The 72,089-nt window shown below is 40.0% G+C and overlaps 1 pseudogene; it reads right to left on the bottom strand.

The window, feature by feature from the left end:
• Positions 1-46,506: 46,506 nt before the first annotated feature.
• LOC121495724 lies at positions 46,507-47,059 on the bottom strand (annotated as a pseudogene).
• Between the last annotated feature and the right edge of the window lie 25,030 nt (positions 47,060-72,089).

Genomic DNA, 72,089 nt, shown 5'->3' with positions numbered 1-72,089 from the left:
TGTACCACACATATTGTGATTTAAGGAACTCAATTATCTGAGAAACTTGGAACATCTCAGTTCCGGATTTCATTCAGGAAATTTGCCTCAAGGAATTAGCCCGTTTAATGGGGAAGGTAGCAAGTATATTCCCTCCAGCAGCAAACTTCTCTGAAATATCAAAGTTTTGCCTAATGTTTGAATTGAGTCATATGTCAAGAAAAACACATTGCATTCCTTTGCCATAAGACAAACGCCATATGTTAAGTTTATTTTTAAGTGGTGGATAAGAACAGGGAGACCATGTTCCAGTCTGAGAAAATATTGATGCCGTGGTGTCAGCAAGGCAGGTTATGGTTTAATTCATACCTGCAGATTACCGAATGAAAAATGAACCCACATCCACAGCCTGACATCTGTGTAAATGGTGCATAGGGACGGAGGGCTGTCTACCTTCCTTAATGTTCTTGGGATAAAGTAAATACTGAAGGGCTTGACGTCTTTCCTAAGCCTAACAAAGCTGGCACAGCTGGTGCCCAGATGCACTGCTGAGAGGGTGGAGGGTCCTATGGGCTGAGGAAGGCAAAGCAGAAGCAGGAAAATGCCTTAGAGTTTAGGGGCCTTGGAAGAAATAGTGGGAAACTTCTGCCTTTACCCAGGATTGTTCTTATACACAGTTGAAAAATGGATGAAGGGACTTCTGGGTGGCTCAACGGTTGAGCATCCACCTTTGGCTCAGGGCGTGATCCCGGAGTCCTGGGATCAAGTCCCACATCAGGCTCCTCACAGGAAGCCTGTTTCTCCCTCTGCCTGTGTCTCTGCCTCTCTGTGTGTGTCTCTCATTAATAAATAAATAAATAATCCTTAAAAAATGGATGAAATTAGGGTTTGGGGTGTCCCTTCACTGTCCGTTTTCCGGCCACCTTGCCAGCCTCTCCCTACTTCATAGCACATCCTCTCCCTTCTTAGTGTTCACAGTTTCACTTGATAAGATCATCAAAGGCAGTTTGGAAGTATCTTTTAAACCTAAAAATGCACATATGTCACCCTCAGCAATTTCCTTTCATGCCCATGCCTACACTCATCCTCATACCATTCTCATAGCAACACCTGGACAAGGAGGTTTGGTAGCATGTTTGTCATGGAAGCAGCTGGAAACACCTTCCGTAGCCAGCAGGAGATGAAATAAAGCGTGGTGTTTTTATATTGGTTCTGAGATTTCTCCTTTGTTCAATGGGAACAGTTACGTCATGGAGTTCCACAAGGATTCAGAAAGAACACTTCTTGGCAAATAATCTACAGACCATAAATTGTGGCTGTGATTATGATTCCTACATGGAATAGTAGCAAGCTGTTAAAAAGAGTGACCTGGGGATCCCTGGGTGGAGCAGCGGTTTGGCACCTGCCTTTGGCCCAGGGCGCGATCCTGGAGACCCGGGATCGAATCCCACATCAGGCTTCCGGTGCATGGAGCCTGCTTCTCCCTCTGCCTGTGTCTCTGCCTCTCTCTCTCTCTCTGTGACTATCATAAATAAAAAAATTAAAAAAAAAAAAAAGAGTGACCTATGTTCTGTAACAACTGGTAGTAAGGGGAGGGAAAAGCAGGTGCAAAATGACAAGCCCAGTATATACCATTTATATTTTTGTTTTTACATCGATAACACCATCAATGGCTTACCACTAACACACTTGCGCAACTTTCAGCTCTTATTTGGATGAGCCCCCTCAGCCAGTCAGTAGGACCAGTTTCAGTAGTACAGAAACTGCATGTATATATTTTTGAAAACCTCACAAAACAATATGACACAGTTTCTTCAGATATGCATATGGGTAGAAAGACAGAAGATGGGAGCGCCTCAGTGGCTCAGTCGGTTGAGCAACTGACTCTTAGTTTCAGGTCGTGATCTCACAGGTCACAGGATTAAACCCCATGTCAGGGTCCACGCTCGGTGGGGAATCATTTTGAAGATGAAAATTTTCTTCTTCTGCCCCTCCCCCCACTCACATTCTCTCTCCCGCTCTCTAAAATAAAGAAATAAATCTTAAAAAAATAAAAATAAAAACAGAAAACTGCCGGGAAAAGCACAGGTCATACTCCTAAAGAAGTAAAGTAGATAAAGTTTGGAGGGTTTTGTGTTTCTTTGATCTTGAAAACAAGAAGGCGGTATGGGTTGGGCTGGGTAGAAGGAACAATCTGAGTCTTATCTACAATGCTTTCACTTTGCGTAGGAATAAATACTCATGTGTTATCTGTGCCATTAAAAATACTTCAAAGTAGAAAGGGTAACGATGCCCAGGTGCTCAATTTTAACCAAGTTACATGTATTTTTCCTGAGCAGGTGTGACCTGAATCTTGTAACTGCAGAATAAGAGCACACTCAGAGACCTTCTAGAACATGCCTTGTCTCCAGCTAAGGGAACCAAGGGCTTGGGATGAGGGTGACTAGCTCAGGGTCACATAGCAGAGGAAGGTGGGAGAAAGGAAGAGACAAGTGGCTAGTAGTGGGATGGGGGTCAGTAGTTGGGAAGAAACTGGCAAAGTTGCAGATCTGGTAAGAGTAAGGGGGCATGGATGTCTGAAGAGGGAGGGATGAGTCAGAAAGGTGTTAAGAGGTTTTGTATCAGAAATAAAAAAAACCAAAAAACAAAAAAACAACTCAGGATGCAAGTCACTCATGTTTTTGCCTTCCCACTGCTTCCCATGGAGCTTCACAAGGTGCCTGCTCTACCCTCCAGGCCTTCGGTTGTGTTAGTGCTGGTAATAGCAAAGGAGAATTGAAAAATGGTGTGAAAAATTGAGAAATCTTTATATAAGAGGGAGTTTGGAAAGAGTAGGGGGCTGTGGGGAAGTATAGCAAGAGGCGGTTGCCTTCCAGAGACAAGGGACAAAGAGGGGGAAAGAGGACTCTACAAAGTTACAAAGGCTGGACTGGGAATATAATCCCCTTTGCACGTTATTTCAAGAGACTTCAGTAAAAATTTAAATTGCTCTTAGCATTTTCTTGATGTCAGACGTGATGCACTGAATAAACAGTAGGCCATACTCCCAGATCCCAAAGTCTGCACCCAAAAAATCACCATTGCTGTTGAGGATGGAAGGAAAAACAATGAAATGTTAAGTCAGAATTAGGAGTGGGACCCAGAGCCCTCAGCCACCGTTAGTCTTTGCTCTCATCCCTTTCTTTCTCTGGCAAAGGTGAAAAGGAAGTGGTGGTCATACCGAACCCACCATTGTAACCGCTTTCTTTCCCAGTGTAACAAAAAAGGGATTTCAGAATGGTACCAATTGCCGACTGAGAACACACTTGCCCGGCTTTCAATATTCATCCATCTCAATGAGCTTCTAAGACTTTCAGCAGAATTAAAAATAAAAATGTACAGTAATAGCATATATGTCATATCATCATGTCCTGAAAACTAAAATGCATGCACATGTGCACACATACTCACACACACACACATACACACAAGAGGGGGAGAAGACACATGTCCTTGGTCTGTGCTGGCAGAGTACCAGATGGGGAGTTTAGGGACTTAGTACATTTGGTGCCCTCTTAAAAGTAAGTTGCAGGTTTCTCTGTTTTGTTATAAGCATCTGCCATAGGATCTTGGTCCATCTGCCCTTGGTTACCTCAGCCCCGATACATGGGTTTTATATGCTACATTTTCCAGACTGATGAGAAAATGCATTGACGTTCATTTGTCAGAGATTACCTGGGTGGCACCTTCTTAGAAGAATGAAAATGACTTTCCTGAATCCCGCACACGTCGAATGAAGAATAAACAACCTTGTTGAAATTGTCTACAAGACCTGGAATGCTAAAAGCCTTTGGTTTGCTTGCTGTAGCACAAAAATATGAGAAATATTTAATCTTTAAAAATACACAATGGTATCATAATTTTGCTGCAGGTTCAAAGAAAGCACAGTATAACTCAGTGTATTTAAAATGTAATGTCATTGTATATTTTCAAAATGCAAACAGCAGAGAGTTTGATGAATAGCTAAAGAGCACTAGACCATATCTTATCCTTATAAAAGTGTCTCCCGTGAATGTTAACTGTATCTCTTAGAACATTCTTAATATGCTCCAAAGCTGAATGTGTAGACAACAACTCTATAGAAATGTGTATGCCTACCTGGTGTGTGGTCTACGTCAATTCAAAGTGGAGGTTATATAAACTCTGGGTGCCCTGGCTTTTGCTTTTGAACAAGTAGACAAATCTAAAGGTTTATAATTTTCCAGATCTCTTATATACCATAGGCTTTTTAAAAAATCTGTTCTTGACACAATATTCCTCTATTATTTTATTACCAGGTTACATATAGTACATCTTTATCTATTTTAATCCATGTTTGATATTCAATCATATATTTAAAACTGTATTAGTTTAATAAGATATAATTGTTACGTGTATTCGTAAAAAAGAATTTGTATAATGTGTGTTTAACTCAGCTACTAGTAACAAAGACATAAATATATGGGGATTTAGTCTCTCTTGTAGAGTCTAGAAGCAAGCAGTAGAGCAGCACTAGAGACCTTTCTGTGATAATGGGAATGTTCTGGGATCTGTGTTGTCCGATTCAGTAGCCACTGGCCACTGCATAGCTATTGAACACTTGAGATGCAGCTAGTGGGGCTGAGGAACTGAAATTTTTATTTTATATGACTTTAATTAATTTAAATTAAAATATCCACTTGTGGCTTATGACTCCCAAAGTAGACAGCAGAGCAGTAGCAGATTGGTATGGGGAAGACCTAATGCTCTTCCTCCTGTATCCTCCTGTTTGTGGCTCCCTCCCTCAAGACAGACTCTTGGTCCAACACGGCTGCTGGAGCCACACCATCAATCCACATTCCAGGAAGCAGAAAGGAATATGGGCAATAGGGCTAGTCCCCTCCCTTTTTAGGAGCACTGCTACCTGTCCTCTACAATACTTTTAACTTCCTGCTTGCCCAGAACTTAGTCACACAGCTACACTGAGCCACAGGGAGTCTAGAAAATGTTCTCCCTTTTTTTTAACTGAAGAAGGGATTTGAGGGAAGACAGTTGTCAATCCCTGCCACAAAAATGCATGAAGTCCATTATTCTCATCCATTCCTCCATCTCCAACCCAACCCATTCCTAGTCCTTGAAGATAACTGCCATTAATAACATTGTGTATAACAATCAGGCAAATTTATCTATCTGCAGAGACTTTTTTCCTGAACATTTTTCTTTTTTATTTATTCCTCTGAGAATTACATTTTGCATTTTTACAACATACCTTGGATGACTTTCTTTGATAGAATATATAGATCTACATTGTTCCACTTCATCTAATACATAGTAAATTCTATGAAGACAGGAATTAAGCCTATTGGTATAGTAGACATTGAAGAAAATTCAGCAGCATAGTGCCTCATTTTAAGAATATACCATATTATATTTAACCCATTCTTTCCTCCTACCCACCAGAATAATAAACCCTACCTCCCAAGAAAAAACAACTTTGCTTTGTTTCCTGAGAAATTTAGATAGCTAACTAAAGCAGCTACAGCCCTGCTGATCCAATTTCTTGGATTGGATTGATTGCCTCAACTCTTGTGATTTCAGTCAGTTGTTGTAACAACTCAGAAATATGTCTCCATGTGCCTTTTCTTCCAGCCATGAAGATATGTAGGGACTCAGACCACCAGCTAAGGGAAAAGTCAAACCAGTTAAAAACTCTCTTAGGAACAGAATTGTGTTAGTATAGATACACTCTACAGCTGGAGAAAAGTGGTTATGGATGCTGCTTAGAATAGAAGTGCAGGGAATGGATGTTATGGAAGGTTCTAACTATCCCCAGCTGTGCCCATCCCCGGGGGATTTGGTGCAGAAAGTGTAGCTGAGGAAACAGAGACAAACAAGAAGGAAGCAAGAACTTTGGAATCAGAGAAACCAAGGTCAGCCCCTTTTTAACTGTGACTCCAAGTAAGTTGTGAAATGTCTCCAAGGCTCAGTTTCCTTGTCATTAAAAGGGAGATAGTGTTGCCCCCTAGCATTGTTGTATGAATTAAATAAATATCACCCATTGCCTGGCACTTAGCAGCACTTGCACAATCAGAGCTGTACATATGGAAAATACTCATGTGTCGCCCGAATACTGGCGCCACTGGGTCAATGGAAGGAGGGAGACTTCTACAACAGTGGAGTGCCTATCAGTAGAGTAACTCAGACTGTTAGGGCCTAAAATTGACCACATATTCATCTCTCCATAAAAAGAACAAGAGTCCTTCCTGAAACATAGTCCAAACATACTCGAGCAGCTCCCTCACTGACAGATTTGGTCACTTTTGGTGTCTGGACAACATAGAGCCCAGTATAATAAGCAGAACAATAGCAGCCCCCTTGACCAGAAGCTCAAAATCCCAGGCTCCAGTTTAGTAATATTTCTAAACAAGATTTTTACATTGACTATACACACCCAAAATACTTAGGGCTACTAGTTAAAAATGCTAATTCCTGGGGAACCTAGCTGGTTCTGTAGGTGGAATGTTCCACTCTTGATCCTAGGATTATAAGTCTGAGCTCCATGTTGGGTGCAGAGATTACTTAAGAATAAAATCAAATAAATAAATAAATAACATTTTTTAAATGCAAATTCCTGGGACCCAACTAAACATGCAGAATCAGAATCTATGGGTGCGGGGTCCACAGCTCCAGTTTAAGAAGATTACCAGGTGACTCTTGGGCACAGGAAAATTTAAAAGCTACTGTCCAAGAGAGACTTAATTTGAATAACAATTAACTAAATTAAATAATTGAATACTTTTTGGAACCTATCACGTTGAAGGGACATAGTTGACTGATGCTAGAATACAAAGACACCCCCTTCTCAAGGACAGGTAAATAAGCACAGTTTGATGAGCACAAGATAGAGATAAGTAGGAGGTCCTGTCAGAGGAAGACGAATACCATATGATTTCACTCATACGTGGAATTTAAGAAACAAAACAAATGATTGACGGGGGGAAAAAAGAGAGAGGAAGACCAAGAAACAGACTCTTCACTATAGAGAATGAGCTGATGGCTACCAGAGGGGATGTAAGTAGGGGGATGGTAAAGGGAATGATGGGGACGAAGGAGTGCACTTGTTGTGATGAGCACCAGGTGATGTATGGAAGTGTTGAATCACTATATTGTACCCTTGAAAGTAATATAACACTGTGTGTTAATTATACTGGAATTAAAAAGAAAGATATCTGAGCTGAGCTTTGAAGAATGAATAGGAGTTCACCAAGTTGCCAAGATGGCATAATATAAATTCTAAAGCAGTACCTCTCGGGCTTTATTGTGTATAGGAATCACCTGAGGATCCTGTTAAAATGCAAGCTCTGTTTCAGTGAGTCTAGGGTGATGCTCAGGTGATGCTGATGACTCATGGATCATGCTTTGTGTACTCCTCAGGTCTCTCCTTTATGACATACCTTAATGAAACTGCCAGAGATTGACTTCTGTCTCTTGCTATCTCCTAAGAAATGTCTCTCTTTAGTTGTAGTTGTAAACTTAACTTCTCCTTTGGAATCTGGACTATTCTCCCAATTGGAAGCAGAGTGCCGAACAGTGGTTATGAGCCCAAACTTTGGAGGTGGACAATCCTAGATTAAAATTTTGGCTCTGGCACTAACTGTGGCACCTTATGTAAATGAGTTAACCTCTTTGAGCCTCACTATCTTCACATGTCAAATGCAGATAACGAGTGCCCGTTTCATGGTATTTCTGAAAGGCTTAATAAGCAATCTGAACTTAAAGAACCTAGCACCTGGTTCATGATACTTATTCCCTCCAAAAAGTAGCTACGAAATCATCATACTCACCCACCCTACAAAAAAAAAACCTCCCCCCTCTTCCATTTCAGTTTCAATCCCTGTATTAATCCAGATGCCCAGCTCACATGCCTGAGCACCCTGCACCCACCCACCCACCCACCCACCTTCACCATTGCTTCACCCTGTTTTTTGCCTGAAGCCAATTCCTGCTTGTGTATTTCTTCTAAAGGACTCAATCTTGTTTGTACAGAAAAACAAATACACCCACACAAACCACATGTTTGCTATCTCACCATGTTTCATTATAAGCCTTGAGGACAATCACAGCAGGCAAGAGGAAAGGCAGCCTAGGGAGAAAATGTACTTGGACACACTTGCCAAGGGAAGGTGTGGCCATGACAACCCAGGTATACACAGGGTATAATTGAGATTTTTCTGTTTGGGGTTTGGCTTTCTTAACTACTGATCATATCTAATCTGCCTCCTGTGTTTGAAGTAATAACTACTGTTCTCTGTCCTGCAGTGCAGTGGTAAAATTGTGTGATCCACTGTAACCGCAGCCATTCCAACCTCTGAAAGGCTTGCCACTTATTTCGAGATGAACTGAGGATGCTTGAGTTGTGTCTTGAAACACTGAAGTAATTAACCACCTTATTCCGAAATCAGTGAATCTTTCACCACAGACCTTTGCAAGTGTCCTGATGCATCATATCACTTCAGAAGACTCAACATAGCACAACATATTAGAAGTCAGGGTTGCATATTCATTCTGTCTAATTGTCCTTTGTCCTGGAATAGACTAGCAGGGTAGGTAGTAGATGATGAAACTACTTTTCTTGCTCAGATTGATCTACGTTAGGTAGTAGATGATGAAACTACTTTTCTTGCTCAGATTGATCTACGGTAGCTGAACTTTATTCCCTAGGCTGCTGCTTTTTCAAACTTTCAAAGATTTATTGATTCATTCATTCAAAAAAAAAGTATTTCCTGAGTACCTCCTATTCATGTGAATAGGATCCACTAGGGATCAGCTGATCCCAGGGCAGCTCCCAAATTTCTCTGTGGCGAAGGTCCAGGGGCAGCATCTGGCTGAAAAGGAAAGGGATGCAGCGCTTTCCATGAAGCCGCATGTGCACAGCAAGAATGTTGTTTCCTTTTTAGTTACTAATTTATTTGAGGTTGGGGTGAAGATCCTACTTTGAAGGACCTGAAGAGGGGCTGAAGCCACCCTTTCACTCTGCCACTGAATGCTAAACAAAACGAACGTGAGGCCTCCCTGCAAGAGAATTACAATGTAGGGGTGGGAGAGACAGATACTAAATGAGGAAGCAAACAGAATATTTGACAAAGGTGATGGCAAGAGGTACTATGAAGGAAATGAGTAAAATAGTGTGATGGAGAATAATGAGGAAGACCAGGGAAGGTGACATATAAGCAAATACTTGAAAACGAGGAGTCAGACATAGAACAAGGAAACAAGTACATCAGCAGGTATGTGGTACGTCACACAGGCCTAGAGGTAGGAGCCGAAGGGCAGTGGGAGGATAATGTTCTCACCACAGGTGAGTAGCATGAGATGAAGTCAGGAAGGAGACAGGTCCAGGTCCCACAGACTCCATGCTAAGGGATTGTATTCTATATCAAATGCAATGGAAACCCACCAAAGGGTTTAAAATGCCTGAACTAGTCCCCCCACACCTTTACTGATTGGCTGATTGATTGGTTGCAATCTTATTTGGAAGACCAATATTTTAAATGGTTAAAGTGGATCTTCTTTGACTGAAGTGAGAATGGCAACCCAGAGCCTTCCTGAGAAGACTTCTTGAGCTACTCTTGAAGCATACCCCACTCCTCTCCCCGAAACCTTAGTTCTGCAGGACACAGTTAACTCACCATTCTAGAACAAGGGGAACCATTGCCCATTGATATTGAAGGCTAGGAATTATTTCAAAGAGGAGTAAGTGAAAAGACTGGTGTCAGAGCCTGGAGCCTAGCTGCTCTGTAGAAAATGGATTTGTAATAATGCCCGTCAGGACTGTTATGTGGTTTCTGTGAGCATTATTCCATATCATAGGCCAGGATTCAAGAGAATGGGCAATCAGAGTTAGGCAAGGTGAGTGTGATCAAAGTGCTAAGGTATTGACTATGGGTCCAGGGTGGTTAAGAAGACAGAAAATAACTCAGGAGAGGATTGGAGGTCAAAGAAATTGAGCTCACCAGAAGGTCAAAGTACAGATAAGCAAGAACATGGAAGAAATAGAAGAAGAGAGTCAGGGGAATGTTGGGTAGACATGTTCTGGGTGACACAATCCAAAATGCATCCTGTTGAGTTCCTTGGCCAAGTGATGTACAAGATTGCTGGAGAATAGCAGGACTAGGACCTGCGGGGTCATTGACGGAGCAACAGGGTTGCTGAAATTATGCAGGCGATGATAGGAAGCATGGAGAGGAAAACTATAGGCTGGATATGGTGAGAGTTCATCAAAGATGGGATGAGAAGGTGCTCTGTTTGAGTCACATAGTCTTAAAAGGAAAAGTTCTTTTGTCTTAATATTTTATAATCAATATTCAGACTCCAACACAATATAAAGAAAATATAATAAATATCTTTGTATCTATCACTCAGCTTAAGAAATAAAGCTCTGCGCTAACATTATTGCAACCTCCTCCGTAAATCCTCATAGATTTGTCCTCCTTCCTATTCCACCAAAATAATGACTGTCCTAAATGTGATGTTTATCATCACCAAGCACTGCTTTGTTTTTACTACATATACATATATCCTTAAACAAAGCTTTGTTTTCAATGTTTTTAAATTTTACATAAATGGTATGCTTTATATTCTTCTACCATTAATGAATTGAACATTACACAGTGAAATGGATCCAAGTTGAGATATATAAATATAAATATATAAACATACACATATACCTACTTCAGTTTCATCCACATGCAATTGCTGTGTAGTTTTTTTATTAGATAAACACACAGTGTATCCTTCTTCCTGGTGAACATGAAGTTGTTTACAACTCTTGTCATCTCACATATTGCTCCAGTGAACATTTCATACATGGTTCTTGTGCATCTGGCTAACAGTTGCTCTGGACTCACCCAGCAATGACACGGTTGGGTCACAGAGTAAGGGCTCTTCAGCTTAACTAGATACACCAATTGCTCTCTAATGTAGTCATCAACATTGATACTCCATCCAGGAGCCTAAGTTTCCAATACTCAGTATCATCATCCTACTTGATGTTGTCCAGCTTCTTAATCGGGTGCGAAATGGTATTTACTAAGGCTTTAGCATATGTGTCCCTAATTAGTAGCATAGTTCAGCATCTTTTCATTTTCATGTGTGATACTCATGCTTCCTGATCTGAGAATTGCTTCAAATGTTTTTCCCATCTCCTTTAAATTGGGTTTTGTTGTATTCATATTTAGGATTTCACTACACATTCTGGATACAATTCTGAATTGTGTGTGCATTTAAAAACTCCGTTCTTTCCTTTTGCTCTTGCTGCCTTTGTTCTTAATTTTACCTATGTTCTTCATTTTAATATGCACAAGTTTATCGAGCTTTTCTCTGCTGTATTTTAAAAATCCTCAAAGAAATAGTTCTAGAATGAATGTGATCTTGGAAGCAACCAAAAGAAGTAAGGGGAAATCTGACTCTTGTTTTTTGTCCTGTGTTATACGAAATAAGGAAGAGTGAGTGACCTCTACTTGAAAAAGGGAATTCTATAAAGACATGAAAGGTTTCTAGAAAACAGACCAGAATATACAACAATATTTCATGTCAAACAAATAGGATTTTTAAGGACTTAAGTAGAAGGGGGTTAGTGGTGGGTAGACAGGACAAGGAAAGTGAAAGAGGAGGGAAGGGATGAGCCTCGGGGTAGTGGAGAAGAAAAATAAATGGTTGGAAAAACCTTACCTACTTAGCCATGAACAAGGGAGGCAAAGTTAAAGAGTGACTTTTGCGGATCTCTCCAACCTCCAAGGCTTTTCTCAAACTTTATTGTTCACATGAATCACCTGAGGATCTTGTTCAAAGTGAAGTTGATGTTGCTGGTACATGGAACAGCAAGATAGCACAGTATCCTTTGGAGTTAAAACCTTAACAGCATTTCTCAAGATAAACTAAATGGTCTCAGAAGGAATATTCACAAACTGACAGATATACAGAAATTTTGTTTGATCCGGAACATTTCTATTGTTCCTTCTAGAGACTGATCCTTATCCATCACCAGTTTCCCAGATCATGAGATCAATCATTTAAATAACACAGTAAGAGCCCAGGGCTCTGATGTTAAAGATCTGGGTTGACATCTCAGCTCAGTGCCTGGGCCAGGAAATGAGAAGTGGGCTCATTTGTCCAGGGCCTTGGTAACTAAGGAAGCTGAGCCACTTCAGGAGGATGGTTCACAGTCTCTCAAAAGGAAATGTGCAAAAAAAATGCCTAAATAAATAAATAAATAAAAACTAGACTCTACCAGGGAGGCTGGATGAGCTAAATTGACTTGCTAAGGAAGGTGGGAAAATCACAAAGCTCATTCTATGGGGAGTTGTCCTAGAACAGACAGACAAATATGATGTCAATTCCAGGTATCAGATTGAATTGTGATTTCAGGTAGCTCAAGCACTTGAATTAGTATTAGATGCTGTCATAAATGGCACCAAAGGGGGGAAAAAACATGAGAAGTAATCTTTCACAGTTGATTTTCCCCAGAAATATAATTATTATGATCTGCTAGCTTATTTTTAAACAATCACACATTATAAAACAGATTGTATCTATAGGATACAATAATGTATGAATTTAGATTTAGAAATCAGGGATCCCTGGGTGGCGCAGCGGTTTAACACCTGCCTTTGGCCCAGGGCGCAATCCTGGAGACCCGGGATCGAGTCCCACGTTGGGCTCCCGGTGCATGGAGCCTGCTTCTCCCTCTGCCTATGTCTCTGCCCCCCCCCCCCTCTCTCTCTCTCTCTCTGACTATCATAAATAAATAAAAATTTTTAAAAAATTTAGATTTAGAAATCAGCAGTGACTTTTAAGGACGAGGCTTTAAAGAAATGAAGGAGAGACGCCTGGGTTGCTCAGTCAATTAAACATCTGCCTTTGGCTCAGGTCATGGTCCCAGGATCCTGGGATTGAGCCCTGTGTCAGGCTCCCTGCTCAGTGGGGGGAGTCTACTTCTCCCTCTCCCTCTGCCCCTCCCCCTGCTTGTGCGCTCTCTCTCTCTCTCTAAAAGAAAGAAAGGAAAGAAAGAAAGAAAGAAAGAAAGAAAGAAAGAAAGAAAGAAGAAGAAAGAAAGAAAGAAAGAAAGAAAGAAAGAAAGAAAGAAAGAAAGAAAGAAAGAGAGGGAGGGAGAAAAGGAAGGAGGGAGGGAAGGAGGAAATTCAAGTCTTCATTGACAGTTGGTCCTTTACCACTTCTGTAGCTGGGGGCAAAGCCACTTCCCTTCTCTGGATCGCAATTTCTTCATCTGTAAAATGAAGGAAATGATGTTCATACTGTCGAAAGATACAGTTCATGACTTTCCTTTCATTTGGCTATTTTTAGCTCATTTTGATGGAAATTTCTGTTAAGGAACTAAGAGTCTGAGCTTCCATGTGCACAGCAAATGCTTAGGCCCTTTAGTCTGACAATCTGGGAAACCAGAGAAAAAAGGAACCATCTCTGGAACGAGCAGTGGAAATATTCTGGCTTCAACTAGCCCGTTGTGGATCTGTTGGTTTGGGGACATTCTGCCCAATGCCATTTTAGTTTGTCCTGAGGAATGCTGTAACTAACCCGGGGACTCCTTAGAACCCTGTGAGACCTCAAATGTTATAGTTTTAAGATGATTTTGTTCTCCTCCATGAAATTTATTCATTCGTACTCTGAATGGACTCAATCAACTGAATTATTTTCTTGCTACCCTGAAGAGACACTTTTCCATTCGTAGGATGTTTATTGGCCAGTAAGCATAGCCCCTCTCTCTTGCTGTCAACAAGGTTCCAAAATTTGACCTTGCCCAGGGCAGCGGAGGGGGTGGGGGAAGGGGGTGGTTTCCCTCAACAATGACCACCGATGGCAAGAAGCTAAACTGCCATTACAGCTCAAGAAGGTGTCCAGCTGGAAATATTTGAAAGGATTTTGATACTCCGTGGAGAACTCCGAAGGGGTCCCAGGGTTAGGGGTCATGTGAGTAGCCTCGAAGGCTACATGTGACAGAGTTGTTTTTCTATCAGCACTTGACAGGTGAGCAGTGGACATCACATCTGACTCCTCAGGGGAGCTGACAAAATGTCAGGGCTCTATGGCCAGCTTAGTTCAGCTGTCAGTCACTTTAGGGCCTTGTACAAACAGTTACGAGTCTCCAGGCCCTTCCTTCCCATTCAGCCTTTTTAAAAGTTAAACAAAGTCACTGACCATCACAAAGAAAATATTCCAAGCATTGTATGGAAAGAAAAGATGGGTGCAAAATGGGACTGTTTACTCGGCTGTGTTTGGATTATAAACAAATATTCACACCTGTGCTGGGCCTCCGGCTGATGAACAGCCCAGCCAACTATTTGAAACAACACATTTTCATACTTTTCATAATTCCAAGTCTTTTAGTGCATATTGCCTAGATGGAAAATTAAAGCACGAGGAAGAAGAAAAAGTAATTTCTTCTTAACCCAGTATTCTGTGGGCGATTAACTGAGGGGGCAAGTTGCTAAATTGGTGAACCCTCACAACCAATCTGTGGAGTATCTCATTTCTGTATTCAATCTTGCTGGAATTGGAATATCTCCAAAGTAGCATTTAAAGAGCTGATGGCACTGAGAGATTGTTCTAACACGTAAAGCAAAAGAGTAGCGAATGCATTTCACCACAGCATTTGTGCCAAGTGTAAAAATGGGAGCAAAAATCAAAGTTGGGAAAACTAACATGATCAATTTAGTAAAAAATGTGGTCAGGTCAGCCTCACTAAGGGCAGTTTCTTGCTTTTGCCTATGGTCAGCCCAGTAGCATAGTAACTCCATAGTACCCAAATATTGATTGGGTTTCCAACACTCCAGAGTCTCCTGATGACATAGAGACAACTCCTATCAACAAACAAATGAGTCCTTTGCTGCTCTACTCTGTGCCGTTAAGTGCATCTTCTTAAAAGTTCTTCAAAGGTAATTACCTGCTATTTTTAGAGGCAGTGAGAGCACTGTTTCTTGCTTAATTCCCTCACAGATCTGTGTAGAACTATTTGTTGAATTTTTATTTCCTGGAATTTGGGATTGGCTTAGGGACTAAGTGAGTTTGCTCAAAGGTGCCAACTGGTAGCCAGTTTCTACAGCAGACCCAGCCAGTGAGGTTCCTTCAGTAATGATGGAGCTCCTTGGGTGGTCCATGGCTGGCTCACCCACAGATACCCCAGGCTGATTCAGAAGTAACTGTAATATTTGGTGAATGTTGAAAAAAAAAAAAATAGGAGCACCTGGGTGGCTTGGTTGGTTAAGCATCTGCCCTCGGATCAGGTCATGATCCCAGCGTCCTGAGACTGGGGCCTGCATCGGGCCCTCTGTCCTATGGGGAGCCTGCTTCTCTCTCTCCCTCTACTTCTCCCTCTGCTTGTGATCTCTCTGTCAAAAAATAAATAAATAAGTAAAATCTTAAAAATATATATATTTTATATATATATATCACACACAGAGGAAAAAATATATATATATATATTTTATATATATATATACAGAAAGAGACATTTTCCCAGATGAAGCCTGGAGGATTTCTAGTAAACTTCTAGTCTAGAATATTAGGCCCCTGGGTTTTCCTTCTCCCTTGTAGACACTAGTTATGGTTTACCAGTCACAAAGCCATTTTGTTGTCAGTCCCAAAGACTATTTCAAAATGAATTTTGTTTGAAATGGATAAACATTCATGGTGCTAGGACTACATGCTAGAGGGAGACTCAAAAATTAATGAAGCAAAGGTCTGGGCCTAAAATAAGGTTCCTGCTATCAGGGAGATGAAACATACACATGAAGATGATTGTTAATTTGGAAAAAGCTATGGAAGCTCTAAAGAGGGTGATGTCTTTTCTGTGAGGCCAGCAGAGAAGGAATTTGATTTGGATGAGATGTGAATGTAAGACAGGGTTTCTCAGCCTTAGCACTCTTGACATTTTGGACCAGATAATTCTTTGTTGGAGGTTCTGCCCTCTGCTTTGTAAGATGCTAAGCAGCCCCCATGGCCTCTACTCACTAGATCCCTATAGCACACAGACACACACACTCACGTACACCAGTTGTTATGATCAAAAACGTCTGCAAACACTTCCAAATGTGCCCTAAAAGTGAAACACAAAATATTCCTAGTTGAAAAGTTCTAGTCTAAAGTGTTATTCCCCAAAGGTGGATCAAGGGCAAATTACATCAGAATCACCTAAGTACATATTAAAAAGACAGTTTCCCAGGTCTCTCCTTGACCCTGCTGAATCAATGACTACCTAAGTAGGGCCCTGGAGTCTACCTTTTAGCAAGTTACCCAAAAAATCTGTAAAGATAATTGCAGGCATACATTCTCTTTGTTTGGTAAAATTTCCTTTCTGATCAAAGGACCAAATATGACTAATTGGTTAAGGATGGCTCTTGAAAACTTGAAATTATGTATTTCTGTAGATGAAATCCAGAACTAACTTCCCTATTTTGAATTTTGCCCAATGACCAATAATGCCATAGAAAGGCTCCAGACCAGTGCAATCCCATCTTGACTGCATATCAGAGTCATACAAGGAGCTTTAAAAACTATAGGTGTGTGGGATCCCTGGGTGGCTCAGCAGTTTAGCGCCTGCCTTTGGCCCCAGGTGTGATCCTAGAGTCTTGGGATCGAGTCCCACATCGGGCTCCCTGCAAGGAGCCTGTGTCTCTGTCTCTCTCTCTCCCTCTCTCTCTCTCTCTCTGTCTCTAATGAATAAATAAATAAAATCTTTTTAAAAAAATTACAGGTGTGTGAGTTTCACTACCAGAGAATCTAATTTGATGGGACTGGGATATAACCTGTGAACAAGATTTTTCTGAATCTCAGTGAGTGACTGACTCTAATATGTTTCCAAAGTTGAGAACCACTGTCCTAAACCAGAGATTCTTAAACTTGAGTATGTTTATACAAACATATGGATGATACAGAAACTAATAAAACAGGTCCCTGCTCTAAGGAGTTGTCTAAGTTGATCATAAATCCCTGATCACAGGTTTGCAGAAACCAAAAAGATGCTTCCCCCAAAAGATAGAGATTGCCAAAATATGTGAGATTTTGAGCCTGATGAGATTTTTTTTCTTTCATATTTTCCTCTTTGGGACAGTAAGCTAATGAGCCAAAGAAAACAGGTCATGAAACTCTCAAAAGACAGAATCTCCTTAGAGATCATTCCTCTTAAATAGATTAATATTAAATGTGAAGCTCAGTAGCCCAAAGTAGTTACCTCCAGCGATGCAAATGGAAGGTGCCAGACCACAGAGCACTATAATCAAACACTGGCCATTTGGGTGCGGCTTGGCCCCGTGCGCACTCCAGCCATCCCCTGTTCTCCAACTGGACAAGCCTTTTGGACACTTACCAGAAAGTCAACTCACTTTCTTTTTGCAAATGTATTTCCCTCAAGCTGGTTATACCTGCAGTAGTAAACTCTGAGATTCCATGTCCCAAATCACCTGTCTTCTCTAGTCCCTTCCCACAGTGTGACAGGTACACACATGAAGATCTCTTGTCTCTTGTCTTGGGAGACATTTGTGAACAGACTCTGCCATCATCATTCCCAAGATGGTGGGACTTACTGGATGCGCAAACAGTATTTGAATCCCATCCCTACTTGTGGAGAAGTTACCTAGCCTCCCTGAGCTTCATTTTCCTCCTCTTTGAAACTGAGTTGCCCAGGTTATCCCAAGGATTAAATTCTCACCCTCAATGAGATGGATTTTCCTTTCATTAAAGTTTCACATTCAATATAACCCCTTCTGAGGGGCTTTGCTTGATAACCCAGTCACTCTCTATTACCATATTTTAATTCTCTGCATGGCATTGACTGTTTATGAACATGTTGGTGGTCTCCTTTTACAGGAATGGAAGTTTTAAGCAGGGACTTCGGATATCTTGCTTACTTCCATATCTTCAGCAATTAGAGTAATGCCTCCATTAAAAGCATGGAGTGAGCTTTTAATAAAGATTGATTGATTCCTGTGTACCCAGGACCTAGTTCAGTTCCAGGTGCTCCATAGGTGTTCAATAAATAGTAGTCATAACTATTATTTCTAATTAAATTTCTTTGAGATAAAACAATATTTCGATTCAGAAAGTATCACTCTGTTCATGATGGAGATGATAGAGACTTCATGTGGGAGAAGCCATAACTGGTGAGACAAGTTATTGAGTAGGGGTCAGGGAGGCAGCCGGGCAAAACTTTGTTGCTGTTATTTCTAATCCTAGTATCAAATCTAATGCTATCCACTCGGTTTTCTCTAGTGCTAATAAAACACCATGACTTGTGATGTTTAAACGAATACCATCCCAGACACAATGGGAGTCACAATGGCAGACACAAAGGCGTTCTCCATTTCTCTGTCTTCATCTAACTTTTTTGTCCTGCTCTACTGATCTTAGGTCACTGAACATTGGCACATGTTCCTTGCTTTTCACAGCTCCAAACTAATCTCATTGCTTCCATCTCACTTCGGGACTCAGAACAGAGCCATAAATCAGAGCCTGGACCAATAGCAAGAATTTTTTTTTTTCTTTCCTGAAGTCAATGTTCAAAATCACAGCATAAACAGGAGCCTCACATGATCTTACAAAATGTGTGGCAGATTCAGGCAGAGGCAGCTAGGTGTTAAAGGTTTTGTTTTAGGGTTTGTTTTTGTTTGTTGTTTCTTTGGGGTTTTGTTTTGTTTTGTGTTTTTTAGCACTGTGTTATAACTGAAGAAGATAAAGCAGACAGTACCAGAGGCTTTTGTTAAAGACTAATCTGGTACTGACCTTCAACCCTAAGACAGAGTCAGCCCTCAGAATCTGACAGGGAGTAATATTTATGGAAGCCCAACAAACAAGAAAACCTGTCTGACCATTATTTTGGTGGCCACTGGCTATGTGGTCTACATGATGCTGTTTTATAGTCCTTTCACCATGTCTCTAAAGAGGATGGTTGAGTGAATTGCATTCTAGAGCTGACCCTTTGTTTCTAAAACTCACCACTATTTACAGCCAGAGCCAGACACTTTTAAAGAATAGAAATGTGATTCTCTTTGCATCTTCTGTGATTCAGACCATCCTGTGCCACATACTCAGATCTTTCTTAGCAAACGGACATGGACCAAAACAAAAGAAACAACAAAGATCCTATTAGCAGCTATTATTTACCAGAGGCTAAGTGTCTGAGCTATAGGCATTATGTGTGTGATCTCACAGTCATACCTGCTCCCCTACTTCTCTAATAGAAATGTTAGGCCTAGAATTATTCAAGGTTCCCTGCCTAGAAGTACACATGGTATATATGAATTCACACAGGTCATATTAAGCCTAACTCATAATCTCCCCCAAGATGTGGTATGGACTGGAAAGATACACAGATTCAAAGAATACTGTAAGAGGCCTTATTTATATGAGAAAAAAATAAATCCTAGGGGCACCTAGGTGGCTCAGTCAGTTAAGCATCTGCTTTCAGCTCAGGTCATGATCCTGGGGTCCTGGGATAGAGCCCTGCATTGGGCTCCCTGCTCTACGGGGAGTCTGCTCTTCCCTCACCCTTTGCCTGTCCCCCTGCTCTTGCACATGCATATGCTTTCTCTCTCTCAAATAAATAAATAAAATATTTTTAAAAAAAGAAAAAATCCTAAGTGATTCTCAAATAAGAGACCTCCTAGATAAATTATGGCATATTCATATCCCCAATACCATACAGCCATTAAAAATTACGTACATGAATATTAACATGAAAATGCATAGAATCAAACATGAGTATACATATACACACACACACATACACATCCAACCTTATTTCCTATGGAAATTTGTAAACATATAGAGATGGTCTGAGAGATGCACTGAAGGATGGTCACCAAATCGATCCTACTCATCTCACATTGAAGACAGAGGGATGGTGGGTGATTTTTAGCTGCTTTCTATGCTTTTCTAGGGTTTTGACAAGTTTTCCCAATAAGCCTATGAATGTGCATGATTTTTTAAATAAACTTTATTTTTTAGAGCAGTTTGAAGTTCAAAACAAATTGAGCTAAGTGTTCCTAGATACCACCTACTCCCCTACACACACGCGCACACACACACACACACACACACACACACGTGTGCACATGTTTAGTTTCCCCCACTAGGAACATCCTGCTCCAGAGTTAATACATTTGTTATAATTGATGAACCTACACTGACACATGATTATCACCCAAGATCCACAGCTTACATTGAATCCACTCATGATGTTGTACTTTCTATAGACATGTAATTCTTTAAAGCAGTGAAAGTATTCTAAAGGTTTTTTTAAAAATGGATCAATGAACTATTCCAAGTTAGTCATGGGAACTAGGATGTTTATGATATCATCTCCTCTCCATTTACCCAATCTTTTTTGGGATCTTGAAATGAGAATGAATCATAGAAAGAAGAATGTGGATTTAACTCAGTATAGCAATATTATATATCATCTCCCTGCCTTTGGGTTGCTTGGGAAGCTGATATAAACCAGCTATTCCCTATATCTCCCTTAGCCTACACCCTCAGGGATCAAAAGAAAGTCAGTTTGGAATTGTGGTTCTAGGGACTGGGAAGACAAGAGAGCAGTGAGAAGGCACAGAGAGGTCTGTGTAGGCAATTCCCAGGATAAGACTTCACACTGTAAAGGCAAATTTCTTGTTGTACACCATAATGTTTTTGGGCCCTCGAAATACGTTGGGTTGTATTTCAGTACTATCCCCCTAATTCTGCATCCACAACAGTGGGAAAATGGGGAGAATGGTTTCAACATCAAAGCCCTAAACTTCAGACTCTAGAGAGCAAGATTTATGTCAGATTGTCCTTATATCTCCAAGATTTCACTGAAAGCCTGGTTTTTTAATCAGCACTCAACAAATTTGTGAATGAATGAGAGAAGAAAGCAAGAAAAGGAAGAGGGAAAGATAAGGGGCCAATGGACAGAAGAGAGTTGATATTCATAGGCAATTATCACTGACTTTTTAGTGAAATCCATTGCGCTTTACCAAACTCTCTCTAACTTAAAGAACATTTGTGTTCTTAAAGCTAACTTTGACCCATCATCCAGATTTGGCTTCTTCCTTTACAGTAAGTCTCCAATGAAAATCAAATTTAATTTATTCCACCATCTTCCAAATACCATTTCCACTTTCATTGAAATGACAACAAAAGTAATCATTCATTGCACATTTGTTAATTTTATATAAACTAACTTCCATTTCTAGTAGGATTCTCTAAACCTCTGACTACAGGATATTAACTCTCTCTAGATATTGATCACAGAAAACTCTGTAGTCTTCATTCTCACACTTTTGTTGAGAGGAAGAACAACAGAGTGGGAAAATCATGGGTTTGATTCTTGCCTTTGCATCTCAAAAGCTGTGCCCCTTTGGGTAAGTTACTGGAACTGAGCGTCAGTTCCCTCATTTGCAGAAGAATGAAGAGAACTCTGTTGGATTGTGAGGCTCATATTAAATGTGTATCTGGAAACATCTGTTTAAATAATTATCTTTCTAACAAGGCTTTATCACCAAAACAGTGAACGGGGGATCTCATTTTTCAGTTTCTGCAATGTGGTAAAAGAAGGGAGAATAGCCAAAAAGCTTCAGCCCTTCTTTGGAAATATTTATTTTCAATTCTTAAAGATTGGGGCTGGGTTATAAGAAAGGCCTAGGAGGTCTGGACGCAGGGGTCTGATGAACTCAGTGAGACACCTGGCTCCAAATTTTTACACAGGGAGGTAACTTTGAAAACAAAGAGGCATACCACCTGCTGATTACTTTATTGAGAAACCAAGAATTACATAACTCAAAATCATAAACAATCCACATGCAAAATGAGAAGGCATAGAAGGGACAAGTTTAATCAAGTTTATGGGCATTTTGAGACCAGTAACCACAAAACAAGCACAGGTGAAGAAATCGTCAGTTATAAGGCTGCTGTATGCCAAGTCAAGCCTCAGGATAAACATGAGGTGATATGAGTGTTTTATCCAGCTCTGGCATGAGTGAGCAAAAGGGCAGCGCAATAGGGAACCTAGAGTGAAAATACTTTGATCGTTCAACAATTTAGTTTGCGGGAAATTATCTCAGATCATTAATTTAGGGGCCATATTGCAGAAAGAGTTACAGGGAACAATAACATATTGGGGGCTGATGATGTAATGATATGAACAGTTGGCTGCCTTTCACTGATAGGGAAAGCAGGTGTATAAACATAAATGTACCAAACTGAATGTGAGGAGTGTTTTCTTTTCTAAAGGATCTCATTTGGCATCAGAACATCTTTCCTTTAGACCAGAGGTCAGCAAACTTTTTCTATAAGGCCAGATAATAGGTGTTTTTGGCTTTGCAGGCCATATGGTCTCTGTCACAACTACTCAAGTCTGCTGCTGCAGTATGAAGACAACCAGAGGTGATTCATGAAACAATGAAACTTATCACTGCCTACTAATGAAACTTATTTATATAAAAACAGATAGTAAGCCACACTTGGTCTGTGGCCCATAATTTGTTAACCCCTGCTTTAGACCAATCTACTCTATGTTGGCTACCCTAGACCCCAAAAGGCTTGTATTATTACCTGCTGACATCAGATCTTCATGTTCAAAAAGAATTTAGTTTGGCTTTTCAATAGAATGGATTTGTGTTGTGTATTCTGAACCTGTGACTTAGTCCAGGAAATATTCTTACCATAAAAATATCACGGTAAGATTATATCTTCCCTTCTTACATTTTTTTCCCTTGGGTGATTTTCAGGACATTGCTATAAACTGCCTCGTTCAACTTGTATCTCTAGTTTCAATCCCATCTTTCAACAAATTCTTCAAGCACCAATAAACTTCCATCCTTCACACAGTATAGAGGCCCCTGTTTCTTTCAAACATACTGGATGAGCAAAGACAAATGTCTTTAAGATTGTGTCTCATCCATGTACACTTCAGAGTGCCTTGTTACTCGTGTGCCCAGTGACTATTAGATGAAAGAAAAAGTAAGCAGGTGAAAGAATGACAGAAGGGAGGAAGGAGAGGAGGAGGACAGGGCAAAGAAAAGAAAGGAAAGGAGAGAAGGAGAGGGATAGTAAGAAGGAAGGGAGTTGCTGAGCATCATTGAATCAATGAATTAATGTGTTTCCTACATCAATATTTCTGGTTATTCTCAAGGCAGATTTGTGGTCAAGGGCCTTCAGGATACATGCTTTGTGCACAATATTCAATAATTAGGAAAGAATCCTTCATTCCTTTACTCAACACATATTTGTCATGGAGTGTCAGTGTGCCATGGATTTGAGGATACATTAAGGAACATACTAGACAAAATCCCTGCCCCTGTGGTGCTTACATTCTGTTGGCAGGGGCAGACGATAAAGAACCAAGTCAATAAATAAGATCCACAGTATTGGCTTCCAGGCTCTCTCTTCACCCATCAGCACTTACCAGTGCCTGGCCCTCAACAACTGTTTGCTAAAAAAAGTATTCAAGGTCTGTGAGCCAGTCCCTCTCTTCCTCAGCTTACCTCCTGCAGGATAGATCTGCAAAATGGCCACAGAGCAAAGTTGGGACCCTAGAGCAAAGAGAGCTGGGATGTATTCCCAGGCTCTCTGAATAGTTCACTTGCTCCAGCTTCTTTCCACTGATCTGAACTTTCCCAGGCCAGTGGCTGGCAGGAGGAAGCTGTAAAATGCTGGTGGCAGCTCCAGTAACAAGAGCCAGTGGGCTGTCTCTGACAACTGGAAGCTCGTGCCATCTTGGGGCCATATCAATAACACCACAAATATGGCTGGTGCCTTGGCAATGACATCTGGGGAACGTCTGCTTTTTCTCTCTCAAAGCCCCATGGTACACACCTACAGCCTTGGCTCCTGAGGGGATAAACAGAAAAGGGGATTAGCAGCCAGCATGAGAGAAACAATCGAGGATGTTTGCTGCTGTGGCAGCCAGACCAGCCTCAGCTTGTCCAGACAAAACCCATCTCCACTGCAAAGTCTCCAAGGAGAAGTAACAAGTGTCAGGAGGCAGACAAGAGGAGACCTAAGGAGCAGATCTCAGTACAACCCCATGACAGGAAAGGAACAGTGTGCTGCTCACCCCAGAGAAGCCAGGCTTGTTCCATGAGCTGAGAAATGTCTCAGGGATGCGTCTGAAGCACCAGATTTTTGTGAGCTCTTTAATACATGACCACAAAAGAGAGCTGTCAAAGAGAAAGAGGCTAACATGGCCACATCCTCTCCAGAGAAGGCATAGCTCAGTGGAGTGATCATGCGCCACATCACTACCTCCTAATAATCCTATCTATGCTTTTCAGAACACTCTCAATTTATAAAAAACGTTATCATTTGTTGAGGGCTTACTATGTGCCAAGTGACATGCTAAACAGTTTATATTCTGTTGTCTTATTTAATCCAACTGACTCCTCTGTGAGAGAGAGTTATTGTGAAACCCATTTTTCGGATGAAGAGACTGAGGCTCAGGGAGGCTAAGTAAACATACTACACAGGTCACAGAGATAACAGGGGATGGAGCTGGTATTTACACCAAGCCATCTGATTTTATATCATGATGCTGCCTTTTATTTCTAGCACTTCATTTATTCCTCACCATAACTCTCTAAGATAAATAGGTTGCAGCCAAGAAATGTGCTAATACCTTGCCACCAGCCATATGTGGCTATTTAAATTTAAATTAATTTGAATTAAATAAAACTTAAAAATCAGTTCCTTAGATACACGAACCAGCTTTGAAGTGCTCAAGAACCACCTGTGATGGCATAAATAAGGAACATTTCATCTCTGCAGAATGTTCTAATGAACAGCACATGCCCAGAACTCTGAGGTTCAGTTCAAATTCCTGAGCTCTCTGCCAGCCACTGAGCTAGAAAGTATAATGATGAAAAAGGCACCATTAGAAAGGTTACAAATTGGAGGCTGTACTGGATTTAACAACTTGGTGCTGGTACAGATGGGGGCCAGAACGTTGCTCACCTTTATCCCCTCCACCACATCGACATTCTGGCCTCTCAACAGAAAGGAAAACAGAATGACTTCAAGTATCCTAACATTGGGTCTTTCTAGATGCGTTTGCACTAGGCTGACGATCAACCAGGGTGCTCTTTGAGAAAGGGTGTATGAGAGGCAGAAGTAAAAAGGAGGAGATTGTTAGTGTTGGGAAAAACACACCAGGTTGGACATGTGGAGATGGCGTGCCACACCTGTCGGGAAGAGTGTTCATGCATTCCCAGTAAGCACAAAATGATATAAACCCACCTCTTCTTGCATGGGTAGTTGTCTTTGTTCGAGGCAAATGCTCTTAAAAAATAAATCACAAGCACCCACTCCTCCCCAAGGAAACATGTACAAAACTAAGGCCACCCTACAGCAATGGTAGTATGGAAGGAGCATTTAAGAGCATAGATTCTAGTTCAAGTTCCAACTACTCCTCTGCTACTGCTGCAACGTTAAGCAAGAAACTCAACTTGTTTACACTGTAAGTTCTCAATTCCTAAAACGGAAATTGATGATAGTTCCAGGATCTTAGATTTCTTGTGAGAATTAAAGATAGCATTTATGAGAGTTGTACAGCCAGGAACATAGGAAGTGGTCTGCAAATGGTAGACCACTGCAAATGATAGATTTGGGTTGCTAAAAACTTTTTGTCCATGTGTATCAACAGATTTGATTTTTCCAGACCACTAAGTATTAAATTGGTTTTTATTTTTCTTTCTATTTGACATAGATCACAGTGACACCGACTTTGATACAAATACAGTAGATTATATTCATTTGCTTATTTTATTCATGTAGTTTAGTTATGTAGCTGGATGATAAAATTTTGACCAAAGAGATTAAGAAAGAGCATAGCAAATCATGGGAAGCTGACCAGTTTAGGGAGGCTTAGCCAAGAAAGCAAATTCATTTGCTCATCAAACATTTATTGGGCACTCTTCCATGTGCCAGGCAAAGATGAGTAAGACGTAGCCCCAACCAAGAAAAGTTCAAGGTCCAGTAAGAGAAAAGGCAAGAACACTCATAGGCAAGTACTCCAAGTGCCACCAAAAAGATATAAATGTCCTGTGAGGACCTCAAAGGAAAGCCAAGTCATATTTAGTTACTTAGATACAAAAAGTTTTCAGGAAAGAAGTAAGTGTCAAAACAGGCTATGACAGAGAGCCGAAAGCCTGACCAAAAGTAGAGAGCTTTGCAGGAGGCAGAAACAATAGGAGCAAAGGTTTGGCCAGTCGTAGCAGGGGGGATGAGATGCAGGGTAAAGGCTGGGGAGGTGAGGGGAAGGAGGTGAGCCGATGAATTGGCGAAAGAATGGGGAGATTTGAACACAAGCTTCAGGAGCTTAGACTTCATTTGAAAAAGACAGTGGCAACTTGATGGGATGAGCACTGGGTGTTATTCTATATGTTGGCAAATTGAACACCAATAAAAAATAAATTTATTAAAAAAATTAAAAATAAATAAATGAATGAATGAATAAAAAAGACAGTGGCAGATGGTACTTTATGAAGATCAACTTCAATCAGTGTAAAGCTACGAGTTCAGATTGGCCCTGGGCCTGGGCCTTTAGTTGCTGACACTCCTGTCCACTCAGCCACCCGAACCTGGACATCATCACAGACCTCTGCCATTTCCTGCCATTCCTTGAGTTACTGAACTTGCTGTTGCATCACAAATTACACCCAAATTTAGGCAGCATGAGAAAACAACTATGTATTATCGTACGCAATTCCTGGGGGTCAGGCATGAGGCTGGGACTTAGTAGAGAAAGTCTGTCGGGGGCAGCCGTCAAACTGCCAGCCGGGGGTGCAGGCACCTCAAGGCTCAGCTAGATCTGGAGGGAGGAGCTGCTTCCCAGCTCACTCCTGTTGTTGGCAGACTACAGGTGCTCTCCAGCTGTTGGCTGAAGGCCTCAGTCCCCTGCCATGCGGGCCTCTCCAACAGCGAGTGATCCCAGAGAAAGAGCTCGAATGCAAGGCATAGTCTTTTGTAACCTAGTCGCAAGAGTGACCTAGCACCATTTCTACCATATGCCATTGGTCACAATGGGCCCCTCTGGTAAGGGCAAGAGGAAGCTACACAAGAGCATGAATGTCAGAGCAGGCCTCACCAGAGGCCACCTCCAGGCCCTGCCAGTCAACCTCTATGTTTCTCAAAGCTTGTCACTGCTCTCCAGTGGCGTTAGCTCCTGTTTATCTGTAGTCCAACAGCTCATGCTACTTTCAGCTGCTCTGCCCGAAGCCTCATCCTGTTGCCACTCGAGAGTGGCAAGAGTGATGTCTCAAAATGAGTTCTGCTTGTTCCCCTGACACACACCACCTGCACCCTCTGCTTGAAACCCATTGCTCAGAGACGCCTGGGTGGCTCAGTGGTTGAGCATCTGCCTTTGGCTCAGGGGTCCTGAGATCAAGTCCCATATCAGGCTCCCTGCATGGAGCCTGCTCTTCCCTCTGCCTGTGTCTCTGCCTGTGTGTGTGTGTGTGTGTGTGTGTGTGTGTGTCTCATGAATAAGTAAATAAAAATCTTAGAAAGAAAGAAAGAAAGGAAGGAAGAAAGAAAGAAGAAAGAAAGAAAGAAAAAGAAAGAAAGAAAGAAAGAAAGAAAGAAAGAAAGAAAGAAAGAAAGAAAGAAAGAAAGAAACCCATTGCTCGGATGATGCAGATCAAGCTCCTTAGAATGGCTATGGGTCTTTCTGTGTCCCAGGCTCTGCTGATGCTCCAGCCTCATCTCCTGACACCCTCTGCCTTGGACCTTACACTCTAGTAAGTCAGGACTTTCAGTGTCTCCTTCACTACCTGTACCATTTCACCTATCCATACCTTTGCAACACTCTTCCCTCTTCCTGCACACCCTTTGTCATCTCTCCCCACCTTCACAGGATAGCTCTGTGATTCAGAGCACACACACAAGACTGTCACCATGTAGTTCAAACTGCAGCTTCCACTCAGTGTACAACTCGGCTCATATAAATTCTATATGTTGGGCATTGGTCAAATTAATTATGTGCATATGTTAACTTTCCTATCCCCACATTGACCTAAAGGTAGATGATTATTACTATAACCATTGCACAAATGAGGAAACTAAGGCTCATAGAGCTCAATTGCACTCAAAGTATGTGCAATTCAGGACTAAGTTCAGACACTGTCTCCTCCACTAAACCTTCTCCTTCCAAAAGCAGGTTCCCTCTTCCACGCTTCCCATGGCACCCTGGGGATAATTCTGACTTGGTAGCTACCCTATTGTTTTGAAATGACATATTTTGAGTCTCTCTTTTATTTATTTTTTCTTCTTTTTAAAGATTTTATTTATTTATTCATGAGAGACACAGAGAGAGAGGCAGAGACACAGGCAGAGGGAGAAGCAGGCTCCCCGTAGGGAGCCCGATGTGGGACTCGATCCCAGGACCCCAGGATCATGACCTAAGCCAAAGGCAGACGTTCAACCTCTGAGCCACCCAGGCACCCCGAGTCTGCCCTTTTAAAACTCTGCTCTTTGAGGTCAGGGACCGTGTCTCTGCCAGTTTACCACCCAACAGATTATTCGTCAACATGTGCCAGGAAAGCTTACCTAAGTTAGCAGTGCCAGGTGATGCTATAGGCAATTCCCTGATAAAGGTGGAGATAGAAGCTGCATATAGGACCTCAAAATACTAAGAGAAAAAAGAGGTAGTGAAAATAACTGCTTTATTTTTAGAACATTCAACATTTTCCTTAATAAAACTAAAACAATGACTCTAAACCACTAATCTGAAAAATTTACCTGAAATAGCTATGCATCATCCCATCTAGTAGATGGAATCAAATGGAGAAGCAGCCATAGTGTGAGGTCTTCTGTGCTCTGGTCTCCGGGGAAGACTGATGGTCTCCTCCACAGGTTCAGACAGTGACCAGAGCAATCACGTCTACCGTGCTCGTTCCCTGAACTCTCCTATTTCCATCTTCTCAGGAGCTACAAGTCTGTCTCATGGTCGCACGCAGCCAAGCTGTGGAACCAGGAAAATCGTCACATTTAATCACAAAATAAGCAAATGGAAAAAGATTTTAATTAAAAAAAATTTTAATAAGCTAATGAAGGAATTTTATGAAAGTAATAAGATTTTATTGCAATATTTTTGAAGGGTTGCCTTTCTGAGAAAAAGTATCAAAACAGCCTTCAGAGATGCTGTGAACTTTACAAAATTTTCTTTGGGTTCTTTGCAAATGGTGGCTTGTGACCCAAAGTCCTATTCAAACCGTAATCAGAAATAATAGGGGAATTATGGTAATTTATCTTATGTGATCTAATCTCTGACCAGGCTTGCATCTCAGACACACCTTGTAGTTTGTTGTGTGTTGAATTCGCATGAAAAAAGAAATTAATCCCCCAAATTAGTCCTGCCAGGTGTTTAAAAAAAAAGTTTCCATATGACAGCAGCTCTTGCCAATATCCTGCTAAAGAATGAGACTAATTTTTTTTTAAGTTTATACAGTCCTGACTTTGTCTAGGGACTCCTTTAGTTCTCCTGTCTCTAGCAATATCATTTTAAACATTTGCTTTCTCCAAATGGCTTATGCGTTCTGTAGAACTCTACTTGTGATGCATCTTGGCGTGTTACTATGGAAATATTAAATCATTCCACATGTGCATGTGTTTGCCTCACCAGGTAGATTTTAGAATTTACTTGAGAACTGTTTGTAGCTTCTTGTCCTCCTCCGCCTCCTCCTTCTCTCTTCCTCACCTTCTCTTTCCTGGGAGCACCTCGGTAGTGTTCACTAGGCAAGTGCTCCAACACCCTGGTTGATTAACTCAGGAAAAAATAGAAGCTATTATTTATTTATCAATCTGTGCCCCACATGAATGAAGTTCACGTGTTCTTTCTTTAGTCCTTATGAACAGTCCTGTGAGTATTATTATCCGAACTTTCCAGCTCTGGAAACTGAGGCGTAGGAAGAGAAGGCAACTTGCCCGAAGTCACAGCTGGTGAGTGAGTGGCAGAGCTGGGGGTCAGACCTCAGTTGTCTGATTCTAAGCTCATGACTTCCTGTAATCCCACTCATTTTCCATCCTCTTAACTAGCAACTTCTCAGAGTCATTGCTTTGCAGATTTTAAGAGGAAAGTGTGTACTTTGGGCTAACAAATCTCACATCTCTGATAAGACACAGTGGATAGGATGCTTGTTGTAAGGTCTTCGTTTCTAGAAGGCTCTTGTGCCTATGCCCTTTAGAATAACGCATATGCTTCTGGTGGCACTCAGGCTGGTTGGTCCACTGTCTTCTACCTACTTGCTCCTGAAAGTGTGCTTCTTGAACCAGAAGAATCAGCATGACCTGGGATGTTTAGAAATGCAGACTTTCAGGTTGCCTCAACTTACTGAGTCAGAATCTACATTTGAACAATATCCCTAGGCCATTTGTGAGCACATTACAGTTTGAGAAGAACTACCCTACTTAATGGTTGTCACATGAAATGGGACTTTTCTTTCTTGTGACTATTGGTAAAGAAGTCAAGATAGGTCAGCAAACTGATTCAAGTGAATCAGCACAACACCATCACATCAACCCATGAGGTATTATTGATTTTCTCACGTGTTCACAAAATCATTGGCCCCAGCTATTCCAGTCTCCTAGTTACATACCAGTATTTTAAGTTAGTTGAAAATTCTCTGGATATAGAGTCATGTGTTAGGATTAAGATATAAAACCTTAGGATAGTTTGAAAACTCACTGTGCTTCCTAGAGTATGTCCTAATGCCCATCTTTAGGATATCCAAAGTTCAGCTGCTAAATTCACGTGACATTTTAATCTAGCCCAGAGTCAAAACACGGTAACTTTGTCAAACAAGAGGAGGGTTTAGGACTATAGCCCCTTTATAAGACCTGCCTTAAGAAATGTTTATGCCACCCATCTCCAGCATGTGTCAAATTGTGTGCTGTTGCTGTAGGCATAGAACAGCCTCCTTATTTTTTTCTCTAACCTGCTCAGAGCTATACCACCCAAGAAAGCATCTTCCTTGCACTGGGTTGAAAGCAGCATTATTTTTAACATAGGACTGGTGATTATTCTGCAAGGACTTACCCTGTTTTGCTTCACCATTTAGACCCTCCTTCCTTCTCAAAGAATACATTTACATTCATTCTATTTCCCTACCCTCATCTTCAAGTATTTATCAAGTGATGTGGCCAGTACAAAGTAAGACATGAATAACTGCCCCCGAGGAGAGTATATTCTGGGGTAATGGGGACCCCATGGCTGTTGCAGGCAAGAGGGGCAGGTAGAGTGGAAACATCGCAGGGAGCTTGGGGGACAGAGGCCATTCCATGCAGGGGACCAATGGTACAGAAGGGGAAGTGTGTGGGACCCACAGGTTTGAGGAATGGGTCTTGCGGATCACATGATACATCTCCGGTGCCCAGTGGTGAGGGCTGTTCAAGGAGCATGTGCCCTTCCCCCACTGGGCCTGCAGATGACATGGGCTCACAGCTTCCCCTCTCTGGGTTTGTTTGGATCACTTCATCTACTGGAACATCGAGTTCAAAAAAGTTAATCCCTTCTTTCAACAGACTGAGGTCTATGTGGCAGTGTGGTAGATGTTGGCGTCTCAGCAGAGATGAAGAGAGTCTCTTCCCCAGACAGTTCCTTTTAGTGGATAAGCCAATAAATGAGCACATAAATTAAATAAGATAAAAATCTTAACAGGAGAGTACATTTCGGAGAAGTTTATATGCAAGAAAAAAATATAGAAAAGTATAAACTAATTTGCATAATGAATCTAAAAGGTAGTGTGGCCATGGTCTGGGAAGGTCTTAGAGCAGAGGAAAGACCTGAAGCCTGGATAGGCAAAGAGTGAAGAAACTACTCCAGAAGGAAAATAATCTGAGCAAAGTTCCCCTTTCCCAGGACTAATGAGCATGGAAACTTGTTTACTGAATTTTTGCCTGAAGCTGACATATATTGACTAACACTGCCAGGGCTCCTGCTAAAACACCAGATTAAAATATGCATTTAGTTAATAGGTTCTCTAGAGCTTAAGTAATAATCTATAACTACATAATTACATATAACTGTATAACATATATCATACATAATTATATAATTGATATGTTAATATTATAGTTCATAATTAATGGTTATATTACATAATTAATTAGTAATTATATAGTAATATAAGTAATAATGTTAATGTATTGATTAATATTAATATGTAATTATATGATATTATGTCTAAATATGATTATGATTATAGTTTTATATATAATAATTTATAATTATTGTTTTCAGACCTCTTCATATGCAAGGCTAAGTACCTTACACTGAATACTCAAAGCAACCTTATGGGGGTGTTTTGATTTCCATTTTATTAATAAGGAAGCAGTTTAGAAACTTGAGCAAAGCCACATAGTAGACGCTAATGTTGTACATGGACACAAAGTTGGAGAGCAAAACCCACATTCTTAACACTATGTCAAACTATCCAGATACTCTATATACTGTAGAACTTTGAATATTGTATACTCAGGTACGATACAACATTAGGATATTAGAACAGCAAAACATAATCCCTTTAAACAATTTCCCTTCAGATGGGAAGAGAAAGTATGATGTATAGAGCTGAAACTATTGAAGCAAGATCATGTGTGGCAATCATCTCTTTCTCAAGTCCTAAAAGTACATAAAAAGGCATGAGGGTGTGGTTATTTGGATAAGTCTTCTTAAAATTGGTAATTTTGTGGGACCTACTATGCAAGGCCAAAGTAATGTGCCAATTGGATCATTTATAGGGCATTGTGGCTGTATAGTATCCAAACATCCCTTCCCAAGGTGGCTAAAAACATCCCTTCCCCAAATTAGAAAGACTTGCGTCATTTGGGAAATTATACCCATAGAGTTTTTGACAGGATTTCTAGAGTGTGTGTTCGAATACCGTTCGCTCATTCTTTTTCTAGTTCATGGGAAGCAGATTATCAAAAATGATGAACAGAATGGATATAGTCACACTCGCAAACCTGGGTTTGAGAACTGACCCTGCCACAGTGATCAGGCGTCTAGGTTGTTCACTCAAATGCCCAGCCATTGTACTTACAATGTGGCCAGGACCAGCAGAGTCAGCACCACCAGGACCTCGGTAGAAACACAGACTCTCAGGCCTCACCCTGGCCTGGCTGAACGGAAAGCTCTAGGGCAGGAACCAGGCATCTGTGTTTTAACAAGCTTTCCAGGTTTGGAAAGCCCTGTGCTGGACCTTAGCGTCCTCGTTGGTAAAAGGGAGATAATATAGTAATAATATCCTCTTCTAAGTATCATTGTGAAATCAACTGAGATAGTATACATAAAGTGCCTCACATGATGTCTAAAGTAAGAGTAATAATCATCATCTTTAATAATTTTATTTTACCTTTTCTTATTTTTGGTTTAGAAAGGTAAGAAACCAGAACCCCAAACAGATAACTCTGTCTGCCTTGGGTCTCACGAGAAATCCGCTCTTACAGTTAGTGATGAAGACTTGTCTGACGTCTGCCTTATGTTACTAAGAAAATCTGAATCGTATAAACAGGTTTCTCTTGTGGTCTTTCTTCGGCTCCTGTTTGAAAACGAAGGAGGTCTGCGGCTGAGTGTTTTACGGCCAGTCCAGGGGCTCCGTGGAACAGCTCTGATGGATGTGTGTGTCAGATTGCAAAACGCTCCCGACTGGAGCAGTTAAACTGGACAGTTTGGAAAACCACCTCCAGGTTTCACATTTGGGAACACAAACACTTCTGGAGTGAAGTGCTTCTTCCCAGGGAGACATGCCACCGCTTCAGCTCCCTGTGAAGTGCCCATATATATCAGGGCTGAATAAAGTCCCAGTAAGGACTGGTTTGACCCACTGTGGCCTGTTCCAAACCATCTGAATCCATTCTAACTTCTTTGCAACTTTTATTTAGTATTTATTTATATGAGCTTGGGCATCTGTCTTGCTTATGGCTTCCTTGCTTCTCATTTGTTCTTCCCCTCTCAGACGAAGCTCAGTAAACTTCTCTGTAAAGGGCCAGAAAGTAAATATTTCAAGCTTTGTGGGCCATAGGGTCTCTGGGGCAACTACTCAAGTCTGCCATGGTTACTCAAAAGCAGCTGCAGACAAGGCGCAACCAATTGAATGTGGCTGTATCCCAATAAAACTTTATTTACAAAAACAGGTGGCAGGCCAGATTTGGCCGACCAACTCTGGTTTACTGACTTCTGACTCAGAACCTCAAAACATCCCATAGAAAGGACCCAGATGACCAGACAGAAGAAAAATTCAGTGTCTACAGGAAAAATTCTGGCTTAGAAGGAGTTCCTAGCTTCCATTAATCGTCCCTTCAGACCAGTTGAACCAAAACCCACTCTGAAACTGTTTTGCTCTGACCTGGTGGGCAAATACCTCCTCTTGGTTTAACAACTTTTAAAGAAGGTGTTGCCTCACAGGTTGGGACCAATCAAAACACGTTCCACATCTGGAACGAGGAAGTCTTTCTGTAAGGGATGAGATCGAAATGTTAGACACCAATTAAGTAGGAGGCGAGGGAGAAAAAAAAAAAAGTAGGAGGCGAGGGCCCAGCCAGACTTAAACCATGGGAGTACAGAGTGAATGCCAGCATCTTACTTTTCTAGGATAGTTCAGGGTTTATGAATCTTGGTGTTTAGAGATAACTAAACTGGCCCCTCTGCAAGAAGTAACACAGAAGGTATGAATGTAAGAAATTACTCTTTATTCTTGTTAAAGTAATGATATGAATCTCTGTATGACAATACAGCGGAAGAAACCAGTTGACAAACATCGTGACCTAGGCTGTTCTTTCATTTGAAGAGGTTTCTTTTTGCAGTGCCAGGTGTGGTTTGAGACTTGGCTTTGTATGACTTACTCATTCCAAAGTTGGAATTTCCTTGGGTCCAAGGGAGCCATTTATAACAAATGTCATTGGTTGCTTGTCTAACAGCCATTCCAACTCCCGCTTTCTTTTTCCTTGAAGAAGAGCCACTAATTTTGTTGGAGTCTCCATGTAACAAAGATAAATCTTACTTGGTTTAATTCAGTGATGATCATCCCATTCATTGTTGCAGTGAGTTTATGGATGAGCACGTAACCCAGGGCCGCCTCATGAAAAATAAAGAAAAATCTGTGGGGAAGCTTCAGGAAAAGATACCTTCTCCCTTAAAAAGAGGCAAACGGGAAAATGTGTCTTTGTGTGGGTCTTGTGGGTATACAGCTTGGAACTGTGGTATCCATCTTGAACCCTGGGGGATGCTAAACTACGGATAACAAAGCCTAATAAAACCTACAGCTGCCTTGCCAGGAGACTTTCTGTTATTGAGAAAGTAAGTGTTCTTTATTATGTAAACTAACTTGAATTTTCTGTTTCCCCGGGCCAAAAAAATCCCAAATGATACCCATTCCTTTTTTTTTTTTAATAATTTTTATTGGTGTTCAATTTACCAACATACAGAATAACACCCAGTGCTCATCCTGTTAAGTGTCCCCCTCAGTGTCTGTCACCCATTCACCCCCACCCCCCGCCCTCCTCCCCTTCCACCACCCCTAGTTCATTTCCCAGAGTTAGGAGTCTTTATGTTCTGTCTCCCTTCCTGATATTTCCCACACATTTCTTCTCCCTTCCTTTATATTCCCTTTCACTATTATTTATATTCCCCAAATGAATGTCAATCGGAGAAGGACAAACAGTGTATGTTCTCATTCATGATACCCATTCCTATTTGGTTTCCTCCAGGCCAGCTCTGGTCTCTCTGCCTATGAGCTCTCAAACTCTATGCTTCACTATCCCTGCCTCATCTTACCACCCATTTGAGATTTGGGAATTGTTCTTTGTTTTGTTTTGTCTTAATAGACCTTGAAGTTGAGATCTCACCTATTAGGATTTCAGCAAGAGCCACCAGTCATTAAAGAGTTATAAACACAGCTACTCACAGACTGAAGTCATTTCAATTTGTGGGTTTTTTATTGGAAGTGTTGGTAGTAATAATGTTTGTTTACTTTCCACTTATTCAGTGCAATTGTCCTTCCCTAACAAAGATTGTAGGCAAGTGGATGTGATCAAGTAAGCAATTACATACCATGTAATGAGAGACCTGAGAGGGGACTGGGGACTGTGAAAGTCTAGAGGGAGGATCTGTCATTGACTTACTCAACAGTCAAGACCTTCACATTTCTTCCATGTTTGCAGAGGGTCGCCACCTAGAAATGCCAGACGCTCACTCTCCAGCCTCCACTGCAGCTAGGGCATGTACATATGAGCTCCTTCTGGCCAGTGAGACATGAGGGAAAGCCTTCAAAGGTCTTCTAAAAAAGGATTTTCCTTGAAGATTAAGATCATCACAGAGAAGTGTTTTCTTCCCTTTCTGCTCTTGTTTCTTTCCTGGGAGGGCATGATTCAGAGCTACAATAGCCATCTTGTGACCATGAAGTAAAAGCCAAGAGCATTGTAGAACATGAATCTAAGTGTTGATATTATTATTTCATAGAACCAATCCTATATCTGTATATCTCCAGATTTCTTGTTAGGTGATGATACCACTGTATTTTCGTATCTGTTACATATAGGCAGTAGCATGCTAAATGGCACAAAGGGTATCTAATGTGGACTGGGAATCTAAGAAGGCTTCCTGGAGGAAGTGACTCACAAGCTAAAACAGGAATGATATGTACACATTATGTAATAGGGGAAGAGGTGATAAAGGAGGGTAAGGGACTTAGAGGGGAGATTATGGCAATTTAAAAATTCAAAATTGGTGGCTATGGCTGAAGTATAAAATATTTTTTATGGATTGGCAAGAGATAAGGTCAAATAGGTAGAAGGGGGGAGGACAAATCATATATAACTTTGTAATCACATATAACTTTGTTCATGAATTTCGCTTTTTTTTTCCCTAAGAACATTACAAACACTATTGAAATTTTTCTCGTTCTTGAGGTCAGAGTTAATCACTTCTTTTATATACCCTGATCACACTACTGATAGTTCACTATCATTTGGTCCTGTCAGGGGTGTAATTTGTTATTCAAGTATTTGTTTCCTCCAGTTTAATTCAATAATGCTCATCCCCTTATCCTTTGATTGGTTCATAGATGAGCATGTAACCCAGTTCTGCCTAATGGAAAATAAAGAAATATCTGCTGGGAACCATCTGGAAAAGTTATCTTCTCCCCTAAAAAGAAGCATGGGGAGAATGTGTCTCCCAGAGGGCAGACTATGTCTTATCTCCCTTTTTTTTTTAAAGATTTTATTTATTTATTCATGAGAGACACATACAGAGAGAGAGGCAGAGACACAGGCAGAGGGAGAAGCAGGCTCCATGCAGGGAGCCCGACATGGGACCTGATCCCGGGTCTCCAGGATCACACCCCCGTCCGAAGGCGGCACCAAACCGCTGAGCCACCCGGGCTGCCCTGTCTTATCTCATTTATCTCAACTCCCTCCATCAAATTCTCATCAAGGTCTGTTGAATCAAATTGCTTATCTCATTAGTATTTACAGAACCTGGATCTATTTTAAGTAGTTTGTCTTTCTTGGTCCTTTCAATACCCTCATGAAGCCTAGAGAGAGGTCCAGGCTTCTCACAGCTGGTTAGGGCAGAACCGTAAGGGCTGGAACCAGGTTGGTCTCTTTTCATCCAGAAATGCTATTCACTATGTCATACAGTTTTCCCCCATAGCAAGTGTTTCCATCACTAAGAGTTTGTACATCTATTCATTTGCAGTGAGGTTGCAGTTTGATGAAACTTAAAAACATTTTTTTTTCCAAATAGTCATTGCCAGAAGCTTTGTAGTGATGGAAACATACAGTCACACTTTCTTTTCTTGGGGAGAACTCAGAGTGGTCCTTTGGTGTTAGCAGACATAGGGCAATAAAGCCTCTTTGTTGTGGTTTGAGAAAGGCTAACATTTCCCCATGTCTCCTGGCCTATAAAGTTCACAGAATACTTCAGGCTGATGGACACATTTGTGTAGGAGCTCTCTTAGTTAGCATAACTAACTACCTACCATAACATGAACCTGAACATCTTAGTGGTTCAATGCAATCTTTTATTTCTCTCTCACATAGAAATTCATTTTTAGGGGGACCACATTAGAGACCCAGGCTCTTTCTCTCTTTTAGAGACAACTTCTGAATCTAGTAGACTGACAGAGGAAGAGAGAGAGGAGCTTTCTATGGACCTCACTTCTGTCCACATTACATTGGGCAGGACTCAGTCATGTGGCTACACTTACCTGCATGTAAGGATGGGAAACATAGTCCACCTCTATGCCCAGAAAAATAACCAAATGATTTTGAAAGACAAGTGGTCATCTCTGACTTAGGGACCAAGGGGAATCTTGAGAAGAAAGTGGTGATAACCCTCCACCTTCTGAGGTTCAATCTTATGTTATTTCTTTTTTAAGAGTACATGAGTGGAGGTTGGGTGGTGGGAAGGGGAGAGGCAGAGAAAGAGGGAGAGAGAACCTTAAGCAGGCTCCACGCCCAATGTAGGGCTCAACCTCATGACCCTGACTTCATGACCTGAGCCAAAATCAAGAGCCAGATGCATAACCAACTGAGCCACCAGGCACCCCAACCTTACAGTATTTCTGATGAACTAGGGTAGAGCAGAGAAGGCTGGGCTATGTAGAAGGGAATTCATCATAAGGGATAAGAGAGACTTTCCTGTTGATTCACCTCAAAGCCAAGATCATGTTTTTCATGAGAGAAGATTAGTTCCAAACATGATATATGGATGAAATTAGAAATTAGAAATCTCCATTAGAAACAGAAAAATTAGAAATCCCTCCTTATCCAAATGGATGAATGTTTATATATCAAAAGAGCTGTGTACTGAAGAATTGCATATATTTGGAGGAGCTCATATCCCAATAGAACACCATTTAATACTATAAAATCACTCGTTCATTCATTTATTCAACAAAGCTTATTGCATACCTACCATGTGCTTAGCACATTCTATGTGGTGGGATACTCTTGTCCCTGCCCTTGTGCCCTCAATAATAAATAAATATGATTTCAGGTAGCCACAAGCACAATGAAGAAAACAGTTTAGTTGCAAGGTTAAGGGATTGAAAATAACTAGGAGAAAAGAGTCTGGCACTCTTCTAGATTGGATAGAACAGGACATGGTAAATGTTACCAGAGGAGAGAAAGTCTTCATTTCCCCCATTTCTAAGACCCAGTGAGACTGCTGCTGTGCCAAAAAATATTGACAACCAAACAATTTTCTGTGTTGGTCTAAGATGATTCCACGTTTCTAGACCTCCTGCTTTCGAGAGCCGCACTATGCAGCCATGGTGACAAAAACAGGAGCATAATATGAACTTCATGTGTAGACTCAAATCTTCTAGGGTTTTCTCTGCAGAGGACAGTAATTAAGGATGACCCCTTATGCCAGTAAACACCCCTGGGATTCTCAGACTTACCGAGGAGGTACAACTCCTTAGAAAAACACCGATGAGGGATCAGACATCAGGATTATGCAGTTGGAGCAGGAAGAGGAATGTGGCCTCACAGGTGAGGAAGGCATATCAATTCCACTCTCATTCAATTATTTCTATGTGTCAGATATTGTGTTGAGGCCTGGAGATAAAGGGAACAAATGTGGCACAGCCCTGACTTGATGGGTGTTAACCTAAAGGGAAACAGAGAGCTTGACAGAAAAATCAAAGTATCCACATACAAGTGTTTATGCCCACTCTATGCAAAGGCCTTTGCCCAGTTCCATAAACCATGGTGTGTAGCCTCTTGGGCTTCTTCACGTGCCCCTTCATGAATACGTGAGCACATTTTTCCTCCCCGAGGCGCTCCTCCCTGAAAGGGCACTGATTTCCTGATCTTATTAATGATTCTGCAGGTGCTTCCCTCATGAGGGAATTCAGCCTCGTTCCGCTTCATGACCAGGCAGCTGTAGGGGTCCCCCAGGGCAGTATTCTTACCTTATCCTGGGATCCAGCCCCAACATGTGTGTTCTCATTCTGACCCTCCCAGGTCACTCCGTGGCTGCCAGAAACCACCGGTCCCCATTGTGCACAAGTCCTCCAAAGTCAACCTTGTCATTACGCAGATGCTGTCAGAGGCCGTGTCTGAACACCATGCCAAAACAACCAGTCCAGAAGGAACATTCGGTCAATCTGGCTTGTCAGAAAGCCAAAAAAGAAGACATTTGTTCGATTGAATTCATGTAAGAGTTGGTTTGTTTTATTTTTAGCTGAATTTAGTCTTGTTGGCTGACGTATCTAGGCAGAGTTCTCGTCTCCTAGGGTTACAAGAGCTCACGTAGTCAACAGCTACCACAACAAAAATGTGTCCATTTCCCCCCCGCCCCCAAGATCTTCGTCTTATCTCCATAACCACTGTGGAAAGCAGTTGAGGGCAAGAACTGTGTCATCTTCTTCATCACACTGGGTAGGTCTGTGTTAATATTTGTGTCAGTTGGGGCCCTGCCAGGAAAGAGATGGTCTACCCAGTTGGAATCACTTGAGGCAAGTGTAGCAGAAGGACAGTTTGCAAGGGTGCAGGCAGATGTAGAGAAATGCTGGGTAATGACTCAGGGTAGGAACAGAACTCGACTAAGCCTGACAGGACATGAAGAGGAGGTAGAACAGAAAGACAGACAACCATCTTTGTCCAAGGAGCACATCCATTCTGTGTCTCATCCACAGCAGGAGAGTCAAGGGAATATAACCCTAGCCTCACTTCCCTCCCTCCCTTAGATCACCCTTCTGGGGTCCCATGTGGCCAGATTCACCTGGAAGCCTGGGGGCCCAGAGCCTGTAGATATAATGCATTTCTGTCAGCCTCCCAGAACACAGAAGACTCTAGAAGAGTGGAAAGTAGAGCCAGAGGAACAGACAGAAGGTATCTAGCCCAGTACTGTGTCATCTAATTTCCAGGAGAGTTTGATTCCACACCTTCCCTGGGTCAGCATCTGACTTTTCAAGTCAAGCAGCCATGTGGATTCACGGACTCTTGAGCTTAGGGGAACTTTGAAAGCACCAGCTCCTCTGGGATGCAGCAAAATTTCTCTCAAGTCCATCCTCCTCTTAAATGCCTCTGTTGATAGGAAGATCACTATATGTCAAGGCATTTGAGGGCACACCTAATGAGAACCCTCTGCAACCCAGCTCCCACTTTCCTTGTTTCTAGTGTTCTAGGTCACCAGAACAAGTCTAAATCCTCAGCTCTCTTTCACAAGGAAGGATGTCAGAGCCTTAAAACTCCTCATCTGGGCATGGGGTGAGGAGAAGAAGCTGTAAAGTTTGGGCTGATCTACCGGGCAATGGCAGAAAGGAACTCATGTCGTGGAGAGGGTGGGGAAACCGCTTCTCTCCTTGCATCCCCACCACAAACGCCTCTAAAATTCAGAGCATCCTAAAAATGAAGATGTGACTATGAAATCCCTGAGAACCAGAGCTGGGACCCTTCAGGCAGACTTAATTCTATTTCAAAGCCACACACTCCCCTCAGCAAGACAGAGGAATCCACCAGCAATGGCCAACGGCAGCCAGTGCCATTAATGAAACCCTAGCAGCTAAAAATACCCTCGGCCAGTTCCGAGGACCACACTGCTGCCAGTCTGTTATATTTCATCTTTTCAAAAATCCCAGCCTGTGGAAAGCACTCCACGTGGGAAGGCCTGGGTTGTTTGCAGGAATCAGTGTAAGACGTAGACAGTAGTTTATTTGTTAGGCTGGTAACACATGAGAAATGGAGGAGAGATTTGTTTTCTGTAGCAGGAGGCAGATCAAGCCAGCTGGCAGCGTGCCTGAAACAAATAACCAAGAAACAACTAGATCTGTGTGAAACTTGGTGAGAAAGTTTAGAGTTGGTGGGGCAGGGAAGGGGCCACCGGTGGAAGATAAAATGGGCAAGTGGAGACGGCAAAGAAGACTGTCGAGTTTTCTTACTGGTAAGCTCACTGCCCTGTTTCTTTGTCAGCAGTTTGAAGAGTTGAAATTAAATTTGGTTGGTTCTATTTCTTATCTTTCTTTCCAGCAGCTATAAGCTTCGAAAGAGCAAGTTAGGACAAAAAATGAGTAGTTTCACTCATCACCCTACTATTTACTGTGAAAACTCAGATGCCACAACAACCCTGAGAGACACATTTTATTAGCCCATTTTTAACTGCCTAAATGTCTTAAAATTTACATTCTGTAAAATTCACTTATTTTTCACCCATACAGTTAGTTCTAAGAGTTTTCATAAATGCATCTAGTTGTATGATCTCCACAGTGAAGATACAAAGCAGTTCTTTCACCTCAAAACTTCCCCTTGTGCTAAACTTTTCTCATCACAACCTCCCCCAACCCAGCACTAATCCCTGGAACTAAGAATCCTCTGTCCTTATAGTTCTGTCTTTTCTAAAATGTCATATAAATGAAATCATATAGCCTTTTGAGTCTGTACTAGCCACATTTTGCAAATAGGTCAAAGGACGCTTTGAGAAGTTCAGTAACTTGCCCAGGGTCACACAGCTAGAAAAGCAGAGATTTAAGTGCAAGCACTGATTCCAAATCTTCTCCTTTCTCTGCAGCGCTGAGCTGGAGCTGTGTTTCTTCATCTCCAAGAAGAGGGGGGTGAGGTGGGGGTAGAGGGTGGTACAGTGAAATCATGGATGCAGAAGGACTTTGGAAAATGTCAAGCCTTTGTGTAAGGCAGCATTGCTTATTGTTTCTAACAGTCTTTGTCCCATGCCAAGCATTTCAGGAGGGCGCTGAGCTCTCCAAATCACCCTCCTGAACTCAGTGGCATACCTTTGAACCAAGCCTTATCAGTCTGTTTAAAGAAATGCTCTCGCTCTCGCTCTCTCTCTTGCTCTCTCCTGCTAATCTAAGAAGCACCTCAGGAGGTTAAAGACCTGTCTTGACTGGAAGAAAGAATCACTGTTTTCCACAGACACAGATTTATTTAATGGGATTTGGGTTGTGCAGGGGTGTTTTGGTCATCTGAAGGGATTTTTCTATTCTCAGGACATGAAAGTAACTGCTATGAAATAAAATTTGACTTGACTATTACGTCACAAGAAGTAAACATCATCTGTTGGCCTGATGGCTTGGATGCCTCTCTCTAAACTGCTTCTGCCAAAGGCTTTGAAATGTTTGCTTTCGGGCTGGATTCAACCATCAGAATATTTAGAGAAGCACATGCTGAAGCCCCACAAAACAAGATCCCTCTCTTGGTGAAGATAAACCTGCAAAGCTGTGGTTTTCTCGAAGCCACAGAAATATGTCTCGTTCCTTCTCCCACCGCTGCTCCCTCTAAATGTTATCAAAAGCAAAGGTCTTTCTTTGTTATTGCTGCAGATGTACAGTTTTAGCAGTAGACCCAACCGAGGCTGATGAGATAGCTGGAGGGTCACTCAGCTCCAACACTGCCCAGTGGAGAGATCTTGCAAGCAATGTGCAATTTCAAATTCTGTAGTAGACATGACTTCAAAAGCAAAAAAAAACAAAAAACAAAAAACAAAACAAACAAACAAAAAAAACATTGTAATTCATTTTAATAAGATATATCTAAACCAGCATGTCCAAAATACATAACCAACATACAATTATTAATGAGGTTGGTTTTCTCATCCAAGAAAATGACAATGATGTCTACTCACAGAGGAGGATTAAAGGACATAATCCAACTAAAGTGCCTGACATGTGGTAAGTGGTGGATAGATGTGAGTTGTTATTAGAGGCATCAGTATTACTGTTTTTACTAGTATTATGACTCTTACCATTGCTATTCAGAAGCCAAACCTCAGGGGTGCCTGGGTGGCTCAGTCATTTAAGCATCTGTCTTTGCCTCGGGTCATGATCCTGCGGTCCTGGGATCAAGCCCCACATCGGAGTCCCTGCTCACTGGGGAATCTGCTTCTCCCTCTCGCTCTGCCACTCTCCCTGCTCAGGCTCTCTCTCTCACACATATGCTTTCTCTTTCCCTCAATAAATAAAATCTTTTTTTAAAAGCTACACTTCTTTAGATGAGAAAAATCACTGAGGGTTTGGGTGAGCACTGGGATCATGCCTTTTATGCATATTGATTGACTTCAATGTGCCCATCTGGCTTCACATGCTTTTTTTCTGCTGTAAAGCATTCCTCATCCCACAAGATCTCGTGAAGAAGCCTCATCTTGAAGCCATCATTGTCATCCGGCTAGCAGACACTGCTTAGCTCTTCAGTGAAGGCATAATGGGGGGAAAAATTACCCCACATCAAGAGAAGTGTGGCTCGGAGTCTTAGCAGGACACGCATGGCTGCCTCCCATGGGACAGTTGTGAAATATTGAATAAAAGTAAATCATTGTTTATAAAAGTGTGAGTAAGGTTAAGGGAAACCAGCAACGGGTGGTATAGAGCCTCGTGCTTAACTACACAGGGGCTGTGTCAGCCCATGCTTGAAGGGGCAAGGAGACAAAACTTCACCAAAAGTCCAACGGAGCTTGAGGGCTACCTTACAGCAAGCATGACCTTCGGTAGGAATACATGGCCAAACTGTAGAGGAAGGAAGAATGGAGGAACAAGGTAGAAAGGAAATAAGCCTGACGACCTCACTCTCAGATCTTGTGCCAGTGGTCCCAATTGACTTCATTCAATAGAAACTCAGAGGGAAGGTTGAGTCCATTGATGAAGGCCATGAAAATCAGCCTCCCAGAGCACAGAGCTTGGTAAAGAAGAGCGTGGAACTGGAGGGAGGGGAAATATCCAACACAAAATTATCATTTGGTTTGGATCTTGGAACTTTCCTAAGCGAGTAATTCTCTAGCCCCTGAATTTGGGAGGTGTTTTGGAAAAGAGCATGACCAACCTGTTACTTTTCAAGTTCTGCCCTCATACACGTTAACATGCTCATTGACTTATGAAGTCCTCTTCCCTCTTCCTTTTCAAATACCTTTCTTTCTGAATGGCATTTTTCCAACTTGCACATTATAGCAGCTCTATGAAAGTGTGTTAACTGTGGGACTTAAGAAACCAGTGCAAGAGAACCAGGATTGCCGAGACCCTACGATAAACCAGGCACTGTGCTAGGTAGTAAGCAAAGGTTAACCCTCAGTCTGTGTCCTCATGGTTTCTATTATCTAATAGAAAAGGGGGGAAATATGCTTGAAGTTCACCACTCGAAATGTAACTATAAATGTTATAGAGATACATTATAATGGAAAACTGGGTTGGGCTTTGCAATACATTGGCTCATCAGAGAGAAGTGATTTACACCAAGAAAAATGATTAGATACGATGGAAGTCTGATGGAGGTGAGCATGGTATTTTACGGTAAACAAGAGGAGAGACTGTATTTCACACAAACTGAAGTGTTGGCCAAAATGTCTTAGTCTCTGAGCCTGATTTCATGAAGGTCTGTGTGGTAAGGAAGAGGTTAAATCAAAATAAAGAAGCCAGTCCCACAGAAACAGTCCTAAGGACCTCTATAGCTGCCTCCCTACCTATACAGATTATGAGACTAAACCCAAAATAGCCCGTACATTCAGTGGTTGCAATGGGCTAGGGCAGAGAAGGAACAGGAAAAGAGAGAGAGTTGGCCATTTGTCATCTTATAGCCCCAACAAAGGTAGGTATATTTTTTTCACTTTCTGACTGACTCTGGAATAAACAGAACACATTTGGCTGCAGTGACAAGGAAGATACTCAGTGTAGTAAAAGTCGAGGTTTGGGATACTTTCAAGTTTTAAAACGGGAAATCTCTTGTCTTCATAAGCATCCATCAACTGATTTACTTACTAATTTTTGTAAATTATGTTATTGACTGTACATCTAATAGCCATGTAGGAAACTTGAAATAACACACACAAAGAATAAATAATGAGTCATGTTTTATCTCACCTTACAAAGATTTCTGTTGATAACTTCTCAGTAAATCTCTGTGTACATTTGGGTTTGGAGTCCATTTTCTTTTTCCTTTGACATATTTGAGATTATATTGTAATTATTATTTCTTCTCAAGGCCCTAATTTAAAGACTAACTATAATCTTGGGGTGCCTGGGTGGCTCAGTCAGTTAAGTGTCCAACTCTTGATTTCAGCCCAGGTCATGATCTCAGGGTCATGAGATTGAGCCTTATGTCAGGCCCTGTGCTCAGTGCAGAGTCAGCTTGAAATTCTCTCTCCTTCTGCCCTGCTGCATGGCTTGGCTCTCCAAATAAATAAATAGATAAATAATAAATATAAATAAATACATACATACATACTACCTATAATCTAAAAGAATGGTTCTAAAAAATAAATTAAAAATAAAAGAATGGTTCTTTCTCAGAGACATGCACTAAAATCAATTATAGATTTAATTCTTAAAATAATTTTTGAATAAAATAAAAACAAGTTTTCCCTGGAAATTAGGATTTGATATATATGAGATACATGGACCTTGGGCATCTTTAGATTATTGTTTTATTATTTGTAATTCATATCACCAGCTGTGAATTAGTACACAGTGTAGGGGCAGATTCCCTATAATACAAATACAAACATCCTCATTTTTTAAAATTTTTATTTGCATTTATTCTATGCAGAATTTACTCCCGGGCCGTAAGTTTTTGTTTCTTCAGTTTCTTCTGGGATCTTTTTCTTCTGTGCAACCTCCTCTTCTGGTTTAGGAACAATCTGCTTTTTTTCGGTAAGAATCATCTCGATGTGGCAGGGAGAGCTCATGTATGGATTAATCCGGCCATGAGCCCTGTAGGTTCTACGTCGCATCTTGGGGGCTTTATTCACCTGGATGTGCTCAATGACCAGAGAATCTACATCTAAACCCTTAAGTTCAGCATTACTCTCCGCATTTTTAAGCATGTGCAGTAAAAATTCAGCACTCTTCTTGGGCCACCGACCCTGTGTCCAGCCCCACTGTTTGGCCTGCGCACATCTACCAACTCCACCATTGTAACGACGGAATGGCACACACTGCTTCTGCAAAGTGACATCTTTCAGATACTTGGTGGCTTTTCGAATATGCATACCCTTGATGGCCTGGGCAGTTTCACGTGTGTTCTTAAAGTGAACACGAAGATTTGAACCTCTCGACTTGCATGATTTTGTAGGGTTTTCTGGGTCCAGCGAGTAGTGAACCATCTCTGGAGGTCACCTCAGGCTGCTCGGGGGAAGAGCCTCATTTTTAACATAGCATAATTTTTTGTTGTATTTTCTTACATCACAAAATATTTCTTTTTTTATTGTGGTGAAATTCACATAATGTAAAATTAACATTTTAACCATTTTTAAGTGTACAGTTTAGTGGCGTTAAGTATATTCACATTGTTGTCTAATCATCACCACTTATCTCTTTCCAATCATGCCATTTGGATACTCAATACCTATTCCTTCCATACCCACAGTCCTTGGAGAAAAATAATATTTTCTGAACATCATTTCATATTGATGGAATGAAATATTTTGTAGTCAATATGAAATGACTACAAAATATTTCTTATATGGATATGCTATTGGTTACCAAACCATTATCATAACTCTGGACAGTTCTGTTGTTTCCAGATGTTTTTATCTAAGGCAGCAGCAAACACCTGTGTGTGTGTGTGTGTGTGTGTGTGTGTTTCTATTCAGTTCTTCTTTGTATCTTTTGTTTTTCTGCTGCAATATTCTATCTTTCATTTGTGTCAAGTGTGTTTGCAATTGCTCATTGGAGCACATAGTTTATATATACTCACATATATAATTCATCTACAGAATATGTGGTTATATAATATGTAATTCATATTCATATTATTCTTTAAAGATTTATTTATTTATTTGAGAGAGCCTGAGATCCAGAGAGATCACAGAAGGAGAGGCAGAGGAAGAAGCAGACTTGCTGCTGAGCAGAAAGCCCAATGCGGGGCTCGATCCCAGGACCCTGAGATCATGACCTGAGTAAAAGGCAGATGTTTAACTGACTGAGACACCCATAGACCCCTATATTCATATTATTGTATCCTTGAAATAAACTCCTGGAAGTGAATTTACTGAACCAAATGTGCAGTATTTTAAAAATTTAAAGTTCTTGTAGATAAATAACAGTAATAGTTTTGATTTCTCTTAAATAGCTTATTGATGAAGGATGTATTTGTTTTACATATTTATTAGCTATTTCTTATTGTAGATTATCAAGATATTTGACTGTTTATTTGCTTGAGTTTTACTATTCATTTATGCAGTTTAGCAATGTTAGAGAATACTTGCCTTTTGCCAGTGATATTTGTGACAAATATTATTGCCAGTTTGTTACTGGATTATTATTGATGGTTTTTATAGCAAAATACAAAGTGTGAGATGTTTATGTAATACAATCTTTAACCTTTCAGATTATTTTCTTCTGTTTTCAACTTTGAAAGTTCTTCCTCAAATGAAGTCAGTAATCACTTATTTTTTACATATTCATGGTTTAATTTTCTCCCTAACTCTTACATATGCCTAAAATTAATTTTGCAGTTATGTAAAGTAAAAAGTCAAGCTTTTTTTTTCACAAATAGCTAACCCACTGCCATCAGATTATGTATTTGTTAAAAAAGCTTCCCCCACTGATTTATGATTGCATCTTCAACATAAATGTCAGAATCCAGTGTGTTGAGTCTGTTTCAGGCTACCTATTCTATATCAGTGATCATCTTTTTATTCCTATAGCAGTGCCACACTATTACAATCATTTCATTTTTTTAACTTTTTACTAAGTAGAATTTCAGGAATATACAAAATAGAAACAATTAAATTATGAAATCCTATGTACTTATCACCCAGGTTCAACACTGTATTTTTTCTAAAGAGCACAAGAGCAAAGAAAAGGGAAAGAGGAGGTTAATAACCTTCCCATTGCATCTTATCCAGTTATGACTTAGTCTCTACCAATAATATAAGTACAAAATAGTGAGTAATAGGGGAGAAACAGTTGTTCCAAGAAACCTAGCTAAGGAGAGTCAGTGTAGTTGAACAAAGAGTATGGGAAGTTCTGATATTCCTAAAAGGCAGGACAAAGAGAAAACTTGAGTCATATAAGAAGTATGTGAGTTCATAAGAAGTGATGAACCTTTTCTTTACATGAAATTCAAAGAGGAATGTTTTATTTAAACATTGTTGAACAAAATGGACAATGTCTTCCAAAGTAGAATTGCAAAGGATAACAAAGCAAAATTTAGATTACTTTTTCTTTTCTCAACTTTGGATAAAAACCAAAGTCTGTTTTTGATCACTGTCTTGAGCACATTTCCACCAAGAGCTAAAGTCATAGCATCCAGGTATATAGTTTTTCAAAGATGCTTAGAGAAGCTAAGACCTTAAGTTGCATGTTTTTAACTAATGGGACCTGTGTCATGATGAAAAGACTGATAAATATACATTTGTTCTTTCCTTAGGAAAAAAAAAAAGGAGATTGAACTACCTTGCTTTTGACTGGTGATTGTCAAAGCATGGCAGAAGGCATTTTATGACAGGTGTTGATGAATTTTAAAAATGTATATATTACAAGGTTCTCCTTCCAGGTAAGATGGAGTAAGCGTACTGTACACTGTATCTCTTATTGAATGTAATTACAAAATTTTGACAGAATGCATAGGGCAGTTATTTGAGGACTCTCAAATGTAATTGATAGCAGGTGAATTGGGGGAGATTAGAATGTGAAGTTGCATTCTGGTTGTGAAGTTACAAAGTGGTTGTGAACTTATCATTTTTTCTCTTCTAGCATGCTCTGGCCTGAATACTGTGCAGCCCAAAACCCCAAAGACAGCACTGGTGCACGAATGCTCCAGGAGAAACCTTCAGGTCCTCTTTTGAGAAGAGGGGATAGGAAATTTCTAACACTCAGAGACAGTGCAGGAATCCTCCATTTTGCCTTCTTTTTTTTTTTTTTTCTTCTCTTGGTTCTCTCCCACCCTGTCCCTTAGGCAATCCCATAGGGGTAGTGGCAGAGGCTGCCACTGGAGCTGGCAGGAGCCAGAACTCTGAAAGAAGGGAATCTTCCTCTAGTATAGGTGGAGATGTGATCCCATGAGAGTGGAACAACTCCTCCATTGCATTTGATTCCTTCTCTATCCTCTTGCCACTTGAGCCCAGACATGGGTAAAGTCACAAACATGCATGACAGATAACTAAAGCCCTAGGTTTCAAGCCACAGGACCAAAAAGAGGAACCCAAGGGAAGTGAAAAGTATCAAGGACATGGAAGAAGAGGAACTTGAGAAAGCAACTCTTATAGTTACTTATGAACACATGGTCTTACCCTAAACTGTGTATGCAAGAGTCTGATCCTAATCTGCTAACCAGAGACTGTGAGAGTTGAAATAACAGATAGATCATAGCCAGGGTCCCAAACTAACCAGTGAGAGACACACAAGTGGGACAGATCTTAAGTGCACCGTGAAGATTTGAAAATTGAAATGATGTTGGAAACAATGCTCATAGGTTGGAATTTGTGGTCTTAACCTCACTAGTTTGATTGCCTGCTAAAATAAAAATATCAACAATTTTCATCAGATTTAAACAAGACACATACTTTTATAATATAATATTCAAAATGTTCAGAATGCAATCCAAATTACTGAGTATACAAAGAATGAGAAAAACCTCGAACTGCATGGAAAAGGCAATCAGCAGACATCAACACGACAATGACATAGATAGGGGAATTATCTTACAAAGACTTAACAGCAGCTATTATATAAATGTTCCAACAAGTAATCACAAGCACACTTGAAATAAATGGAAAACAGAATGTCTCAGCAAAGAAATGAAAAAAATATTAAGATGAACCAAACAAATTTAGAACAAAAAAAAATCAGTAACCAAATTTTAAAACTGCTTGTATGGGAGCACATTGGAGATAATGGGCAAAGAGTCCATGTACTTGAAGATAGATCAATAGAAATTGTCTAATTTGAACAATAGAGAGAAAAATATCATTTAGCAGTTAACAAAGGCTCAAGGATATGTGAACCACTAACTAAAAGTCTAACATTCATGACATTAGAGTCCAAGAAGAAGAAAAGGAGAAGGAATAAAATGCTGAAAAAGTACTTGAAGAATCAATCCTTGAAAACTTCCCAAATTTGGCAAAAGACATTTACCTACAGATTCAAGAAGTATGGCTAGCCACAAACTGGATAAGTCCAAAGAAATTCAAGACCAAACATAACCAAAGTACTGCATTCAAGAGAATGAATTTTCCCTTTTTTTTTAAGATTTTATTTATTTATTTATTTGTTTATTTATTTATTTATTCGCAAGAGACACAGATAGAGAGTCAGACATAGGCAGAGGGAGAAGCAGGCTCCCCGTGGGGAGCCTGATGCAGGACTCAATCTCAGGACCCCAGGATCACGACCTGAGCCAAAGGCAGACACTCAACTCAACCACTGAGCTACCCAGGAGTCCCAAGAGAATGAATTTTCAATCAAATTTCCTGAAAGCAGCCAGAGGAAAATAATACATTACCTAAAGGGAAACAATGAGTCAAGTGACTGCATATTTCTCCTCCAAAACCCAAGGATGCCTGAAGAAAGTGACACAACATTTTTGATGCACTGAAAATACAGAACTGCTAACCCAGAATTCTACATCCAGTGGAAAAAATCCTTTAGTGATGAGGATAAAATAAAGATATTCTCAGTGAAGAACAACTAAAAGAATCCATTGTCAGCAGAGCTGCTCTAAAAAAAAATTGCCAAAGGAAATACTTCAACAGAATGGAGATGACACCAGAAGGAAAAATTGGAACATCAGGAATGGAGGGAAAGCAACAAAAAAGGTAAATATCTCAGTAAATAGGGCAGCCTGGATGGCTTAGCGGTTTGGCGCCGCCTTCAGCCCAGGGCCTGATCCCAGAAGCCCGGGGATCGAGTCCCATGTCTGGTTCCCTGCATGGAGCCTGCTTCTCCCTCTGCCTCTGTCTCTGCCTCTTTCTCTCTCTTGTGTGTCTGTCATGAATAAATACATAAAATCTTTTTAAAAAAATCTCAGTCAATATAAAGAACTCTCACTTGAACTCTTTAAAATATTTGATGACTGAAAGCTAAAATTTTAATATTGTATAGAAAGTTTTTCATGTATACAGATATGATATATAACAACTATAACACAAAGAGAGGAATGTAATGAGACCTACCTGGTAATGAGTTTTCTACATTGTATCTGAAGTGGTAAAATACCACTTCCAAATAAATTATGTGACATTAAATATGTATATTCTTTAATCATTAGGCCAATCACCTAACATCTATGTAAAGAGATATAGTCTAAGTCACAATATATAAACTAAGTGATATTTACCCTAGTGCAGGGGTCAGCAAATTATGGGCCCAGTCCAGCCTCCAACCTGTTTTGTTTTGCTTGCAAAGCAAATTTTAACACATTTTTTTAAAAAAATGAATATGAAACAGAGGGAGAAAAAAACACCTTATTGAATAGAACCCACAAAGCCTAAAGTATCTATTCTCAGGCCTTTATAGGCAATGTTTGCTAATTCCTACCCAAGAAAAATGAAAATATATTCACACAAATATCTGAATATGAATATTTATAGCTGTTCTATTTATAATCTACAGAACCTTAAAGCAAGCTTGGTGTCCTTCAAAAATGAATAGATAAACTGTGGCATATACGTATGATGGAATATTATTCCATAATTTAAAAAAAGGAATTAACTCTTATTACATACAATAACATGGATGAATCTTAAAGGCTTTGTGTCAGAGGAAAGTGCTGTAGTGTCAGCAGAGTCAGCTAAAACAGAAAGTCCAAATAAATTCCAGAGTCTCCTAACACCCAGTTTTCCAGCTTTAGTCATAAACCATTCATCATATCAAGAACCAGAAAAATTTCAAACAATTTATAAAGGCAATCAATATGTCTGAAAATCAAGATGAGAGGAAGGTTAAAATTACCTGATAAGAACTTAAAGCAAACAAATAATCCAATTAAAAAATGGGCAGACAATATGAACAGACATTTCTCTAAAAAAAAGTACAGGTGGTCAACAGACACATGAAAAGGTGCTCAGCATCACTCATCATCAGAAAAATGCAAATCAAAACTACAGTGAGATACCACCTCACACCAGTCAGAATGGCTAAAACCCCAAAATCAAGAAACAAGTGTTAGCAAGGATGTAGAGAAAAAGGAACCTTTGCTGGAAAAGCAAACTGGTGCAGCCACTATGGAAAACAGTATGAATTTCCCTCAAAAAGTTAAAAATAGGACTACTCTACAATTCAGCAATTGCACCACTGGGTATTTACCAAAAAAATATAAAACCACTAATTCAAAAGAATAGGTGCCCTGTTTATTGTAACACTATTTACAATAGCTAAATTATGAAAATAGCCTAAGTGTTCATCAGTAAATGAATGGATGAAGAAGATCTAGTGTATGTGTATGTGTGTGTGTGTGTGTGTGTGTGTATATATATATATATAATTTCACACATAAAAAGAATAAAATCTTGCCATTTGCAAGATGAAGTTAGAAAGTATAATGCTAAGTGAAATAAGTCAGAGAAAGAAAAATACCATATGATTTCACACATATGTGGAATTTAAGAAAAAAACAAACAAGCGAAGAAAGAAAAAGAGAGAGAGAGAGACAAACCAAATAATAGATTCTAACTATAGAGAACAAACTGATAGCTACCAGAGGGGAGGTGGGGGAGGATGGAGAAATAGGTGAAGAATATTAAAGAGTATACTTACCATGATGGACATTGAGTAATGTACAGAATTGTTGAATCACTATATTGTATGCTTTAAACTATTAGAATACTGTATGTTAACTATACTGGAATTAAAATTAAAAATTTTACGGAAAAAAAATTTAAAGCAGCCATGATAAAACTGCTTCAGTGAGCATTCATGAGCATAATCAAAATAAATTAAAAATAGAACATCTCAGCAAATAAGTAAAAGATACAGTGAAGAACCAAACGAAAATTTTATAACTGAAAAATACAATAATCGAAATTTTAAAACTCAGTGAATGAGTTTAAACGCAGAAGAGAGTGGACAGAAGAAAGAATAATTGAACTGACTGACAGAAAATTAGTAATTACCCAATCTAAGCAACAAAGAAAAAAAATGGACTGAAAATAAAAAACATGAACAGAACCTCAGGAACCTGTGTTACTATAAAATTTGTGCCCTCAAAATCCTAGAAGGGAGAAAAAGAAAAAACTACAAAGTACTTGAAGAATTAAAATGGTTGGAAAGTTCCCATATTGGCAAATAAAGCTGCAAGAACCTAAGCAAACTCCAAACAAAATAAATCCAAAATCTACAAGACACATCATGGTCAAACTTCTGAAAACTAAACATAAAGAAATAGTCATGGTACTAACAAGACAGAAATGACATCTCTGGGGGAAAACCCATTTGAATGACAGTGTATTTCTCATCAGGAACCATGGAGGCAAGAAGAAAGTGGTCTTTTTCTTTTTTCTTTCCTTTTTTTTTTTTTTTTTTTGAACATTTTTCAAGTACCGAAAAATAAACAATTGTAAACCCAGATTTTTTTTTTTTTAACACACACGACTGGGGTGGGGGGAACAGAGGAAGACTGGAGTGATTGAATCTTAAGTGGGCTCCATGCTCAGAGCAGAGCCTGACACCAGACTCAATCTCATGACCCTGAAATCATGACCTGAGCCAAAATCAAGAGTTAGACATTTAACTGACTGAGCCACCCAGGTGCCCCCACCCACCTCCCCTCTGATAACTATCAGTTTGTTCTCTATAGTTAGAGTCTGTTACTTGTCTTGTCTCTCTCTCTCTCTCTCTCTCTTTTATTCAGTCATAAAAGGGACATCAAGACAAATTTCTTAGGAAAACAAGAATTTTTCACTAAAAGAACGGCTGAAGAAAGTTCTCCAGAGAAAGAAAATTATAAATTTTTTTAAAAACTCAAGAGTATTAGGAAAGAAGAAAAAAGACTATAGACAAAAATATGGGTAAATACAACAGATTGCCCTTCTATTGAGTTTCCTGTTATGTTTGATTGAAGCAAAAAATTATAATACTGCATATTGTAATTCTAGGTATAGAAAGAGGAACTCTTTTAAGTTGATTATATTATAAACAGGGAAGGCTAATAGACATAAAGGCAGATAAAGTTACTACACTTTACTTAAACTGATATAATGATGGCACCAGTAGACCGAGTTATGTGTGTATATAATGTAATACCTAAAGCCACAATTAAAATAGCTATTAAAATACAAATGAAATTCTAAAAAAAAAAAAAAGGTAGACTATAAAAGCCAAGAAATAGAAAATGGAATAGAGAAAAAGAAGAAAGCAAAAATTTAAATGGCAGACTTAAGCCCTAATATATAATTAATTATGTTAAATACAAATTATATATATATACCAATTAGAGAAATTATTAGATATAGTATATTGTATGCAATTATATTTTTAAAATACACACATACAAATTAAAAGGCTGAGATTGGTAGAAACAAACAAACAAACAAAAACATGAATATTGTAGACTTTAAAGCAAAGAAAATCACCAGAGGAAGAACTTTACATGATGATAAAAGAGTCAAACCACCGTGAAGACAGACTAACATTAAGTTTGTGTGCACCAAACCTAGTGTTTGCAAACCTAGAGCTGCAAAATAGGAAAGCAGAAACTGATAGAACTAAAGGAGAAATAGACAAGTAAAATATTATATTTCAAGATTTCAACTGTCCTCTCTCAACAATTTAATTGGACAAATGGACAGAAAATCACTAAGCATGTGGAAGAACTCAATAGTGCCAGCAACCAGCAGCAGCAAATCAACATTTATAGAAGACTCTACCCAATAACAGCAGAATACACATTCTTTTCAAATGCCTACAGAACATATAAAAAGAAGTGGTACATCTTGGACCATAAAAGGAACACTAAGAAATTTAAAAGAATTGAAATAAAAAAACTGACCACAGTGAAATCAAACTAGAAATCAATAAAGTTAACTGGAAAATCACCAAAATTTGGAAACTAAAGAACATACTTTTAAATAATCGATAGGTCAAAGGGGAAAGTTTATAGAGAAATTAGGGAATCCAAAGGACTAAATGAAAATGAAAACACAGCATATCACAATTTGTTAGACACAGCTAAAGCATTGCTGAGCAGTAAATTTATAGTGCTAAATGTATGTAAAGATGAAAAATCTCATATAAAGAATCTAAGTTCCCACCTCAAGATCCTAGAAAAATAAATAAATAAATAAACCTAAAACAAAAAAGAAGGAAAGAAATAATAACGACAGGAGCAGGAATCAATGAAACTGAAAACAGAAGAACAATTCTTAGCGAAAGGTCTATGAAAAAAAGAGCTGTATATTTGAAAGGATCAATAAAATTGACAAATCTTAGGCAATAGTGACAAAGAAAAAAGAGAGAAGACATGGATTATCAATATCTGGAATGAAACAAGGCCATCACTACAGACTGTGCAGACCTCAAAAAATAACAAGTAAATAATATAAATAACTCTACACACACAAATATAGCAACTTAGATGAAATGGACCAGTTCTTCAAGAGACACAGACTACAGCTCACTCAGTATAAAAAAGATCATTCGAGTGGCCATTAAAAAAATCTTCTTAGTAAGACTTGTTGTGTAAAGACTTATCATTATATCAGTTAGTAAAACTTCCAAAAACATGACCAAGTGGGATTTATTTTCAGGATGCAAGGTTGGTTGGTTCAGTTTTCAAAAATCACTCATTGTGATCCAAAATATTGACAGGCTAAATATGAAAATCATGATCACATTAATTGATGCAGGAAAGTCATTGACAAAATTCATTATCTATCATGAGAAAAACTCTCAGAGAAATAGAAATAGAGAGAACTTCTTTAACTCAGTCCCTAGCATCTACAAAAAGCCTACATCCGGAATTATACTTACTAGTGAAAGACTGAATACTTTCTCCCTAAGATTAGGAACAAGGGGGGGTTGTCTGGGTGGCTCAGTGGTTGGGCATCTGTCTTGGACTCAGGGTATGATCCCAGGATCCTGGAATTGAGTCCCATACCAGGCTCCTCGCAGGGAGTCTGCCTACGTCTCTGTCTCTCTGTGTCTCTCATGAATAAATAAATAAAATCTTTTTTAAAAAAAAAGATAAAAAAAAAAGATAAAGAAAAGAAAGATAAGGAGTAATGCTAGGGAGGAAACCTCTCTGTGTCTCTCAGGAACAAATAAATAAATAAAATCTTTTAAAAAAAAAAGGCTCAGTAACAAGAGGAGGATGCTCATTCTTACCACCTTCATTTAACAATTTGCTGTAAGGGCCAGCCAATGCAATAATGAAGGTAAAGGAATACAGATCAGAAAGGAGGAAATCCAACTGCCTTTGCAGATGGCAAGGCTGTCTCCTAGAAAATCTCAAGGAAACAACCAAAAAACTTCTAGAACTAATAAATGAGTTCAACGAGGACACAAAATAAACATATGGAAGTTAATTTTAATAATTAACTTAATTAAATTAAAAATTACTTAATAATTTAAGTAATAATGAACACATGGATGCTGAGTTTTAAAATATAATGCCATTTAAAATCCTTCAAAAACAAAAATATTGTATAAAATACTTACAGAACGTCTATGTTTATAATAAGCACAAAATACTTCTGAAAGAAATCAAAGAAGACCTAAATAAATGGAAGGACTTAGTGTGCTCATGGATTGGAAGACTCAAAATAGTCCAGTTGTCATTTCTTCCCCCAATTTTATACAGGTTTCATTTGACTTCTGTAAAAAAATCTCAGAATATTGTTTGTAGATATAGACAAGATTATTCTAAAATTTATATGGAAAGGTAAAGGAACTAAAATGATCAAAATAATTTTGAAAAAGAATAGATGAGAGAGATCAGTCTACTCATTTTCAAAATGTGTTATGTATCAATAGTAGTCAAGGCTGTGATATTGGCAGAAGGATAGACACATAGATCAATGGAACTAAACATAGAACTCAGAAATAGATTCATCCAAATATGCCCACTGATTTTGACCAAGGTGTAAAAATAATTCATTGGAGAAAAGATGGTCTTTTCAATAAATGGTGCTGAAGGAAGTGGACATCCATAGCTGGAAAAAAACTGAACTTCAATATAAACCTCACGCCTTATGCAAAAACAAATAAAAAATTGACTAGAGAACTAACGTAAAATGTAAAACTATAAAACAATTTCAAAAATAGCGGAAAATCTTTGATATCTAGGAGTAGACAAAGAGTCCTTAGACTTAACATCAAAAGTAAGATCCATACAAGGGGGAAAATGGTAAGTCGGACTTCATCCAAATCAAAAACTTGTGCTCAGCAAAATATCCTGCAAGGGGATGAAAACACAAGCAATATATTGAGAAAAAATATTTGTAAAACACATATCCAACAAAGGACCAGTATCTAGACTACAAAAGAATTCTCAAGCTCACCAGGAAAAAAAAATAAGCTGACTAGAAAATGGGCAAAAGACATAAAAAGACATTTCCCTAAAGAGGATATACTGATGGCAAGTAAACACATAACATGTTCAACGTCATTGGCCATTAGGGAAACGCAAATTGAAACCTCCTAAGATATCACTACACACCTATCAGAATGGCTGATGTAAAAAAAGTAGAGACCACACCAAATGCTGGAGATGATGTGAAGAAACTAGATCACCCATGCATTTCTGGTGAGAAAATAAAATGTTATAGTCATTCTGGAAAGCAATTTGGCAGTTCTCCAAAAGGTTACATACTGAATCATTCCATTGATATAACGTTCTTGAAATAAGAAAATTATAGAAATGGTTACCAGATTACAGTTGCCTGGGGTGAAGAGGAGGGTGACGGTGGGAGATAAGTGGATATAGCTATCAAAAGACAACATGGGAGACCCTTGTGTTGATGGAAATATTCTGTATCTTGATTGTGTCAGTGTCAATGTGGTTGTGATATTGTACTGTAGTTTAGAAGATATTACCATTAGGGGAAACGGGGTAAAGAGTACACTGGTTCTCTGCATGATTCCTTAAACTGCACATAAAACTACAATTATCTCAAAAAGTCAACATTTTTTTTAAATGTATGTATTTGCTTTTGGGGTTTCTGGGTGAATGATTTGTAATTCCATGGACTTTTACTTTAATGCATGATTAAGGGCTACTTCCTAGTAACCTAATAAGTGAATTACTTGGAGTTTTTTAAACCTGGTATTCACTCATTAGAACCGGAAGATTACTCTGGCTTTTAATTCTGCCTTCTGCTGAGAAAACTGTCTGTCATGGTTTCAGAGAACTGTATCGCTCTTACTATGTATATAGCCATCAGCTAACTTATCATTGGAAGCCCTGAGCCCTGGGGGTGGAATATGTTGGAGCGTTTTATCTTACTTGACTGTAATTTTCAATTTCTCTTCATGCTGTTTTGGTTTTTTTTTTTTTTAATTTTAAATTATTCTTCGTTTAGCCTCCCAGTTGATTGAGTTTGTGAACTTGTTTGCTTAATTCAACAATGTGTAAAAATTCCTATTTGTATGAGCAATATGTCTAGCATATAACTTTCCATGAACTCAACTTGCACATATCTTTTGTGTTGTGGTTAAGAATGAATCATCCTCCCCTGTATTGCTAAAGCCAATATACACAAACATAATTTGCTTAGACACTGACCCTTCTTATTATCACTGAATGTCTTTCCACTAGAAAGTGAGAGAGCTTGGTTGGGGGTGACCGGGAAGACTTTTGTTCCACTAACTGCCCATGGCCAGAGAAGTGTGAAGGCTCTGATCATAGACTCTCTGGTTAATGACTCATTCTCCTAACTGAGTTGAATAGCAAAAAAAAAAAAAAAAGTCCGGATTGGGGTTGCCAGCAAATGCAGATATCATGGTGCTTGAATGAAACAACAGAGATACGTTGACCACCACATGCATAAAAGGCAACAATAGCTATTGTTATGAACGGTAACGATTCTAACTTACATTAACGTCCAGGTCGAGGCTCTTCCTCTCTCAGGCCAAGGATGCACTGTTAAAAATACATTTTTATTTCCCACGGAACAAAGTGGGCTTTGTACATTTGCTGGTGCCATTTGTGGTAGAGAAGGACTTTCTCGGATTGCTTTGGAATGATGAAGAGTGCGTCTCTCATCCAAGAACTGAAATGATACGTTCAGGTGAGTCTGGAGTCCAAATCCTCAAAGGAGGGATTTAGGAGGGATTTAGCATTTGGGAGGATCAGGTTTAAACCAAACAATCCTTTAAGAAGAAATTCCATTCAAGTTCTTTCTTTAAAACAGGAAATTAAACAGAGTCATTATAAGGCAAACTCCGGAGAGTGGTAGCACAGTTTCTCCCTACTGTTAGTGGCATGAATTTCATTTGGGGGTCATCTGTGAATTGAAAACTCTATTTAAATTTGATCCTGGTGACCACAGCTCCTTTAAAGTGCAATGATCACAATTCTGGGCAAAATGTGTCATTTTAGAAACATATACCTGAAGTACAACTCCTTGCATAATTATCAAGATTTAAATCCTCCTAGAGTATTATTTTAAGTATTTCATTAAAATCACGGGCCTATTTCCAAAAATCTTGTAGCAGGGGAGAGGGCCAGATTATAGAACATGAATTCCTTCAAGACCCTGGTAGAGTTAACATACTTTATTAAAATTACTTGAGGCAAGCCAGAGAACTAAACTGGTGAAGCAGGCATCAGTTGGCACATTTTCCAGATGTTTTTATTTTTAAGTTTCATTAAGTGAATATCGGCAGAATAGCCAATGCTGTGTAAACGCAGCAAGATCGAACCCCACCCAGTAAATAACTCTTTCAATTGCTTTCTACAAAGCCTTCTCTCCAAAACTGAATTGCACATTGTTCTTTATGAACACAAGAAAGACTTCCTACACATCCTCTTAAATTCTTAGCAGGGCAGAACGTTGGTGCAAACTCCTCTTGAAACATTTAATGGTGAATACTTAAAATTAATCTGACTTTACTGGCATATTTTTTTCTATGAGCAAAAATGAGGGCTTTGGGGAAAACTATTAGATTCAGTCAAGGTCTTCGCTTGTCTTATTCAGTGAGATGTTCTCCAAGAGAGTTAACGAGGGCCTGGGAGTGGGAGCATGCTTGCCCTTTTTAAGGAAGAGCAAGAGAGGCTGTGAGGAGGAGCAGAGAGAGAATGGGGAGAGCTGCAAGAGATTGGGGTACCAGCGCCACTCTCTATAGAGCCTTGCAGCCCAATGGAAACACTTTGGCTTTTTACTCTGAATAAGAAAGGAGGCCATCAGAGACTTTCCAACAGAGCAGTGACCAGATATGGAGCTGGGCGTGGAGTCAACATCCTTGGGACCCCAGGTCCCCAGATGGAAATCAGGGGCTGTTGGGAAGAGCAGAGGGGAGCAGATGCTGGGGAGAGAGCCAACAATGTGTACTGCACACTGGGTTTTCCCACAGTGAATGATAGAAAGAAAATAAAAAGAAGTATGCTTTTGAAACCAGAGATATTCACACATGTGTAACACACACACACACACACACACACATAGGCAGAGAGAGGGAGAAAGAGAACTTTACATCCCACAGACCTTTGTAGCCATGAAAAAGTGAACAACGTATATAGAAACAAAAGTCTTGAGTGCTTTGATCAAAACTAATTTTTTTTTTTTAATTAGGGTCACTTTGAGGAGTTCAGACTCCTCAGGAGTATACGTTCTGGTTCCATCTGTCCAATGTTGCAGGAAACAGTCTGTTTTGGCAGTTGACTGTGTCTACAATTCTTACATAAAATATGTTAAACATCTGTCCCTGATCAACTTAAATATCACTGCCTTTATTGTGTCTAATGCTGGCCCATCAAACTATAACTTCCAAGAGAGGATTTTTTTTTATTCCCAGCCCATCTTAAGAAGAAGCATAATCATATTCTCAGGACTAAACGGGAAACTTACAATATAACAATTTCAGTATAAGTTTCTTTGTAGACAAGTATCATTAATTTGGAGACCACATGGGATGAATTTGACCCAAACCCAATTTAAATATATGTCCATCCTTGTTTGTAGCTTGTAGCTTAGAGGTATCTCTTTTTGTTAGCCAGAGCAACACCAAACCCAACATCCATGAACGAATGAACTTTCATCTGTGCTAACATGCTAGCCAGTGTGGAATTTCTACACAGCCATGACTCTTATACTCCCAAGGCAGTCCTTTAGGAAAGGTTCTCTCTACACATAACACCATGAATACTGTTTCCTGTTGACAGTCTACTGTGTGCCAGGTACTGAGTGGCATTCTTCACATACAATAGTCCAGCTTCATCCCTATTTTATAGCTGTGTGACCTTGAATCATGAACTTACTAGCTATGAGCCTTAGTTTCCTCATCTGTAAAATGGAGAGAACTTTATAAGGTTGTTGTAAGGATTAAGTGAGTTAATATACATAAATTGCTTAAAATAATACCTGGCACATCATAAGCACTAAATGTATGGCCTATTAATAATCATATTTAATAATCCTCACAGCAGAGTTATAAAATAATACCATTATGTTTCCCACCTTCTTGGTGGGAAAGAGAAGATAAATGACAATAGCGGTGATCATGATATACTACTAATAGCGGGGCTAAGCAAATCTATTATCACTAATGTTTCCCACACCTTTATTCCCACTGGGAAGCCAAGAAGTTAAGGTCACATGGTTGGATTGATGGAACCAGGATTCAAATCAAGTCTTCCAATAAAAATACCTGTGCTGTCTCTGCTATACCAGACTACCTCTATCCTTGAGGAGTTTGGTCTGCATGGTAGAAATCAATTCTAAATCGAGTCTTCATAAATTGGCCAATGAGTTTGGAATATCTTTTTTTCTTCCCCTGACCAAATGAGTAAGTTTGGCATCTTAAGACCATTATTTAAAAAAAAAAAAAAAAAAAAAAAAGACCATTATTTTTTTTTTAAAGTTTTCAAACTGTATCCGTTTTTTCTCCAATGTTACGCTTTAGTCTATTTCTCCCTTTGGTTAAAAAGTGAAAGTGATTGTTAAAATGGATTTTAAAAGGGCTTCTTGATATTAAAGCCTATCTCAGGAAATGAGTTGGCCATGGGAGGATGGGTGGTGCATTAATACAGATTGAACACAGGCAGTCCCTGCTTGCCAGAGCCAATATTTTCTTATAAGCAACAAGTTTCAAAGCAACAGAATATTAATATGACCATGGGTTAGAACCATTTTCACACTGTGCGGTTGAGGGATGATCCTGCGTGGAATCATCTGGATTGCTGCTTAGTAAAGGGCAGAATGCGGGGCTGAACTAGCTGAGTCCAAAGATTGAGGGTAAGAGTCAACCATCTGTATTTTCACAAGTTCCCTATGTGATCCATATGCACAGTACAGGTTGGACTGTTGCTTCATACATCTGACTTTCCATTATCCTCATCATCTTTAGCACAGACACCCAGATTCGGAATGGAGACCTTTACACACAGTCAGATATCAGGAAAGCTCTTTTCAGGGGCACCTGGGTGGCTCAGTCGGTTAAGCATCTGCCTTTGGCTCAGGTCATAATCTCAGGGTCCTGGGATTGAATCCTACATCGAGTTCCCCACGTCCCTCCCCCTCCACACACACTTGTATTCTGTCTCTAAAATAAATAAATAATTAAAAAAAGAAGGAAAGATCTTATCAGCAGTCAATAAGAGGTAGAGAGCAGAACACGTGGGAAATTACACTGAGGAGAGATCATGTCATGCTATAATCTCTTGAAGCTTCTCTTCAGTGTGAAGTCTAAGCCCAGGAATTCAAGGGCTCAGGGAACCCAGGATGTAGGGTGTCTCCCCCCCATTTCACATTGCCTGATCAGCCACAAGATGGACAGGCTACAGCAGAGGACAAAGGCTGGGCCTCCTTTCAGCCTGCCTGATGCTACTAACACATTCACAGCTCTATAAATTAAACATGAGGTTTGGATATTCCATTCCTGATTTGAGCCAAGCTCTACAATGAGATGATGAAGAGGGCAGGGGAAGGTAGAAATAATAGCAGTGGCCCAATACTTGAGGACTTACGATGGACTCTCTCTGGCCTCTGGCTAAGCACTTTGTGTGCAATATCTCATTTTATCTTCACAACCCAAGAGGTAGGTCCTCTTCTACCTTCCTTTTGTTGATGAGTAAATGGAGACACAGAGGAGCTGAGTAATTTGCCTCAGACCTTTCCGATAGGGGGACAGAAGCATAATGCTACTGCTAAATTCTCTGCTCAGCTTCAGACGTTTGGCCTCAGTTAGAAACAAGACCCCATATACTGCTTGCCTACTGATTAACTCACTTAGATACATATATGTAGAAAACAATAAAACAAGGAGTATGTTTTTACTCCCATGCCTTTGGTGTTTGAACATGGTATAATTGGGTCTAAGTTGAAACTGACCAGCAGCAAGTGTCTGAAGACCAAATAGATCAGTGTCTGGTGAACACTGACCACATTTCAGTTTATAGGGATTTACCAAGATTGGGACAAACTCCGCAAAACCACAGCCAGGTCTAGGTCTGTGTCGTTAAAGGTAGATGATGCTTTTTGGGCAATCATTGTGTGCCAAATACTGGGTGGGAACCTCTCATATATTTTTTTCATTTAACCATCAAAACAATCCCAGTATAGTAGTGACTACTGCAGCCCCATTCTCTTGAGGTACAGAGTGAATCCTTCAGAGTGTGGTCTTCAGAGTGTGGTCTATGGTCCCGGAGCTGAGCTATCCTGCTGTCAGGGTTCTCCAGCAGAACCAATAAGATTATATAGATGTGCATTAAGAGATTTATTACAGGGACTAAGTCATACAATTATGGGAACTGAAAAGTCCCACAATCTGCCATTTATAGGCTGGCTACCCAGGAAAGCCAGTGAAATATTTCAGTCTGAGTTCAAAGGTCTGAGAACCAGAGAAGCCAGTGAGGTCCCTGTCTGAGTCTCAGAGTCCAAGAACTAGGAGCATCCAAGTCCAAGGGCAGCAGATGGATGTCCCAGCTCAAATAAAAAGAGAGCAAATTTGCCTTTCCTCTGCTTTTTTGTTCTATTCAGGCACTCAACAGGTTTGATAGTCCTCACACACATTGGTGAGGGCAATCTTCTTTACTCCATCTACAGATTTAAATGCTGAACTCTGGGGCCCCTGGGTGGCTCAGTCGGTTAAGCATCTGCCTTAGCCTCAGGTCATGATCCAGGGATCCTGGGATGGAGTCCCACACTGGGCTCCCTGCTGAGCTGCAAGCCAGCTTCTCCCTCTCCCTCTTCTTGCCACTACTCCCCCTGCTTGTATCCTCTCTCTCTGTCAAATAAATAAAATCTTTTTAAAAATAAATTAATTAAAAAATAAATTAGTAAATAAATACTGATCTCTTTCTGAGATGTCAACACAGACACAACCAGAAATGATGTTTGACCAGCTATCTGGGCAACCCTTAGCCCACTCAAGTTGACACATAAAAATAACCATCACACCTACCTTTCCAGTATGGACTATATTGGGGTAGAGGTCAGTAGGAAGAAGCAGGAGATTGGAATCCTAGTTCTAACTTTGTCATTTCCACACCTGGCAATGCTGTGACAGTCCCACGTCCCCTACGGACTTCAGTGTCTCCTATTCATAAAATACAGATATTGCCCTAATTAAACCACCAATCACTCTTTCAAAACCCTGGAACTTACCATGATAGACGCCAAAAGTCTACTTTTTTCTCTTTTTCCTGAGAAACACAATTTTGTAGTCATTCTGTCTTCACAGTGGCCACATATAAAGAGTTTTGAGAAACAAAATTGTAATAATTTTAAGTAAATGCATTAGATGGTAACATTCAGTTTTGTCTTGTAACTGGAATAAAATTCCCACATCCCATCAAGAAATCTTCTCCCCACTCCTGGGGTGAAAACTGTTCAACTAAATAATATTTAAAATTTCATTCCTTCTGATGCTAAAATTTGACCAGCCTATGACCATGTTTCACTGTGAAGGAGCAAAGGGAGGGCATATATTTTATAATTTGCATGTCATGTTCCATTTACCCGTTGCTTCCTAATACAAGCAAACTCTTTGCTGGTAAGGATGCCCAAAAGACAGAGAAAGCATTGTAAGATGTCTAAAATATTCTGAGAAACAAGTGCCCTGGTACTTGTTTACTTAATAACATATCATCAAATAAAACAGGTAATTAGCCATGATGATGGAAATATAAACATGACCTAATTAGCAGAACTTTTCATTACTATCTCTTAGTGTGGACAATAAACATTTAGTATATTGTTATCACACCCATGTGCATAATTTCTTAGTTGATTTTGGAGCCACTGACCGGGCAGTAGTCAAGATGTCCAAAACAGTGGAGCGAGGTCACAACGCTGAAGCTTTTGTTTTCATACATTACCAGTGCATCAAAGGTGACATACGTAGGCACTGAAAGTGTTCCATGTGATCACATCAAGGGTCTTATAAGAATTACTTTCATTTGATGTCTGTGTTCCAGAACTTTCTGCAATCCCACAGAAACAGCACTTCACCCCATACCTTCCATGACTCTGGGATGAAAGAGGGGCTTAGTTCCTCCGCTGCAATCTGCCTTCCACATCCATCAGTCTACCAGACCCACTCAGGATAGAGTTCCCAATGGCCACCATATCACCAAGACCAACAGATTACATTCTCCCCCCATCCTTCCTGATTTCTTTAGTACTTCTGACTCTGTTTACCACTCTCTCTTTTAAAACACACTCTGTTCTGTGATGCCTGTCTCTTTGGTCTTCCTCCTTCCTTGGTGGTCATAGCTTCTCCAGTTACTTGGCTGGCTCTCACTCTTCTGCCCACACTAAGTGGGACTTTACTGGTAATATTCCACCCTTTTCCCTCCATGAATAATCACTTTGAAATCTCATGCCCACAGCATTTAGAACTAAAGGATTGTTTCCTTTACTTCTTACTGGCAGTTCCTTACCTCCATCTCTTGTTACTTGTCTCCTGGATTATCTCAATGCCCTCCCAATTTTTCTCCTTGCTCCCAATTTGACATCCCTGGCCCTTCAATCCACCCTGTACCAATATTTCCAAATTGGATGTTTGATCCCATTGTTCCATGTTCTCTGTCCTCTGGGCTTCTTTTCACAAAGTCATCTTGAGTACAAGGCAGTTAGGATCGTTTGTAACTTCCTGGTGACTCCAGGGGCTGGGACGACAGAATTGGTGACTCCTGTCACCAACAGGTTTTCCTGAGGGACCAGACTGAGGAGACAGTGACTTTCCCAGGATCTTCCAGGAGCAGGAGTTTTGTCACCTGAAAATGATCACTCAGAATGGATTCTGATCATAAATAAGCTGTTGTCAAGTGTCATTCTGGCATAAGGACAGTAGGTGGACAAACATTGCGGGTAGGGAAAATCAGTAACCACCTGACTCAAAAATACTCGGAAGTCACTGAAAATCTTTTCATTTCCCTGCCAGCATGTCATAGTGCCCAATTCATTAAAATTAAATCAAATTGTTATAAAACCCAAGGAGGGGATGCTTGGGTGGCTCAGTGGTTTGGTGTCTGCCTTTGGCCCAGGGCATGATCCTGGAGACCCGGGATCAAGTCCCACATCAGGCTCCCTGCATGGATCCTGCTTCTCCCTCTGCCTGTGTCTCTGCCTCTCTCTCTCTCTCTCTCTCTCTCTCTCTCTCTCTGTCTCTGTGTGTGTGTGTGTGTGTGTGTGTCTCATGAATAAGTAAATAAAATCTTAAAAAAAAAAACCAAGGAAATAGAAACTTAGACTGAAGTTTAATGCTCTCTTACATAAGCAAAGTCCAAAGGTAAGCTGCCCAGGTGTGCTATGGTGCTCCCTGATCATAAGACACAGGCTTTTTCCAGCTTCCTTCTCCATTATCATCAACACACTACTTTAACCTCATGATTCAATCTGACTGCTTAAGCCCCAGCCTTCAGGTCTGTGTTCCAGCCAATAGAAGGAATCGGCGTAAAATATCAGACTACCTTCCATTAAGGGCGCTCCCTGGAAGATACACAGACCACTCTCTTTGCATACCACTGGCCAAAACTCAATGACCTGGTCACCTCAGCCGCAAGGGAGGCTGGGACATGTAATCTTTTTTTTGAGTGGTCATAGTTTCAGCTAAGAAATGGGCATTCCACTATGAAGGAGGAAGGGGCAGGTTCACCTATGGGAAAACTATCAATCCTTGCTGCAGCACCTGCAAATCCTTTGTTGGAGATGCGGACCTTTAGTCTGAAAGATTTTTAGTGACACGCAACTCTCTTTCTTGGGTCCCTTTGTGATTCCTCAACAGGCACCGACTCATCAGTTCCCTTCCAGTGACACCAAGATGCAGGCAATGTCAGGACAGGAGGGGAAGGTTACCACCAGGAGACAGAGGGGTTCAAAAACCAAAAGGAATGAAATGTCAAATACACATAATCCACTTAGTGATTTCAGCGAGGAGAACAATAAAATAGAGAAGTTAGAACCAATCCTGGTCTGCTGTGTGAATTTAGAGTCAATCTTCCTCCTATAAAGTGGGGATAACTGGGTTATTGTGATGATGAAAGAATGAAAGAATTTGTGCTTTAAAGCACAAATACCCTGTCCTGTTGGGTCACAGACATTAATCAATGCTGCTGGGGCTAACTGCAAGTATTAGGTTGAACAAAAGCTACCAGAAAGAAACTAGATTCGAAATGTAGGTGTGATGTTATCTGTCATCCCAGCTGATGGCAATTTGCTTGTTCGCTTCATGAAGGCAGGAGCAGGACTTGTCTTGTTCCCCGTCCTACTGTGCAGAAAATAAGGATGTTATAGTAGAGACGACTGCAAACAAGTTCCAAATCAAATGAAGGGGAAACTAGTGTAGTGAACAGAAGAGTTTTTGAAGGTGGCTGGAAGACAAGCAAGAATTGACTATAGCACATTTGACGCTGGCAGATGTTTGGCAGAACGGTGATTTCCTTTTTCCACCACATTGGGAGTTTGACCATTTTTTTGGTTTCTGAATTTGGGGATTTTTTGTTTTTGTTTTTGTTTTTTAAGATTTTATTTATTTATTCATGAGAGACACACAGAGCGAGGCAGAGACGTAGGCAGAAGGAGAAGCAGGCTCGTTGCTGGGAGCCTAATATGGGACTCGATCCCAGGACCCCGGATCATGACCTGAGCCGAAGGCAAATGGTCAACTACTGAATCACCCCAGGGGTCCCAAATTTGGAGTTTTTAAGTTCTTATTTGGTACTCTAAAAATTTGGATGGGAGAAAAATGTAAACTGGAGTAGATTGAATTAATCAGGCAAACAAATACAAGCAGAGAAACTTGTTACATTAAATGACAGTCATGAAGAAGTAAAAGCCCTGTGAGCTATTGGCAACTTCCTCTGGTCCAGATTGCTTTTCCCTTGAATTAAACAAATCTAAATGTTTGTAAAATTCTTGAGAAAATATGGTGACCACATGAATAAAGTCAGTAAGCACTTTCTTTTTGTAGATTGTGAGGCTCTGTTAACGAGATATTTATGGTGTCAGTACGATCATTTCAGGTTCGTCACAGGGCATTTAATATCCACCTGGACGTTGTATCACATAACCACTGGAATGTGTAAATATTTCTCACCAGCATTGCTAATAGCTCACACTGGACTAATACCATATAACTCTCTTTTTGTCTTTATAAGAAAGTCATCTCTATTTGTCACCAGATGTACTCCTTCTGTCACATACACCTTGTCCCACCTTGCTATTAGCTTGCTGTGCCTTAGTAATCTCATAACAAAGAATGAATCTCGCTTCATGATTCAAGTATGCAAGGAATAGAATTTTATTTTTCTCCACTTTGCCTTAATTGCTATTTGTGTTCCTTTTCAACAAAGATAGGAGAAACTTAACCCCCACTGATTTAAGATCTTTACTCTTTCCACAAGGTTGCTGCTAAGTTCTAGGGATAAGACTCATCCTCTGCCAAGGCAATGAAAGAACGTCCACCTGCTCCCCTGTTGATGCCTCTCTGTGTAGCAGATGCTGTGCGTGTCCCTGCCATAGCTGTCCAGGCACCTCTGGGAGGGGTGGGTCCAGTCAGTGAAGGGTAGTCCCCTTTAGAAGGGTGAAGGTATGAGGTGTCAGCAATAAACATTTTCAGCAGCCAGGAGACCAGAGCATCAGCCAGGTAAAAGGATCCATGCTAAGCACATACATGCCCAGCAGGCTAACCATTTGTCCAGCTTCTTGCTACCTCAGCCCCATTCCTACCATGAAACCTCTTCAGATTCAGCAGTTGCTCTACTGTGCCTGTGGACACACTCTGGGATGCATGGGAATTCTTATCCTGGGGTGGGGTACACCTAATGAGGTCTCTAAGACCCTATTGGCTGAGACAACATATGGTCATCTCTTTTCTAGAATCCTTTTTTTTTTTTTTTAAAGCGACCTTTGTTTATTTTTTTTAAAAGATAAACATGACTGATCTACACTAATCGTGACATTTGAGCTAAATAAAAACAATGTTCAACATTTTTAGTCTATAAATAATTCCCTAATTTCACTTATTCTGTTAGCCAAAGATAAGACTGCAAATGAGAGAACTGGATAATGCTTATTGATTTAAAGGTATCAGACATGGTATTTGATTCTGAAGAAATGAAGACATAAATGGAAAAAAAAGCTTATAGCAACGAACTTGGTAAAGAATGACATTTAAAGGTTGATACATGAATTTTACATGCTTGACTTAACAGATTAAAACATTTTTCAAGTCCTTAATTATAAGAACAGCAGCAAAACTTAAGACAATTAAAAACTGGCATTTAGAATCTTCTGCTGCCGCAGAAGAACTCTGCCTGGCAAAGTTTGGAAGCCTGGCTGCTTGATCCCAACACCCTATCTGCAGACAGTGCCATCCCCCATCCAGGTCTTGGGCTAGAGAGTTACCGGTCAGGCAGGACAAAGGAATGAACCTGCATCTTAGCCCTCATGGCAAGCCTTTGACTTCCTCACCCAGGCCAGAGATCCTTTTCTAACTTCAGGGGCAAAAAAAACAAACAAAAACAAAAAACTTTGCTCTGAGTGAATATTTTCTCCCAAATCTGTTGACTACACCCTGAGTCTTTTCTATTCCCCCATTGTCTTGGTCGGTGCTACTTAATAGAAATAGAATGTGAGCCACAATGGTGAGCCATATACATCACTTTCCATTCATTTTTTAAGAAAGAAACAAGTGAAATTAATTTTAACCATATGTTTTACTTAACCCAATAAAATACTATCGTTTCAACACATAATTGATTTTTAAAAGTAATAATGAACTATTTTACATTCTTTTTTGTACTTAGTCTTTGAAATCCAGTTTGTATCATATACTTACAGCACCAGAGCAACCACATTTCAGGCAGTCAGTAGCCACACGTGGCTAGTGGTTACCATATTGGTCAGCACAACTGTATGCCCTGAGTCTTCCTTTCTATTCCTTCATTGTCTAATTTTTAAAAATGCAAAATTCAGAAGAGTCTCCTTTTTATCTGCTTTTCTGCTGCTCTATTTCCTGAGGCAGTGAACTCAGAATGGACAACTTCCTGAATGAGGAACATGGTTATGAGATAAAAACAAATTCTAGAAGATGGACGGGGACACAAAGGTTAGTAATTCACAGATGTTATCCCACCATTGTTTATTAATAAATGATTTATGGTTTTTTATAAATTTATTATATTTTACTATAGTACATTGTATTACATTACAATAAAATGTTATACATTAGTAAATGCTATCCTACTAGAACTTATTAAGTGCCTACTATGTGCACATTATAAAACTTATTTCTAAAACTTACAACAGGGCAGCCCCGGTGGCTCAGCAGTTTAGTGCTGCCTTCACCCAAGGGCCTGATCCTGGGGACCCGGGATTGAGTCCCACGTCAGGCTCCCTGCATGGAGCCTGCTTCTCCCTCTGCTTGTGTCTCTGCCTCTTTCTCTCATGAATAAATAACTAAAATCTATTTTTAAAAAATAAAATAAAATAAAACTTACAACAATCCAACATAGAAGTTATATGCAAATTTATCAACTAAAGCACAATCTCATAGAGGTTAAGTAACTTGCTCATGGTCAAGGATGACAGAACC

Source organism: Vulpes lagopus, chromosome 7 (genome assembly GCF_018345385.1).
Source record: "Vulpes lagopus strain Blue_001 chromosome 7, ASM1834538v1, whole genome shotgun sequence".
In the NCBI taxonomy this organism is placed as follows: domain Eukaryota; kingdom Metazoa; phylum Chordata; class Mammalia; order Carnivora; family Canidae; genus Vulpes; species Vulpes lagopus.
The sequence above is the reverse complement of the archived record's forward strand: the minus strand, read 5'-3'. Positions and strand labels throughout refer to the sequence as shown.